Source organism: Mobula birostris, chromosome 9, assembly GCF_030028105.1.
Source record: "Mobula birostris isolate sMobBir1 chromosome 9, sMobBir1.hap1, whole genome shotgun sequence".
In the NCBI taxonomy this organism is placed as follows: domain Eukaryota; kingdom Metazoa; phylum Chordata; class Chondrichthyes; order Myliobatiformes; family Myliobatidae; genus Mobula; species Mobula birostris.
The window spans coordinates 62,500,429-62,572,517 of record NC_092378.1 but is presented as its reverse complement, the minus strand read 5'-3'; positions in this window follow the sequence as shown (position 1 = coordinate 62,572,517).

Below are 72,089 nucleotides of genomic sequence, written 5' to 3'. Positions count from 1 at the left end.
TGTCACTATCCAAAATGAAGTCCAGTCCCTGTGGTGTCCATTGGTCACAGAAATCCTCCCCCCACCCACTGTACCTTCTCCAGGGACACACAGGTACTGATTGAAGGAGGAATCAGGCAATCAGCTTGAAGAGAACATTTGACTGTCATGAATAGCCAGCTCAACCAGACCCAGGAGCAAACTGATTGGGAGATTCCCCCCTCCACCCCCTCAGCTCTGAACCTTAGTATTAGTAATCCAGTCATGCAAGCAAATAATTTCTGAATGTGCCAGTTGCAAGAAGTTTCCTGGTTGCTTGTTCACAGCCTAAACTGGGCTCATGAGTTGCTTAGACATTAAATATTTGCTCTGGCTAATCACTGATTTACTTGATGCTGGCCCCATTTGGAAAGGAAAGGAAATGAAACGGGATTTGAGAATGGGAGTCAAAGTTCAAAGTTCCCAGTAAATTTATTACCAAAGTACTTATATGTCACCTTATACCACCCTGGGATTCATTTTCTTGCAGGCATTCTCAGTAGAGCAAAGAAATACAATAGAATCAATGAAAAACTACACACAAAGATGACAACCAATGTGCAAAAAAAGACAAATTATACAAATACAAATACACAATAAATAAATAAATATTGTATAACAATATTCTAAATATTTTTTCATTTACAGTATCTATCTATCTGCTGGTATACACAGTGCCTATAAAGAGTATTCACTCCCCTTGGAAGTTTTCATGTTTAATTGTTTTACACAGTGGATTTAATTTGGCTTTTTTTTACACTGATCAACAGAAAAAGATTCATGTCAAAGTGAAAACAGATCTCTACAAAGTGATCTAAATTAATTACAAATATGAAACACTAAATAATTGATTGTATAAGTATTCACCCCCTTTGATACAACACACCAAATCATCACCTGTGCAGCCAATTGGCTTTAGAAGTCACATCATTAGTTAAATGGAGATCACCTGTGTGCAGTCAAGGTGTTTCATTTGATTGTAGTAAAAATACACCTGTATCTGGAAGGTCCAACTGCTGGTGAGTTAGTGTCCTGGCAAAAACTACACCAAGACAAAAGAACACTCCAAACAACTCTGTGAAAAGGTTGCTGAAAAGCACAAATCAGGAAATGGGTACAAGAAAATTTCCAAGTTCCTTGGAGTACACTTTAGTCAATCTGGTGGTGGGGGAACCTAAGGCTCCTGTACTTCCTTCCTGATGGTAGGGTGAGAAAGAGTCAGTGGAACTATTGTTAGTGATCTGGCAGTTACAAAACATTGTAACATTGTTAGGACTAAGATCAACTTTATTCATTTACATGTATTAGGAATTTGCTGTAGTGTATTGGTGCATCATCCTCATCATCATCAGGTGCTGTGCCCAGTTTGAGCTTTGACTGCCATGGCCCACACACTCCTGTTTCGGGTCAAGTGGATCAATTCACTGGTACTCATTTCCAGTTCTCTGACTGCTGTCTCTATCGTCATTTGTCTTTGTCTTCCTCTTGCTTTCTCCCCTTCAATCTTTCCCCATAATTACTGTGATTTCTAACTCCTCTTTCCTAATCACAAGTCCAATGAAGTTACGTTGCCTTTTCATGATCTCATACATTATTTTTCTTTTTGTGTTTGCTCTGTTCATGACATCCTCGTTAGATATTCGTTTCGTCCAAGATATTCTTTGCATCCTCCTCAAAAACCACATCTCTGCTGCTACAATTCATTTCCTCATGTTACTCGATATTGTCCAACATTCTGAGCCATATAACATAACTGGATAAACGTAACATTTCAGTACTCTGAGGTGGGTTGTCATGTCCAGTTCAGTATTGGTCAGTATACTCTTCATTCTCGTGAAGGTGTCTTTTGCCATCCTTATTTTTCTTTTGATGTCCAAGTCGCACCTGCCATCTGACGACACAGCTTCCTAAGTAGCAAAAGTTCTGTACTTGTTTTATGTCTCCTCCATTTATTCTCAGCCCGCAGATAGGGTTCTCCTTCTTTTTGGATATCACCATACATTTGGTCTTTTTGCAATTGATAGATAGACCCATTTTTGCACTTTCTTCAACAATTATATCAATTAAAGTTTTGTAGTTCTTCCTCCGTACTTGCAATTAACAGTGTCATCTGCATATCTGAAATTACTGATGTTTTCACCGCCAACTTTGATTCCCAAGATGTCCCTTAGTTTTTGTAATATTGTTTCACTGTACACATTAAATAAATCAGGGGAGAAAACATACCCCTGTCTAACGCCTCTCTTGATTTTCATAAACTGACTCACTTTTCCATCTATTCTTACAGCAGCAGTTTGTTCCCAGTTCAGATTTCTGATTAGGCGGAGGTCTTTCGAATCTAGATCTAGAGTTTTCTGTAATATTTCAAATAACTTATTGTTCTTCACTTTATCAAATGCTTTTGTGTAGTCGATAAAAGAAACAAACAAATCTTTTTGCACTTGAATATCTCATTCCGGTAGTACCCTTAACATCAATACTGCGTTTCTTGTACCTTTGTCTTTCACAAAATCACATTGTTCTTGTATTGGTGCAACATGCAATAAAAAACAACAATATTCAACAAAGTATAGGCAATTGTATAAAAATAAAGTTAGAGGTTAAATTACGGATATGGAATGAAATGTGCATAAATACATATATTCTAGCCGGTGGTGTAGTGGATCAGCACCGGACTTCGAGGCCAATGGTCATGTGTTCGAATCTAGCCAGCTCCTTGAACGCTTTCCATCCATGCTGAGTTGAGTGGCGAGCTAACGACTCTGCCTCAAAAGAAACCAGACAAGTGGTAAGGAAATGGCAAAAACTGTTACCCGGTTCACCACAAGGTGCGAAAAGGAACAACAACAAATACATAAATACCAGCTTCTATTTACAGTGTAAACATCAATATAAAAAGTGGCTTAACGTGTTTACGGTGCAGTGACGGGGGTAGCAAATAGAAGGGGTGAGGGGGCTAACTAGAATGCTTGATCAGAAGAAACTTTTGAGTTGGTGTGAAGGTATTTGTCCTAATACCCTTATAGTGTTTTCCAGAAGGGAGCTTTTGGAAAGGAAGATTGCAATGGTAATGTGGGGGGTGGGGGAGTGTCTATAACAATTTTTTCCTGCCCATTCCTTTGTCCTGTACACACTTAAGTCCTGTAGTGATGATAGTCTGCAGCCAGTGACTTTTTCTGCTGCCCTGACAGTTCACTCTAGTTTTCATCTATTGTAAAAGGGTGCCGCGCCAAACCAGACAGTAAAGGCTAATAAAGGGTCTCGTCTTGGCCTGAAACATTGACTCTTTATTCCTCTCCGTGGACGCTGCCTGACCTGCTGAGTTCCTCCAGCATCTGCAGAATCTCTTGGGTTTATGATATTTCCTGTGCTCCCTTAAAACTCAGCAGGATCCTGGATTCCCAAGTGTTTAGTCCTTAATGGCCGATGTCAGGGTGCTCTCTATGATGGCAACTTTATGAGGTACACTTGTACACCTGCTCATTAATAAAAATATCCAGTCAGCCAATCATGTGGCAGCAACTCAATACATAAAAGCACACAGACATGGTCAAGAGGTTCAGTTACTCTTAAATAAAAGGAAGTCTGTAAATGCTGGAAATCCAGAAGGGTCTTGACCCGAAACATTTACTGCTTATTCTTTTCCATAGATGCTGCCTGGCCTGCTGAGTTCCTCCAGCAATCTGTGTGTGTTGCAAGAGGTTCAGTTGTCATTCAGACCAACCATCAGAACGGGGAAGAAATGTGATCTAAGTGACTTTGACCATGGAATGATGGCTGGTGCCAGACAGGGTGGTTCGGGTATCTCAGAACCTGCTGATCTCCTGGGAATTTTATGCACAACAGTCTCTAGAATTTACAGAGAATTATGTGGAAAAACAAACATATCTAGTGAGCAGCAGCTCTGTGGGTGGAAGTGCCTTGTTAATGACAGAGATCAGAGGAGAATGGCAGAGTGGGAAAAGATGACAGGAAAGTGATAGTAACTCAAATAACTATGCATTACAACAGTGGTGTGCAGAAGAGCATCTCTGAACGCACAATATGTTGAACTTTGAAGTGGATGGGCTACAATAGCAGTAGCATGAACATAAACCCAGTGGCCACCTTATTGGGTACAGGAGGTAACTAATAAAATGACCAATGAGTGTGGAATTGTACCAGTATGCTCTGGGAAAGATAGATTTTTAAAATTTTGAGATAGAGTGCAGAGTAGGCACTTCCGGCCCTTTGAGCCGTGCCCCCAGCACCCCACTGATTACCCCTAGTCAAATCATGGAACAATTAGACAAATTATGCTAACCACAATCTACCGACTGCCTCAAGATCTGCATACTCTGCCAAAACCTTTTGCTAATGAAGGAGATACTGTTCTGCCTCATTTACAAAAAAAGGCTTAGCAGAGGATGTAGGCAGTGATTAGTTTATCATCACATTACCCAGAGACAGGGAGGCTGTTATTTTAATCTAATTCAATAGACAGGAAATACAGGGGATAGGGCAGATTGTTAATGCACGCTCTGTATAATATCTTTCCTTGCTGATTTGTAACTAACCAGAAGATAAACCTAGCGTGACTCCTGATATCATCAGGGACGATATACTGCTCTTCCTTTAATCTTTGTTCCCAATCTACACTGTGGTGTCCTTTCTGAATGGGATGGTGAGCGTTGGCAGATACCAACACCAGTAGATACGTGCTTAATGTGTTTGTTCAGTCCTCGCTCTGGCCACTATCTAGCATTAACCATTTTACAATAATTCAGCCGTTAAAAAGATTAATACCAGTAATAAATACACAATGAATGAGTCTTTTATGAACCTGCTTAGCATAATAAGAGCAATAAAAAATTCACAAGATGAGAAATGGAAGCTGACAGTTGTTCGAATGCAGCTCCTTTTGTGGTTGTGCCTTGTCAAATTGTCACAGTATGACATAGCATGCAAATAGGCTCTTCAGCCCATCCACAGTACTCCATGCCAACCATCTATGACTTATTTACACCAATGCTACGAAAATCCAGTTTTGCACTTCTACGTACTGTTCTGCTGTGTCACCAATTTAGAGTCATGGAGGTTTGCAGAATTACAGCAGGGGTACAGGCCTTTCAGCCTGCCATGGTTATACTGACTGTCAACCCACCTTAATGACAGGGGTGTACACGATGATCAGAGGCACAGATTGAGTGGGCAGCCAGAGATTTTTTCCTCATGGTGGAAATGGCTATGCAAAGGGGCATCATTTCAAGATGATTGGAGGAATGTCAGGGGCAAGTTTTTTTTTACACAGCGAGTAGTGGGTGCATAGAACGTCCTGCTAGAGGTGGGGGTAGAGGCATTAGGGATATTTAAGAGACTCTTAGATAGGCACATGGTGTTAGAAATATTATGATTATGATTATGAGGACATGCAGTCCCCTTTTATTGTCATTTAGTAATGCATGCATTAAGAAATGATAAAAATGTTTTTCCAGAATGATATCACGAAAACGCATGACAAACCGACTTAAAAACTAACAAAAACCACATAATTATAACAAATAGTTACAACAGTGCAAAACAATGATGATGATGGTGAGTACAATATGAGTGAGGTTGATGTTCTGGAGCATTTTGATATTAAGGGAGAGGAGGTGTTGGAGTTGTTAAAATACATTCGGACAGATAAGTCCCCGGGGCCTGATGGAATATTCCCCAGGCTGCTCCATGAGGCGAGGGAAGAGATTGCTGAGCCTCTAGCTAGGATCTTTGTGTCCTCTAAGCACATCTTTCCCTACCCCCCTCTAACTGCTTTCCGCAGGGATCGCTCCCTACGCGACTCCCTTGTCCATCCGTTTCCCCCATCCCTCCCCACTGATCTCCCTCCTGGCACTTATCCTTGTAAGCGGAACAAGTGTTACACATGCCCTTACATTTCCTCCCTCACCACCATTCAGGGCACCAGACAGTCCTTCCAGGTGAGGCGACACTTCACCTGTGAGTCGGCTGGGGTGATATACTGCGTCCGGTGCTCCCGATATGGCCTTCTATATATTGGCGAGACCCGACGCAGACTGGGAGATTGTTTCGCTGAACACCTACACTCTGTCCGCCAGAGAAAGCAGGATCTCCCAGTGGCCACACATTTTAATTCCACATCCCATTCCCATTCTGACATGTCTATCCACGGCCTCCTCTACTGTAAAGATGAAGCCACACTCAGGTTGGAGGAACAACACCTTATATTCCGTCTGGGTAGCCTCCAACCTGATGGCGTGAACATTGACTTCTCAAACTTCCACTAATGCCCCACCTCCCCCTCGTATCCCATCCGTTATTTATTTATATACACACATTCTTTCTCTCTCTCTCTCTCTCTCTCTCTCTCCTTTTTCTCCCTCTGTCCCTCTGACTATACCCTTTGCCCATCCTCTGGGTTTTCCCCCCCTCCCCCCTTTCCTTCTCCCTGGGCCTCCTGTCCCTCTCATATCCCTTTTGCCAATCACCTGTCCAGCTCTTGGCACCATCCCTCCCCCTCCTGTCTTCTCCTATCTTTTTGGATCTCCCCCTCCCCCTCCCACTTTCAAATCTCTTACTAACTCTTCCTTCAGTTAGTCCTGACGAAGGGTCTCGGCCCGAAACGTCGACTGTACCTCTTCCTAGAGATGCTGCCTGGCCTGCTGCGTTCACCAGCAATTTTGATGTGTGTTGCTTGAATTTCCAGCATCTGCAGAATTCCTCATGTTTACATCTTTATGTCCTCGTTGTCCACAGGCATGGTACCGGAGGATTGGAGGGAGGCGAATGTTGTCCCCTTGTTCAAAAAAGGTAGTAGGGATAGTCCGGGTAATTATAGACCAGTGAGCCTTACGTCTGTGGTGGGAAAGCTGTTGGAAAAGTTTCTTAGAGATAGGAAGTATGGGCATTTAGAGAATCATGGTCTGATCAGGGACAGTCAGCATGGCTTTGTGAAAGGCAGATCGTGCCTAACAAGCCTGATAGAGTTATTTGAGGAGGTGACCAGGCATATAGATGAGGGTAGTGCAGTGGATGTGATCTATATGGATTTTAGTAAGGCATTTGACAAGGTTCCACACAGTAGAATTATTCAGAAAGTCAGAAGGCATGGGATCCAGGGAAGTTTGGCCAGGTGGATTCAGAATTGGCTTGCCTGCAGAAGGCAGAGGGTCATGGTGGAGGGAATACATTCAGATTGGAGGATTGTGACCAGCGGTGTCCCACAAGAATCTGTTCTGGGACCTCTACTTTTCGTGATTTTCATTAACGACCTGGATGTGGGGGTAGAGGGGTGGTTTGGCAAGTTTGCAGACGACACAGAAGTTGGTGGTGTTGTAGATAGTGTAGAGGATTGTCAAAGATTGCAGAGAGACATTGATAGGATGCAGAAGTGGGCTGAGAAGTGGCAGATTGAGTTCAACCCGGAGAAATGTGAGGTGGTACACTTTGCAAGGACAAACTCCAAGGCAGAGTACAAAGTAAATGGCAGGATACTTGGTAGTGTGGAGGAGCAGAGGGATCTGGGGGTACATGTCCACAGATCCCTGAAAGTTGCCTCACAGGTAGATAGGGTAGTTAAGAAAGCTTATAGGGTGTTAGCTTTCATAAGTCGAGAGATAGAGTTTAAGAACCGTGATGTAATGATGCAGCTCTGTAAAACTCTGGTTAGGCCACACTTGGGGTACTGTGTCCAGTTCTGGTCACCTCACTATAGGAAGGATGTGGAAGCATTGGAAAGGGTACAGAGGAGATTTACCAAGATGCTGCCTGGTTTAGAGAGTATGCATTATGATCAGAGATTAAGGGAGCTAGGGCTTTACTCTTTGGAGAGAAGGAGGATGAGAAGAGACATGATAGAGGTGTACAAGATAATAAGAGGAATTGATAGAGTGGATAGCCAGCGCCTCTTCCCCAGGGCACCACTGCTCAATACAAGAGGACATGGCTTCAAGGTAAGAGGTGGGAAGTTCAAGGGGGATATTAGAGGAAGGTTTTTTACTCAGAGAGTGGTTGGTGCATGGAATGCACTGCCTGAGTCAGTGGTGGAGGCAGATACACTAGTGAAGTTTAAGAGACTACTAGACAGGTATGTGGAGGAATTTAAGGTGGGGGTTATATGGGAGGCAGGGTTTGAGGGTCGGCACAACATTGTGGGCCGAAGGGCCTGTAATGTGCTGTACTAGTCTATGTTCTATGTTCTATGTTCTAATACCGTAATTTGATAAGAACAGACCATGGCAGAGTAAAAGTCTCAGAGTCTCTCGAAAGTCCCATCATCTCATGCAGATGGTGAACCTCCAGCGCCGCCAACTTGCCGGTGCAGCACCCCGGAAGCATCCGACCACAGTCCGACTCTGAGTCCATCTGGAAAACTCCGAGCCTCCGACCACCTATTCAACACCGAGCACCGAGCACCATCTCTGCCAAACGTTCTGATCCCGGCACTGGCAACAGGTGATACGCAAAGCCGAGGATTTGGGGCCTTCGTCTCTGGAGATTCTCGATCACACAGTAGCAGCGGCAGCGAAGCAGGCATTTCAGAAGTTACTCCAGATGTTCCTCCGTGCTTCTCACGTCCGCCTCCGTCAAATCCCGATTGTGCACGGCATCCTAGTTACACATATCGAAATTCATTCGGAACGGCCGTGCACGCTGCGTCGCGCTGCCATCTTCTCCTCCCTTTCCTGTTTGGAGGTGTTTGTGAGAGGGAAGGTTTAGCTTGATCACGGAGTAGATTAAAAGGTCAGCAAAACATTGTGGGCCGAGGGGCCTGTACTGTCCTGTGTTGCATAATTCAGCCCGTCAAGCAGCGTTTGGGGAAGCCAATCAGGGTCTCAGTTTAAAGACCCTTTTTCTCAGAGAGAGAGAGAGCTCAGTGTGTGGAAGGGTGGTGGAGGCAGGTACATTAGAGACATTTAAGAGACTCTTAGATGGGCATATGACTGACAGGAAAATGGAGGGCTATGCTGGGTGGAAGGGGTAGATTGATCTTAGAGTAGGTTAAAAGATTGGCATTGTTGGTATTAGGACCTGTGCTGTCCTGTAATGTTCTATGTCTTATGTAGAATCCATTAATTAAAGGATATTCTTCCCTAACATCTCCTAGATTTTAATATCATCTACACACCAAGGGCATTAACCCCTTAACACACACATCTTTGAGATGTGGGTGGGAACCAATGCACCTTGAGGAAATCCAGGTGGTACCATCCACCATTGAGCACTTCTGCGAGGAGCACCACCGCAAGGAAACAGCATCCATCATCAAGGACCCTCACCATACAGGACATGCTCTCTGCTGCCACTGGGCAGGAGGTACCAGGAGACAGAGGTCCCACATCACCAGGTGCAGGAGCAGTTACCATCAGGTTCCTGAACCAGAGCGGATAACTTCACTCACCACTGATCTGAATGAGTCCACAACCTACAGTCTCACTTTCAGTGACTCTTTACCACACATGTTCTCAGTATTATTTTTATTTGTACCTTTGTTTTCTTTAGTACATTGGTTCTCTGTTAGTATTGACTGCTTATGAGTCACACTGCCCAGGAACCCACCTATTTAACCCTAGCCTAATCACAGGACAATTTACAATGAAACCTGGGTCTCTGATACAGATTTTAAACCTGGGTACGGATTTTAACCCTGGGTCTCTGGTACAGATTTTTAACCCTGGGTGTCTGGTACGGATTTTTAAACCTGGGTCTCTGGTACGGATTCTAAACCTGGGTCTCTGGTACGGATTCTAAACCTGGGTCTCTGGTACGGATTTTAAACCCGGGTCTCTGGTACGGATTTTAAACCCGGGTTTCTGGTACGGATTTTAAACCCGGGTCTCTGGTACGGATTTTAAACCTGGGTTTCTGGTATGGGTTTTAAACCCGGGTCTCTGGTACGGATTTTAAACCCGGGTCTCTGGTACGGATTTTAACCCTGGGTCTCTGGTATGGATTTTAAACCCGGGTCTCTGGTACGGATTTTAAACCTGGGTCTCTGGTACGGATTTTAAACCCGGGTCTCTGGTACGGATTTTAAACCTGGGTCTCTGGTATGGATTTTAAACTCGGGTCTCTGGTACGGATTTTAACCCTGGGTCTCTGGTATGGATTTCAAACCCGGGTCTCTGGTATGGATTTTAAACCCGGGTCTCTGGTACGGATTTTAAAATCTGGATCTACCAGATCTATCAGTGGCTCTACCAGCTTTGCCACTAGAACACCAGTGGTGAGCTGTCTTCTTGAATCACTGACGTCCTTCTGGTGCGGATGAGCACCACACAGTGTTACTGGGGATGGAGCTCTTGAATTTTGTTTTGCAATGAGGAAGGGCCGGTGATAGATTTCCAAGTCAACACAGAGCAGGACTGGGAGTGTCCCGTGTATCTAAAGCTCTCGTCCTTGGCCGGGTTTGAGAATGTTGTTATAGCAATACCCTTCCCCAGTAAATCATTAGTGGGAGGTCAGTCAGATATCCTTGTCCCATTTGTGGGTCATGAATAAGAATCAGATTTATTACCACTGACATACGTCGTGAAATTTGTTGTTTTACGGCAGCAATACAGTCCAAGACATAAAAAAAATACTTCGGGTTACAAAAAAAAGTGTGAAAAGGAATATTCGGGTAGAGGTCATGGGTTCATGGACCATTCAGAAACCTGATGAGCTAAGTTCAGGTCTGAGCAACATCCTCAGGATCTTCTGAGATCATAGGAGCAGAATTAGGCCATTTGGCCCATCTAGTCTGCGCTGCCATTCCATCATGACTGATTTGTTATCCTTCTCAACTCCATTCTCCTGCCCTGACTAATCAAGAGCCTGACAACTTTTGTTTTAAATATACCCAGTGACTTGTCCCCCACAGCTGTTCGTGGCAATGTATTCCACAGATTCATCACCCTCTGGCTAAAAAAAAATCCTCCTCCTATCTGTTCTAAAGGATATCCTTCGATTTTGAGACTGATCCCTCTGGTCGTAGAGTCTCCCACTGTTGGGAACATCCTCTCCATGTCCACTGTGTCTAGGCCTTTCAATGTACAGAAGATTACTGATCATAAGTGGTACCAGTGTGTCTTATGGTTTGAGACAATATCCGTCTAATCCCACACCACCACGGTTCAGGAGTACTTGCTTTGTAGTTGCTGGCAGTCGATCGTTAATCCTCCCTGTGGTCCATCTGTGATTCCACAATTGTCCATTAGTAATGGTGTAGTTAGTACATTTCAGATTATGCCCACTGCTTCTGTGCTGTGACTCTATTGCAGACAAATGGGACCGGCCATCTTGGTTACCATGGAGAAGTTAGGCCGAAGGGCTTGTTTCCATATTGTATAACTCTATAACTAATTAACCTACTAACTGGTACATCTTTGGACTTTGGAGCACCCAGAGCAAACCCACACATTCACAGGGAAGACATACAAATTCCTTTCAGAGGTCACTGGAATTGAACTCTGAACCCTGACGTCTGGAGCTGTAATGTAGTTGTGCTAACTGCATCACTACTGTGGCTCCCCACCAAGCTGTGCAGATCTCCAACTTGTTTCAAACCCATTCTCTCTTGGGTGCGTATCAAGCACACCATTTTGTACATCTCTGCCACTGCGCTGTGCAAGGCAGGTCCATATTCGCAATGGTCCGAGCAGCTCCAGGTGAGTTGCTCCAGATGAGAAGAGCCATACTTCAACACTAGAGATTCTGCAGATGCTGGAAGTCCTGAGCAATCCACACAAATTGCTAGAGGAACTTAGCAAGTCGGGCAGCATCTATGGAGGGGAGTCAGCAGTCGATGTTTCAGGCCAAGACACTTCACCAGGATTCAAAAGGAAGGGGGCAGAAGCCAGGATAAGAAAATAGGGGAGGGAAGGAGTACAAGCTGGCAGATGTTAGGTGAGACCAGGTGAGGGGGAAGGTGGGTGGGTGGGGGAGGGAGGATGAAGTAAGGAGCAGGGAGGTGATAGGTGGAAAAGAAGGAATCAGGCGGGAGTTATGAGAACATGAGGAAAATAAAGGTAATGTGTAAGATTAGTGTAAATGGGCTGAAGAGCCTGTTTCTATGCTCTGTGACTCTCTGCCTCTCCATTACCATTTGACATCAGCAATGCAGCACTGAACAAACCGTACAGTCTTCCCAGGAATCACAGGAGGCCAGCCCAGTGGTCAAAACTGTCCTATCTGAGACATCAGATGATGCTATCTTTAGAATTCAGCAGGGAAGCCAACAGATAAAAGCCTCTTCCAATGGTGCACTTAACTGAGAGCAGGCACTGACCCCTTTGTAATAATCCAAGCTCTTGACTCGACGTTACATCAGACACAGTTTGAGGAGTTATTTTTGTTGTGCACTCCTGCAGGGGGCTGAGGATCTGAAGAGGGATCATGCCTGCCCAGACCATTAACTAATTTCTATCTATCTCTTTTGTAGTCACTCTATTGGCAAAAATATAGAACCAGTTTTAACTTCCCCCGTAACACATATAGCTCTGTACTTCACTTGTGCAGTTTAAAAATAAAGGACATGTACTGCCCCTACTGAATAAAGTGGTTACTGAGTATGTGTTCATGGTCTTCTGCTGCTGTAGCCCATCCACAGCAAGGTTCGATGTGTTGTGCATTCAGAGATGCTCTTCTCCACTGTTGTACCATGTGGTTATTTGAGTTACTGTCACCTTCCTGTCAGCTTGAACCAGTGTGGCCGTTCTCTCTGACCTCTCTCATTAACAAGGTGCTTTCACCCACAGAACTGCCGCTCATTGGATTTTTTTTTGTTTTTTGCACCATTCTCTGTAAACTCTAGAAACTGTTGTGTGTGAAAGTCTCGGGAGATTAGCAGTTTCTGAGATTCTCATTGCGCACCAACAATCCTTTGTTGGTCAAAGTCACTCACGATCACATTTCTTCCCCATTCTGATGTTTGGTCTGAACAACAACTGAACCTCTTGACCATGTCTGCGTGCTTTTATGCATTCAGTTGCTGCCACATGATTGGCCGATTAGATATTTGCATTAACGAGCAGGAGTACAGGTGTATCTCATGAAGTGACCACTGCCTGTATAGTAGAAAGAATTTCATTACTGCATTTACATCTCAGAAACAGACCATGTGGCCTAACTGTTCTGATTTCACATTTATCCCCAATGCAAACCTGCTCTCATCGCTCCTCCATCGATTCCTCCATTCACTGAACACAATTAATGAGTGAACATCACACAACGTGCTGGAGAAACTCACTAAAATGTTGACTGTCTATTTCCCTCCGTAAATGCTGCCTGACCCGTTAGAGTTCCTCCTGCGTTTTGCGCGTTGCTTCACTTCCTAACATCTGCACGCTCTTACGTCCCCAAAGTGAGCAGCTTGAAATTCCTGAGCGTCAGCACTTCAGAGGCTCTATCCTGGGTCCAACACATTGATGCCATCATGAAGAAGCAGTGGTTCAACTTCATTAGGACTTTGAGGAGACTCGTTCAGTTACCAAGTTTCTGAAGATGTATGCTGGCGAGCCTTCTGATCGGTTGCACCACTACCTAGTATGGAGGCTGCGATGCACAAGTTCGCAAGAGGCTGCAGAGGGTTGTAAACTCAGCCAGCTCCATCATAGGCACTAGCCTCCCATCATCAAGAACATCTCCGAGAGCCGGTGCCTCAGGAGTTGGTATCCTTCACGAAGAGTCCACACCGTCTGGGACATATCCATTTTCCATTTCCACCACTGGGGAGGAGCCTGAAGTCAGTTCAGAAACATCCTTCTGTACAGGGCGGCATGGTAGCATAGTGGTTAGCACAACACTTTACAATACAGGCGACGTGGGTTCAATTCCCATCACTGCCTGTAATGAGTTTGTACATTCTCCCTATGAACATGTGGGTTTCCTCCGGTTGTTCCCGTTTTCTCCCACAGTCCAAAGACCTACCGGTTGGTAGGTTAATTGGTCATTGTATATTGTCCTGCGATGAAGCTAGGATTTAATTGGGGGATAGCTGGCCACTGTAGTTCAAAGGGCCAGAAGGGCCTATTTCGCGTTGTATCTCAAAAAAAGATCTTCTAACCCTTCAAAGTCAGGTTTCTGAACAGTCCATGATCCCATGAACTTTATTGTTATATCAAGCATCCATCTTGTACATCTCTGCCAATCTGCTGTGCTCACCTTGTCCACATACCCAATGGTTTGAGCAGCTCCAGGTGAGCCAGAAGTGGTAAGAGCCATACTTCAACACAAGAGCGACTACAGGTGCTGGAAATATTAAGCAACACGTGCAGAATCCTGGAGGAACGCAGCAGGTCAGCCTCTATGGAGGAGACTCAACAGGGGAGAGGAGCATCCTTGAAGGAAAGCCTCTTGAAGGTGTGAGCAGGAGTGCGTGACAGAAATAACTCATCAAAACGTGACTGATGTAGCGTCAAGTCGAGGGCTTTGATTACAACAAAGGGGTCAGTGCCTGCTCTCAGCTAAATGCACCATTGGAAGGGGCTTTTATCTGTTGGCTTCTCTGCTGACTTCTAGAAATGAATTCGGTAACCACTTATTATTCCTTTCCTTTTTCACTATTTATGTTTCTAATTTATAATAATTTAATGTCTTTGTAGGGTGGTGGGGTGAAGATATGTCTTCACCAAAGGAGATACAAGGTGCTCCTTCCCTCGTTAGCCAGCAGGTCTCCCTTGAGCAAGGTCTGGCACCTGCTTAGGGGCCCACCCCCACCCATTCAGGGTTACGTGAAACTATAGGACCAGGTGGATGGTTGTATGAGCAGCTGGTCTATATCACAAGTCCTGGTTATGCGACCATTGACGCCAGGCAGACAATCTCTGAAGAGTACTGATAATGGCTGGGGTCACCTGACCAGAGGAAGGCACTTCTGCAGAAAAAAATTTGCCAAGAACAATCATGGACATATGAAGACCAGGATCACCCACGTCATACAACACGGCTAATAATAATAATAATGATGATGATGATGATGGTGAATGTCTTTGTACTGTGCTCCTGACACTGAACAACACAACTCACATCAAATAAATCAGTGATAAGTAATCTGATTCTGATTTTGATTTGGACATTCTATTTTCTTTTTATTGTTTGCTCACTCTTCACCAAGAGAAATAAAGAATTGTTTTTTGTATACAGTAGTTCCCTTCCTGGCCTCTATTACTCCAAACTCCTCATCTACCAGTTAAGGACCTTGTGAGATATTATTTCTGAACAGGCATAGAAACCTTATAATCTCCGTGCTATTTTATTTTGTGTTACAGTCAATTATATTTTTCACTGGATCCCATACAGAGTATTGCCTTCAGTTCTGATGACCTTATTTCAGGGAATAGTGTAACACTATTTCAGCACTGGTGATCCAGATTCAATTCCACCATGGTCTGTAAGGCGTTTGTACATTTCCTCATGACGTGTGGGTTTCCACTGCGTGCTCCAGTTTCCTCCCACATTCCAAAGGCATACAGGTTAGTATGTTAATTGGTCACAAAGGTGTAATTGGCTGGTGTGGGCTCGTTGGGCCGGAAGGACTGTGCTCTATCTCTACATTTAAAAAATTTTAATATATTAGTCTTCGGATACGGATTGGTATTGTGTGAATGATTAGTTTTTGTTCTACTGCAGATCATAGTCTCTCTTGGGGCTTTGCTATTGCTGGCTTGCTCGGTGGAGGGTGCTGATGCTTTTTGCTGAAGTAATCGGGAGAAGGGGAGGGTTGATGCTTTGCTGCTGCTTGTGCACGGGAGCGGGGGACTTTGGGGTTCTAGCATTTTTACTTACACTCATTCTTTGGGCCACTCTTCTGTTTTTGTGGATGTCTGTGCAGAACAAGAATTTCAGGTTTTATATTGTATACATTCTCCAATATTAAATGGAATTATTGAACTATTGAATGCTACAGTTGTTGAAGGGGTTAAAGTACAAGGACAGGATAAGTGCTTCTATTTCCTTGGCTGTGAAAGATTATGGGTAATCTAATTGAGATGTTTCTGTGATTTAAGGATTGCAAGTGTTGATGGAGATTAACTGCTTCCTCTGGAGGCTGAGTTCAGGGTCAGAGGACTCACTTCAAAATTAGCATCAGGCGATTGAAGGAGTTTGGGAGGAACGTTCTCACACAAAGGACAATGAAATGACCTCCTCAAAAGGCTGTTGAGGCTGAAGGACATCCAGTCAGGAGCAATTATGGACAGCACAGTGTCAGCCTAGCCAACAACTAGAAAGAAACCAATTCCAATTCTAATTTAGCGTTTGTTTGTACGTGTCTGCAAAGCACACAGGAGGGCAGGGACCACTGATGCTCTGAGTTACTCTCCCTGAAGTCCACAGTCAATTCTTTGGTCTTCTTTACATTGACTGCAAGCTTGTTGTTGTGACATCACTCAATCAGTTGATCCTTCTCACTCCTGTACACCTCCTCGGTGCCTTCTGGGATTTGACCGACACTAAGCGCGTGGAGGTCGGCCAGTGAGAACAGCGGGAAGAGTTTAAAAAGAAGACAGATTTACAGAGCGGGCGTCGGAGGAGTGGCAACCGAGTAGAGGGAGACAGAGTAGGAAGGCTCTGGCTCAACGGGGCTTAGGCGACAAGGGGTCTAGGCCAGGTAGATTATCTGTTTAAAATAAAGTATGTGTGAGGCCGGTTTTCTGTGCTTGGTGTCAGATGTGGGAGGTCCTGGAACTCCCGGCCTCATCTGCACCAGGTGCGTCGAGCTGCAGCTCCTTAGGGACCAGGTTAGGGAACTGGAGCTGCAGCTCGATGACATTCGCCTGGTCAGGGAGAGTGAGGAGGTGATAGAGAGGAGTTATAGGCAGGTAGTCACCCCGGGACCACAGGAGACAGAGAAGTGGGTTACAGTCAGGAGAGGGAAGGGCAAAAAGCAGGTGCTAGAGAGTACCCCAGTGGCTGTCCTTCTTAACAATAAGTACTCCTGCTTGAGTACTGCTGGGGGGGATGGCCTACCTGGTGGAAGCAACAGTGGCCGTGCCTCTGGCACAGAGTCCAGCCTGGTGGCTCAGAAGGGCAGGGAAAGGAAGAGGATAGCAGCAGTGATAGGGGACTCTATAGTTAGGGCATCAGATAGGCGATTCTGTGGATGCAGGAAAGAAACACAGATGGTAGTTTGCCTCCCAGGTGCCAGGGTCCAGGATGTTTCTGATGGCATCCACGATATCTTGAAGTAGGAAGGAGAACAGCCGGAGGTTGTGGTACATTTTGGTACCAACAACATAGGTAGGAAAAGGGAGGAGGTGCTGAAAACAGATCACAGGGAGTTAGGAAAGAAGTTGAGAATCAGGACCTCAAAGGTAGTTATCTCAGGATTACTGCCTGTGCTAGGTGACAGTGAGTATAGGAATAGAATGAGGTGGAGGATAAATGCGTGGCTGAGGGATTGGAACAGGGGGCAGGGATTCAGATTTCTGGATCACTTGGAACCCTTTTGAGGCAGGGGTGACCTGTGCAAAAAGGACGGGTTGCACTTGAATCCCAGGGGGACCAATATCCTGGTGGGAAGGTTTGCTAAGGCTATTGGGAAGAGTTTAAACTAGAATTGCTGGGGAGTGGAAACCGAACTGCAGTGACAGAGGAAAGGGAGGATGGCTCGCAAATAGAAAAAGCTTGGAAACAGTGCGGAAGGGAGGATGGGCAGGTGATAGAGAAGGGATGTGTTCAGACCGATGGTTTGAGATGTGTCTATTTTAATGCGGGGAGTATTATGAATAAAGCAGATGAGCTTAGAGTGTGGATCAGCACTTAGAGCTGTGATGTTGTGGCCATTACAGAGACTTGGATGGTGCAGGGGCAGGAATGGCTACTTCAAGTGCCAGGCTTTAGATGTTTCAGAAAGGATAGGGAGGGAGGCAAAAGAGGTGGGGGGTGGCAGTGTTGATCAGGGATAGTGTCACAGCTGCAGAAAAGGAGGAAGTCATGGAGGGGTTATCTACGGAGTCTCTGTGGGTGGAAGTTAGGAATAGGAAGGGGTCAATAACTCTACTGGGTGTTTTTTATAGACTATCCAAAAGTAACAGGGACATCAAGGAGTAGACAGGGAAACAGATTCTGGAAAGGAGTTTTAATAACAGGGTTGTTGTGGTGGGAGATTTTAATTTCCCAAATATTGATTAGCATCTCCCTAGAGAGAGGAGTTTAGATGGGGTAGAGTTTGTTAGGTGTGTTCAGGAAGGTTTCTTGACACAATATGTAGATAAACCAACTACAGGAGAGGCTGTATTTGATCTGGTATTGGGAAATGAACCTGGTCTGGTGTCAGGTCTCTCAGTGGGAGAGCATTTTGGAGATAGTGATCACAATTCTATCTCCTTTACCTTAAAATTGGAGAGGGATAGGAACAGACAAGTTAGGGAAATGTTTAATTCGAGTAGGGAAATATGAGGCTATCAGGCAGGAACTTGGAAGCATAAATTGGAAACAGATGTTCTCAGGGAAATATACGGAAGAAATGTGGCAAATGTTCAGGGGATATTTGCGTGGAGCTCTGCATAGGTACGTTCCAATGTGACAGGGAAAGGATGGTAGAGTACAGGATCCATGGTGTACAAATGTAAATCTAGTCAAGAAGAAAAGAAGAGCTTATGAAAGGTTCAAAAACCAGATAATGATCGGAATCTAGAAAATTATAAGACCAGCAGGAAAGAGCTTAAGAAAGAAATTAGGAGACCCAGAAGGGGCCATGAGAAGGTCTTGGCGGACAGGATTAAGGAAAACCCCAAGGCATTCTACAAGTATGTGAAGAGCAAGAGGATAAGACGTGAGAGAATAGGACCAATCAAGTGTGACAGTGGAAAAGTGTGTATGGAACCGGAGGAAATAGCAGAGGTAATTAATGAATACATTGCTTCAGTATTCACTACGGAAAAGGATCTTGACGATTGTAGGGATGACTTACAGTGGACTGAAAAGCTTGAGTATGTAGATATTAAGGAAGAGGATGTGCTGGAGATTTTGGAAAGCATCAAGTTGGATAAGTCACTGGGACTGGATGGGATCTACCCCAGTCTACTGTGGGAAGCGAGGAAGGAGATTGCTGAGCCTCTGGCAATGGTCTTTGTATCATCAATGAGGACAGGAGAGGTTATGGAGGATTGGAGGGTTATGGATGTTGTTCCCTTATTCAAGAAAGGCAGTAGTGATAGCCCAGAAAATTATAGGCCAGTGAGTCTTACTTCAGTGGTTGGTAAGTTGATGGAGAAGATCCTGAGAGGCAGCATTTATGAACATTTGGAGAGTAATAATATGATTAGGAATAGTCAGCATGGCTTTGTCAAAGGCAGGTCATGCCTTACGAGCCTGATTGAATTTTTTGAGGATGTGACTAAGCACATTGATGAAGGTAGAGCCATAGATGTAGTGTATATGGATTTTAGCAAGGCATTTGATAAGGTACTCCATGCAAGGCTTATTGAGAAAGTAAGGAGGCATGGGATCCAAGGGGACATTGCTTTGTGGATCCAGAACTGGTTTGCCCACAGAAGGCAAAGAATGGTTGTAGACGGGTCATATTCTGCATGGAGGCTGGTGACCAATGGTGTGCCTCAGGGATCTGTTCTGGGACCCTTACTGTTTGTGATTTTTATAAATGACCTAGATGAGGAAGTGGAGGAATGGATTAGTAAATTTGCTGATGACACAAAGGTTGGGGGTGTTGTGGATAGTGTGGAGGGCTGTCAGAGGTTACAACAGGACATTGATAGGATGCAAAACTGGGCTGAGCAGTGGCAGATGGAGTTCAACCCAGATAAGCGTGAGGTGTTCATTTTGGTAGGTCAAGTATGATGACAGAATATAGTATTAATGGTAAGATTCTTGGCAGTGTGGAGGATCAGAGGGATCTTGGGGTCCAAGTCCATGGGACACTCAAAGCTGCTATGCTGGTTGACTCAGTGGTTAAGAAGGCATGCGGTGCATTGGCCTTCATCAATCATGGGATTGAGTTTAGGAGCTGAGAGGTAATGTTGCAGCTATATAGGACCCTGGTCAGACCCCACTTGGAGTACTGTGCTCAGTTCTGGTCGCCTCACTACAGGAAGGACGTGGAAAGCATAGAAAGGGTGCAGAGGAGATTTACAAGGATGTTGCCTGGATTGGGGAGCATGCCTTATGAGAATAGGTTGAGTGAACTCAGCCTTCTCTCCTTGGATGAGATGTGACCTGATGGAGGTGTACGAGATAATGAGAGGCATTGATCATGTGGATAGTCAGCGGCTTTTCCCCAGGTCTGAAATGGCTAGCACGAGAGGGCATAGTTTTAAGGTGCTTGGAAGTAGGTACAGAGGAGATATCAGGAGTAAGTTTTTTGTGCAGACAGTGCTGAGTGCATGGAATGGGCTGCCGGCAACTGTGGTGAAGGTGGAAATGATAGGGTTTTTTAAGAGACTCCTGGATGGCTACATGGAGCTTAGAAAAATAGAGGGCTATGGGTAAAGCCTGGGTAGTTCTAAGGTATGGACATGTTTGGCACAGCTTTGTAGGCCGAAGGGCCTGTATTGTGCTGTAGGTTTTCTATGTTTCTATGTTTCTATAATTTAAACATCCAACATCTAAACACCTTTGGAAGTAGAATAAGTTTATTATTGTCACATGTATCGTGATACAGTGAAGAGCCTTCGTGCGAGGGAGTTACTTTGCAGGCAGAGAGAAATTATTCCCTTGTATTTATTGAGCTTGCCACTTTGATCTGGCCCACACTTTCATTAACCTGATCCAATTCCACTTGCCTTTATTGGGATCTGTGTTTATTTATCATCTACCCTATCTGAATGAGGGAGGGATGCCGGGTTAAGTCCTGTGATTGTGTGTGCAAGGTGTGAGAGGGAAATGGTCAGAGGGTGGTTTTCGGTTATGTTTAAAATCATGTACGTGTGGGAGTGTTTATAGGGTGAAAGTGGAGGGAGCTGAAAGTCTGGGAATGTTGTGTGGGGTCAGGGATGTTTAGTAATACTAATAATAATATAAATAATCATAGTAACTATTTACAGAGCATTTTCATACAGATGATGTACTTTACAATGGGACCAAATGCAAACATGAAAATAAAAGATTAAAAGACGTTAATTAAATAAGAGGAATAGATAGAGTGGAAAGCCAGCGCCTCTTCCCCAGGGCACCACTGCTCAATACAAGGGGACATGGCTTTAAGGAGTGGGAAGTTCAAGGGGGATATTAGAGGAAGGTTTTTTACTCAGAGAGTGGTTGGTGCGTGGAATGCACTGCCTGAGTCAGTGGTGGAGGCAGATACACTAGTGAAGTTTAAGAGACTGCTAGACAGGTTTATGGAGGAATCTAAGGTGGGGGCTTATATGGGAGGCAGGGTTTAAGGGTCGGCACAACATTGTGGGCCGAAGGGCCTGTACTGTGCTGTACTATTCTATGTTCTATGTTCTATGTTCTAAAAGCAAGGTTAGAGAAATAGGTTTTGAGTTGGTGTTTAAAAATGTCAACTGAGTCTGCTTCCCTTCTATTTTCAGGTATTCAATTCCAGTTCAAAAAAGCTGACCTGACAATTATCTTTTGAGGGAGATTGCTTAAATTTAAGAGACTGGTGGAAGAAGACCTGAGAGCTGAAGCAGGAGTATAAAACAAAAGCGATTCTGTGATGTTCTCCAGTCCAAGACCACTGAGTGCTTTAAAAGCAAGAAAGAGAACATTAAAATCCATTCTAACAGCTGCAGGAGGCCAGTGCAGAGTAGCTAAGACAGCAGTGATATGCTCCCTCATCCTGGTTTTAGTTTAAAGTCTAGCAGCGGGGTTCTGAATGAGTTGAAGTTTGTCGGTAGATTGCTTTGGAAGGCCAGTAAAAAGTGCTTTGCAGTAATCTAGTCCATTTGATGTAAAGGTGTGAACTATTGAGGGTACATAGGGTTAATGAGGTTACTTAGGGTTAAAGTGTGTTCAGAGTTGTGGATGTGTTTAGGGTTAATGGATATTGTCTAGGGTCAAGGGTTAGGAATGGATTTAGGTTTTGGGGGATGTGCTCAGGGTAACAGGGTTGGGGATGTGTCTCGTTAGGGTTAGGGTTCATACATATCAGATCATTACGCAATGTGTGGAGGTAAAACAATAACAGAATGCAGAATAAGGTGTAATAGGTACAGAGGTAGAGCAGTTCAGGCAGACAATAAGGTGCATATCATTAAGCAGAAGTAGGTGAACAGGGTGCAAAAGGGGGAACTGCAGTTTGCCTGTTGCCAACTAGGTCTACAGCAGATGCAATCTCACTGGCTCTCCAACCGGTCTTGGACCACCAGGACAATGGCAATACCTACATCAGGCTGCAGTTTATTGATTACAGCTCAGTGTTCAACATCATTGTTCCATCAATACTAATCAACAAGCAATCAATAAGTGCCATAGTTACTAACATCCAGTCTCTCTGATGAGGAAAGATCTAAAGTGGTGCAGTGCCTCCCCTACATACCAGGGTCAGAGGCACAGCAGCCTGTTCTCAACAAGCAACGCTTAACGCGAACCAAGCACGTGCCTTTGAATCTCTTTGTTTAATGAAGGCATGCCAAGTATTTAATTCTGTGTCAAAAGCTGGAATTTAAAGAATCAATGCTTCAGTTAGAATATTTAGGAATCCACACCACCCACTGATGCAAATTGTACTGTGAGCCTCCAAGGAATTTGGTTCAATTATGGTTCTCAATAAATTAATAAATAATGTAAGCTGTGAGTTTGCCCAATGTGCTTTTGCTTGAACAATGCCACCAAAGTGTATACTGAACGGAATTTATTCCACAACGTATGGATACTCTTTCATCCCCCCTCCCCCCTCCTGCCAGTTTGTACTCCCTCCCCTCCCTCGCCTTCATCTTTGGGTTTCTGCCACCCCCCTTTCTTTTCCAGTCCTCAAGCCATCCAGCCCAAGCTCTCTCTCTCTGCTGCCATCAGAAAGGAGGTGCAGGACCCTTCGTTGCCACACCATCATGTTCAGGAACAGTCATCACTCCACAACCACCAGGCTCCTGAACCGGTGTGAATCACTTCACTCACCTCAATGCTGAACCTATTCCACAACCTAAGGACTCGCTTTCACGGACTCTACAACTCGTGCTCTCGGAATTACTTGTATTTGTCTTCTTTTACACATTGGCTGTCAGTGTTTGTGTGTAGCTTTTCACTGATTCTATTGTATTTCTCTGTTCTGCTGTGAATGCCAGCAAGAAAATTAATCTCAGGGTGACATGTACGTACTTTGATAATCTGCTTTGAATACAGTGTGATCCTCCTTCCAGTGTCAGGACGCAAGAAGTAGAATCAATGTAAAGCCATTCAGCTTCATGTGCCTGTTCTCCTGTTCAGCCAGATCACAATTAATCTTCCAGCACAGCGACACCGACCAGTACTAACCCCATCTCCTTTCAAGGTCAAAGACTTTACTGATATTGATAGAGGTCGTGTTGGTACTGCTCCCTGTATTTTATTGGCCACAGTCTTTTACCCAGCAAAGGAAAGTCAGGCTTAAGGTGAGAGGGGAAAGATTTAAATGGGACCCGAAGGGTAACGTTTCCACGCAGAGGGTGATGAGTGTATGGAATGAGCTTGCTGAGGAAGTGGTTGAGGTAGGTAAGATTGCAATATTTAAAATACTTTTAAAATGAAGTGTACATGGACAGGAAAGGTTAAACGGGGTATGGGACAATTGCTGAGAAATACCGCTAGCTCGCATAGACAACTTGATCAGCATGAAGAGTTTCTATGCTGTATAACCCTATGTCTCTGTAACAAAGTTTCTGGTGAGTTTAATGGAATTGTAGAAACACTGGGTGAACCAGATGCCAACTATTGGAACCTCCAAACAATGGAATAGTGTCTTATTGGAGCTCTACTGCACCATGGTAGTTCCCTGTGTGTGACCTCTTCTACACAAGGAGTTGTCAGACTCTGCAGAAAGGGATATCAGAAACAAGTATGGACCAGTCTCTGCCACCTGGTCACCAACATATACACAACACTGAACTGATCCCACAACCTAAGGACTCTGCAACTTGTATTCTCAGTATTTACTGCTTATTTAGTTAATATTTTCCTTTTCTTTTTGTACTTGCGCAGATTTGTTGTCTTTTGTACATTGTTTGTATGTTTGTCTCTGTCGCGTGCAGCTTTTCATTGATTCTGTTGTGCTTCTTGTATTTACTGTGAATGCCGCAGGAAAATGAATCTTAGGGTAATGTATGGCGACATACATGTGCTTTGACAATAAACTTACTTTGAACTTTGAGCAGGGTAACCCCTGCGGCTTGTTGGAGTACTGAGGGGCATCAAGAAGGCTGCTCACCACCTCTCTGAAGGACAGTTATGTCCGGGTAATAAATGATGGCTCTACCAGCCACACTGAGATCCTGATAAACAATGAGAAAAACACTGATAAACGTGATATCAACGTTCAACTTACGAAGTATGTGTAGTGTATAAAACCTTGAGATTTGTCTCCTTACAGGCAGCTACAAAACAGAAGCTCAATAGAACCCATTAAAAAAACAAGACCGTCAAACAAAAAGAAACAAATCATGCAAAAATAAAAGTAGGCAAATAACATTCAGAACTGAAGTTCACGAAAGTGAGTTCACACGAAAGTGAGTTTACAGCCACGAAGCCTGTCTTCACTGCAGCCAGTCCAGGAGCCTATTAGATGCAGGCCACAGCCTCAGTTCAGAGCAGAGATGAGTAAACCTCGCCTTTCGCCCAAATCCCCTGACCTTTCCAATCCGGCCTGGCTCTTAAATCGGCCAAACAGCGGTAATTCCTCTCTCTTGGGCCCGAAACCCTGCCAGTTTGCCATGCTCTCGGGCCTGGTCCCCGCTGTTTCAATTCAGCCTGTGCACGCCACGCCGCAACCGTCCTGCACCTTTGAGTCTTCAGCTCACACTGCAAAAACATCAGCTGGTTCAAAGGCTCAGCTCCGAAATGGAAGTTACGGCTGTTGATTGCAGTGATTGTTTACCAGAAAATGTATCAGCGATAAAGTAGCTAACAGTTGTGTTTGTTGCCTGCTAGCCGTCACTGTGCTTCACCAGCACCACCTTGAACCGGAATATGAAGCAGAGAGCGAAAATGTGCCAGGAAATGACAATTGGGATCATTGAAATCTTTGATCATTATTGTGAGCAGCTCTGGTCGCCTCTTTACAGTGGAGGCTTTGGAAAGAGGGCAGAAGAGATTCACTAGGATGCCACCTGGAATAGAGGAAAAGTGTTATAAGGAGCTGTGTAAACTTGGCTTGTTCTCTCTGGAGCAGTGAAGGCTGAAGAGAGACCTACAATTTTGAAAGTCCTAGACAGAGAGTCAGAATGTTTTTCCTGGGTAGGATATGGGAGGACTTGCTTTTAAGGTGAGAGGGAGAAAGTTTAAAGGAACACAAAATAATCTGCAGATGCTGGGATCAAAGCAACACTCACTACATGCTGGAGGAACTCAGCAGGTCAGGCAGCATCCGTGGAAACAATCAGTCAATGTTTCGGGCTGGAACCCTTCATCAGATCTGAAGAGGGAAGGGGCAGGAGCCCTATAAAGAAGGTGGGGGGAGGGTGGGAAGGAGAAGGCTGATAGGTTCCAGGTGAAAAACCAGTAAGGCGAAAGATAAAGGGGTGGGGGGGAGAAAGCAGGGAGGTGATAGGCAGGAAAGGTGAAGAAAGAATGGGGGAAAACACAATGGGTAGTAGAAAGGGGCGGAAACATGAGGGAGGTGATAGGCAGCTGGGGGAGAGAGTAGAGTGAAATAGGGAGAGAGGAAGGGAGGGGGAGGGAATTACCGTAAGTTGGAGAATTCTATATTCATACCAAGGGGCTGGAGACTACCTAGACGGTATATGAGGTGTTGCTCCTCCAACCTGAGTTTAGCCTCATCATGGCAGTAGAGGAGGCCATGTATGGACATATCTGAATGGGAATGGGAAGCAGAGTTGAAGTGGGTGGCTACCAGGAGATCTTGTCTGTTGTGGCGGACGGAGCGGAGGTGCTCGACGAAGTTTAAAGGAAATATGTAGGACAGGGTGGAGGGTGCCTGGATTGACAGTGGAGAGGCACACGGACCGGCAGGGCAGGGAGAAACATGGGCCATGTACAGGCAGAAGTAATATAGTGTCATTTGACATTGTGGGTCACAGGGCCTGTTCCTGTGCAGTGTGACGTGGTCACAGCGAGGACATTCAAACTCCTCACAGATAGCGACAGAGGATTGAACCTGGATGTCACTGTGATCGGGCAGGACTGGACCCAAGTGCAGAGGAAGGGCAGACGATGTTGCGGAGAGCGCTGGTAGTGACTCGACCCGGGAGCGGAGGAATGACAGGCTCCTCGTGAGGAGATGGAAACAAGAGGTTAGATGCTAGAATACCAACAGAGCCATGGAGGAACGACCTAGTGACACCATAGAACAAATCATTCTTCTAAAATCACAAGGACTCCGTAACAGCATTAGAAGAGAGTTCCCTTTTAATAATCATAGAATGTAGGAAACCTATGCCAGTCACGATTAACTTGACAAGATTAAACAGAAAGCACCAGGGCTTAATGACTCTAACAGTTAGTAAAACTAGTCACTGCGCAGTTGGATAGAGAAAATTATAACTATTTTAGGCACTTTATGATAGTGTTGTTAGACAAACATCTAACAAGGGGCCACACGTACTAATTGGTCAAGTTGTACTAATTGACCACAACTTGGCCAATTAAAATGTGTGGCCCCTTGTCGAATGTTTGTCTAATAGCACTATCATAAAGTGGCTACTAGTGATATTTTACAAGGTAAGAAGCCCTTAATGAGAATAAAAAGCTTACCTTTATAAAAAACCAACAGTATTATATTTCCATTGAAGGCAACCACACTGTGGAACTCACAGGAAAGGACGCATTTCCTTGTATTCAAAGTATCTATTGATTTGGAATAACATTACAGATTTCATGAGTCTGGATGCTAGCCTACAGTTTACATTTCACAAGGCAAAAAAATTATATTTTTCTCCATCCAGCTGCAAAGTGACTCAGCAGAAATCCAGGCCAGTGTGGACTAGATGGGCTGAAAGGCCTATTTCTGAATTGTAGTGCTCTATAGCTCTATCTATAAGTGAGACCAAATAGCTTTGGTTCCTCTGATAATCCCAATATTTAGAATTGTTTGGCCCAAATACCTGGCATTTTCTTCAAACATTTCCCCACTTCTTTTGTATTTTGTTTTAAAATACTTAACAATTCACATAAACCTGATTTATACAGAACAGTAAGAAGAAGGTGCAGCAAGTATTGGATCCTGCCAAATACATCAGAGGCACATCCCTCCCACCATCAGTACTGTCTACATGTGGTACTGATACAAGAAGGCAACATCCACCATCAAAGATCCTTGCCATCTGGACCATGCTATCTTCTCACAGCCACCACTGGGCAGGAGATACAGAAGCCTGAAGTTCAACACCACGAGGTTCGACAACAGCTATTTTACTTCAACCAAATAAACTCAATGTTCAAATAAATTTGAACTTTGAACATTGAACTGGCAAATCCTTTCTCACTGTGGTTTAGCAACACAATGACCACTTTTCATTTTTTGCTCTAATTGTGTTCTTTTTTTGTGAAATTGATGTATAATTACATTTAGTTTATGTTTTTCTCTGTGAATGTTGTCTATCTGATGCTTTGTGCCTGTGATGGTGCTGTGAGTAAGTTTTTCACTTCATCTGTGCTTACGTGTACTTGTGCGTATGACAATGAACTCGGCTTTGAGTTTCCTTGCAGCCAGGTTGGTTTGGGTTGATTTGGTTGTGTTTACTATTGTCATGGTACATTGTTTAGCATCCCATCCCACCCATGCAGTGCATTTCATCACATCCGTGCATTTGCTCAGTTAACAACAATCTAAACAAATCCAAACTAATCTAATGGAAATTATTGGCCTGAAATGTTAACTCTTGTTTCTCTCTCACAGATGCTGCTTGACCTGCTGAGTATTTGCAGAATTTTTAGTTTTTATTTCACCTGCATGTATTTTACTTTCAGCCGAGCCAATCTAATTAACCTCCCACACTCATGTCTGTGTGGCTAGGCAGAGCTCAAATGTCATCTATAAATTTGGCAACGACACAATCTGAGAACCTCAGATGGTGATGAGGAGGCGTACAAGAGCAAAGTAGATCAGCTGGTTGAGTGGAGTTGCAACCACAGCCTTGCACTCAATGTCAATAAGATCAAGGAATTGATTGAGAACTTCAGGAAGGGAAAGTTGGGAGAACACACACCAGTCCGCATTGAGGGGTCACCGGTGGAAAGCAGGAGAAGATTCAAATTCCTGGGGGTCAACATCTCTGACGATCTATCCTGGGCACAATATATCGATGCCATTATGAAGAAGGCATGAAGCAGCTATATTTCATTAGGAGTTTGAGGAGATTTGGTATGTAACCAAAGATTGCAGCAAATTTCTACATTTGTACTGTGGAGAGCATTCTGATTGGTTGCATCACTGACTGGTATGGAGATGTCAAAGCACAGGATTGGAAAAAGCTGCAGGGAGTTGAAAACTAAAGAGCTCCACATGGGCACGAGCCTCCTCACCTTCAATAGGTGATTCCTCAAGAAGGTGGCATCCATCATTAAGGACCCTCACCATGCAGGACATGCCTTCTTCTCATCAGGGAGGAGACAGGGGAGTTGAGGACATGCACTCAACGTTTTAGGAACAGCTTCTTCCCCTGCTCAACGGTGCATGAATCGATGAACACCTCCACTATTTTGTGCTTTTTAATGTCTTATGCTGTCCTGCTGCCTCAAAACAACAAATTTCACATCATAGGTCAGTGATAATAACCCTGAATCTGATTCAGATGCCTTTCCGAAGTGAAACACCTCACACTTATCAGAACGAAACTCCATTTGCCATTTCTCAACCCACTTAACCAGCTGACCAAGACTCCTATCTGATTCCTGATAACCATCTTCACTGTTTTGCATTTGCATTGCATTTGACTGATATTCCTTTCCTTTTCAAAATCATACTCAACATTTAGAAATAGCTTTCACACACACTCAACGTTTTAAAAACAGCTTCTGCTCCTCTGCTATCAGATTTCTGAACAGACAGTGAACCAACCCATGAACACCCCCTCAATTTTTGTCCTCTTTTGCACAAGTTACTGTCGCAAAACAACAAATGATGATGATAACAGCCAGGTTCAGTGGCTTTATACAGGCTACAGAGAAATGTCTAGAATCAACTATAGTATAATTACTAAAAATTCACTGAAAAGCTACATATATACAGGATGATGATATAAAAATTATAAGTTTAGAAAACTTAAATTACAAGGAAAATAACAATTTTGCACTCAAATGCAACAAGCCTTTTGAATGAGGCAGTAAATGAACAGAGGGTTGCTAACACTGCATTTCAAACATAAGAGGGATGTTCCAAAGCATTGTTGCTTGGGAGTGCTCATACAGTAGAGATAGAAAGTTTGTGAACCCTGTAGAACTTTCTCTATTTCTGCATAAAGTGTGATCAGATCTTCATGTAAGTCCTAAAACTAGATAAAGAGAACCAAATTAAATAAATTACACAAAAAAATTATACTTATTCATTTATTTATTGAGAAAAATGATCCACTATTACATGTATTTGTTGAAAAAAGTATGTAAACATTTGGGGAGATGACTTCTACAAAAGCTATTTGAAGTCAGATGTTCCAATCAATGAGATGAGATTGGAGGTGAGGGTTGTAGAGGTGCCCTGCCCTATAAAAAAAGTCACACAAAGTCAGGTTACTGACAGAGCCTGCTCTTCTCAAGAAAGATCTGTTTAGGTGCACCATGCTTCAATCCAAATAACTTTCTGAGGACCTTAGAGGAATTGTAGAGATACATGAAACTGGAAAAGGCTACAAAAGCATTTCTAAAGACCTGAGTGTTCACCAATCCACAGTAAGAGAGATTGTCTGCAGATGGAGGAAACTCAGTACTGTTGCTACTCTCCCAAGGAGTGGGCATCCTGCAAAGATCACACCAAAAGCATAACACGCAATGCTGAAGGAGGTGAAAAAAAACTCCAAAGGTAACAGCAGAAGACCTGCAGAAAACTGTGGAACTTGCTAAAGTCTCTATTCATGTGTTCACTATAAGAAAAACACTAAACAAGAATGGTGTTCATGGAAGGATGCCACGGAGGAAACCCTTGCTCTCCAAAAAAAAACATTGCTGCACATCTCAGGTTTGCAAAAGACCACCTGGATGTTCTACAACATTTCTGGGACAATGTTCTGTGGACAGATGAGGCAAAAGTTGAACTTTCTGGCAGAAATGCACTTTGCTATGTTTGAAGGGAAAAGAGCACTGCACGAAAACCTCATCCCAACTGTGAGGTGGAAGGAGCATCATGGTTTGAGGCTGCCTTGCTGCCTCAGGGCCTGGCCAATTTGCAATTGTTGAGGGAGCAATGAATTCAAAATTGTACCAAGACATTTTACAGGAGAATGTCAGGGCAATGGTCCGTCACCTAAAGCTTTAGAAGTTGGATAATGCAACAAGACATGACCTGAAAAAGAAGAGTAAAGCAACAACAAAATGGTTTAAAAAGAAGAAAACTTGTGTTTTGGAATGGCCAAGTCAAAGTCCTGACCTTAATCCTATAGAAGTGTTGTGAAAGAACCTGAAGCAAACAGTTCATGCAAGGAAGCCCACCAATATCCCAGATCTGCAGCTGCTTTGTAAGGAGGAATAGCCTAAAAATTCTCCAAGCTGATGTGCAGGACTGATCAACAGTTACCGGAAATGTTTGGTTGAAGTTATTGCTGTACAAGGGGGTCACACCAGTTACTGAAAGCAAAGGTTCACATACTTTTTCCAACAAATACATTTTCTCAATCAATAAGTGAACAAGTACAATGTTTTTGTGTTATTTACTTAAATGAGTTCTCTTTATCCAGTTTTAGGATTTACATGAAGATCTGATCACATTTTAGGTCATACTTATGCTGAAATAGAGAAAATTCGACAGGGTTCACAAACTTCCTAGCACCACTGTAACTGGGTCACCTTAGAACAATGTTTCAAAGTTCAAATAAATTTATTATCAAAGTACATACTGTATATGTCACCATATACTATTCCGAGATTCATTTTCTTGTAGGCATTCATGGTGGGACAAAGAAACACAATAGAATCAATGAAAAATTATGGCACCAGCAAACAACACTCCCTCGGTCGACATCTTCCAGATAGCCCATGAAAGTCTTTTTTACTTCTTTTACATTTTGCACCTTTGAAATTACACACAAACAAAGATTGACAAACAACCATTGTGCAAAAGAAGACAAATTGTGCAAATACAAAATAACTTTAAAAATTAATACTGAGAACAGCTTCTGGCTCAACCTACTTGCATGGAAAATTATGTTGTTTCTGCACATCTGATGTGGAAATGTCACGAACACGATTTGCAACCATAGTGTCCTGTCCAATCTCCAGAAATGAACACAGTTGTGTTCCATTGATTTTCACACAGCTGACGTTGAAACGTATGGTTCTGTGTCCACAGTTTATTGCCTTTTATTTGTTCATTGTCATATTACTCTTTCGAGCAATATGACAATGCACTTATTGAGCATAAACTTATTGAGCATAACCTAACTGCTGTACTTTCTACTTTGGAACACTGGTACCACTTCAATAGTCCTTCATTGGTTGTGAGAGCTTTGGCAACTCCTCAAGCCATGAAAGTCAAAGTCATGTTTAAATTAATGTCATCTGCACTATGTACATGCACGGCTGAAAAGGAAAACTTCCTTGCAGCATTATCGTACAAGCAGTACTTAGAATCTGAATCAGGTTTATAAATCACTGACTCTACCATGAAGTTTGTTGTTTGTGGCAGTGGAACACAGCAAGACATAAAAATCAAAGTCAAAGTAAATTTATTATCAAAATATGCATATGCATGTGATGAAGTGCTTTGAGAGAATTCTCATGAAGCATTAAAATTACCATAAATTACAATAAAGATAAATAAATAGTGTGAATGGGATTAGTGGGGTAGTGTTCATAGGTTCACGGTCTGTTCAGAAATCTCTTGGCAGAGGGGAAGAAGGTGTTCCTAAAACATTGAATGTGGGTCTTCAGACTCCTGTACTTCCTCCTTGGTGGCAGTAACAAGAAGAGGACATGTCTTGGGTGGGGAGGGTCCTTAATGGCACGAGACAAACATATATTAAACATTAATTATAATTAGACTTTACAAGAAAGAACACAACTAGAAAAAAAAGAGCCCATTTTAATGCAAAGTGATCAAGAGATGACAGTGTTGTTATACTGTAGTGATTTGGGTTGTGTTGGTCGTTTCAAGAACCAAATGTTTGAAGGGGAGTGGCTGTTCTTGAACCTGGTAGTGTGGGACTGATGGTAGATGTGAGAAGATGGCATGGCCTGGATGGTGGGGCACTTCGGTGATGGATGTTGCCTTGTAGAGGCAGTATCTCCTGCAGATACTGGCAAGGATGTGCCCATGATGTTAAGGCTGAGGTAAATTTACTAAATAAATGCATTTCTTTTTTGGTAAGACACAGAATTATTTTCTCTATCTTTCATATTTTGTTATTGTTAACCGTAAGACTGTAAGACATAGGAGCAGGAAAAGGCCATTTGGCCCATTGTATCTGCTCTGTTGTTTCATCATGGCTTATTTATCATCCCTCTCAATTCAATTCCCCTGCCTTCTCCCCAGAAACCTTTGATGCCCTGACTAACCAGGAGCCCAGACAATCCTTCCAGGTGAGGCAACACTTCACCTGTGAGTCAGCTGGGGTGATATACTGTGTCTGGTGCTCCCGATGTGGCCTTCTATATATTGGCGAGACCCGACGCAGACTGGGAGGTCATTTCGCTGAACACTTACGCTCTGTCCGCCAGAGAAAGCAGGATCTCCCAGTGGCCACACATTTTAATTCCACATCCCATTCCCATTCTGATATGTCTATCCACGGCCTCCTCTACTGTAAAGATGAAGCCACACTCAGGTTGGAGGAACAACACCTTATATTCCGTCTGGGTAGCCTCCAACCTGTGTCCCATGATCCTCTCGTATCCCTTTTGCCAATCAACTATCCAGATCTGAGCTCCATCCCTCCCCCTCCTGTCTTCTCCTATCATTTCGGATCTCCTCCTCCCCCTCCCACTTTCAAATCTCTTACTCACTCTTCCTTCAGTTAGTCCTGACGAAGGGTCTCGGCCCGAAACGTCGACTGTACCTCTTCCTAGAGATGCTGCCTGGCCTGCTGCGTTCACCAGCATTTTGTGTGTGTTGCTGATCAATGCAATGCGTGGTAACAAAGAACTGTGATCACTTCCATTGAAACAGTTTAAAATATCTGATTCTGATACTTGGAAACAGATCATGTTTCAGCTTGGGGTGTTCTGGAGCGTGGAGTTCAGTTCCAGCATTGTTCTTTACGGAGTCTCTATATGTCCTCCCCGTGGAATGTGAGGGTTTCCTCTGGGTGCTCCGCTTTCTTCCCACAGTCCAAAGATGTGCAAGGTAGATTAACTGGTTGTTGTAAATTGCCTGGTAAGTTTATTGGGTTTGTTTGGGGTTACTGGGACAGCACAACTCGAAGGGCCAGAAGGGCCTACTCTGCTGTATCACAAAATAAATAAATAATTCCCCCTCTCCCAGGCATCTAAAATTTGGTTTCCTATAGCTTCACCTGGAAGGGTCCAGCTGAGTAATTGACCCTACTTCTCTCAGTTATTCCATTAATATCACTTCAGCGTTTCTTTTTGCACTACAACCTTCCTACTGCCCTGCTGAACTCATCGCTGTATTTCTTGTGGTATTTATTATGACCATATTTCCAGTTTACACTATGAGCTTCATGTCAGCAAGGAATTTCATTGTGTATATGACAATAAACTAACCTTTATCTGATCTCCTTTCCCTGTTATTGCTAGGGGGTGGAGGAGGGGGTTGCCATGGTAGTGTAACAGTTAGCGTAACACTTTCAAAGCGCCAGCTCCTTACAGCCAGTGGCGGGAATTGAACCCTGATCGCTGACGCCGTAAAGCATTGCTCGGTAACGCATTTACTAAGTTCAAAGTAAATTTATTATCAAAGTACATTTATGTCCTCAGATACTACCCTGAGATTTATTTTCTCGCAGGCATTCACAGTAAGACAAAAGAATACAACAGAATCAGTAAAAAACTATACACAAACAAAGAATGAAGAGAATGTTAGTTCCCTGCCAATTCCCAAATAGATCTTTATTTATTTAGAGATACAGTGTGGATCAGGCCCTTCCGGCCTAACGAGCCACACCACCCAGCAACCCACCTATGTAACATTACCCTAATCACGGGACAACTTATAAGGACCAGTTAATCTACTAACCGGTATGTCTTTGGAATGTGGGAGGAAACTGGAGCACCCGGAGGAAACCTACGCTGTCACCAGGAGAACGTACAAACTCCTTACAGACGTAGCCGGAATCGAACTCTGAACTCTGATGCCCAGAGATGTAATGGTGTCACACTAACCACTACACTACCACACTGCCCGGCAAAACTCCAACATAAGAAACACGGGCCAGGAACAATCAAAAAGTATTTCCAACTCAAAGTCCACAGTTATTACTTACCACCATTTGATAATCCCACCGAGTGTGAATTTGCAACCTTAACTAAATAGGCTGCTGGTTGCCATTCCTGTCTCTAACTGCAAACACAACTTGAGCTGCAATGGTGCTAATTTTACATCACTCACTGTACCCAAGCTTACCGATAATTTTATTTATAATTATTTTCAATAAGAGATATCAATATTGGCTTTCAAGGAAAGAAAGCATACAACAAGGAAGATTAATAACTACAGATATGATGATAACTATTTTGATTAATGATAGTAATCGTAATGGTAATTTGGAGAGTTGATAATGAAAATGATTAAATGGGTACACTGTTACGAAAAAGCACTTGGCAAACACAATGCGTTTATTTGGTCACACTTAAAGCCATGATTATAATTGCACAATTATTGTTTGAGTATATTGCAAGGACAGTTTTGTTTCACTTGTGAATGTGTCAGGGAATTTGTTTTCACATTCTGGAGAGAGTCATTGAATATATCCCCAGGCACTTCATAACTGGTGAGGCAGAATGGGCTCCAAGCACTGACAGGGGAGACAGTAGGTGGGAACAGAAGACTTGGCTTTGATAATATTATGATCCAAAGATGCTTTTCTAATAGCGTGCTGCAGTGTTCAAAGAACAGGAATGAAGGACATCTGCAGTCCAGGCCTCCGCTCCACGCTGGAAAGCCAGCAACATGATGGGTGATGAAGGACATCTGCAGTCTAGGCCTTTGGCCTGCACTCGAAGGCCAGTGACGTGGTTGTGTGAGGAAGGACATTTGGAGTCTAAGCCTCTGCTCAACGCTCGAAGGCCAGGGACGTGGAAGGGTGATTGTCTATGCCTCCGCTCTGCACTTAAAGGCCAGCAACGTGGACGGGTGACAAGGGACATCTGCAGTATCAGCCTCGGCGTCGTGCTCAAAAGCAGGCGAAGTGGATAGGTGACAAGGGACTGAGGAGGCATGAAGGCCAGTATGCCCAAAGTTCAAGCCTGGATTTCGGAATCCCGTCATCGGCTAGTCCTGGGGTCGATACCAAAGATCAAAGCCTGAAGGTCGCTCGGAAGTTGAAGCCCGACAACCGAAACCTAGAGACTGGAGGTGCCAAGGCTGGTCCTGGAGTTAGAGGACTGTCTGTGTGTATGGCCTGGAGTTGAGGACTGTCTATGTGTGTGGGTGGATGGGAAGGAGGAAGGTGACTTGCGTTGCTGCTGTTGTTTTGTTGGCGTTGTGTTATGTGTTGTTCTGCCGAGCATTATGGGTATGCTATGTTGGCACCAAAACATGTGGCGACACTTGCGGGCTGTCCCAAGCACATCCCTAAGTTGTATTCATTGCAAACATAAACACCACTTTTCACCGGATGTTTCAATGTACATGTGAAAAACAAATCTGAATCTAAATCTGTGTTTTAACATCTTTGTAGAGCCACTGGAGTGGAAATTGAGCTTTCAACGATCTCACTCAAAGGCATCAGGGAGCACAGTGAGTCATTAAATATTGCACGCTGTTCCACCTCAATTCAAAAAGTCAGAACATCTTTAATGACTGAAGATAGTAATGCTCAGCACCATGTAACTAAGACTCATTATTTGGTGAACTGTGTATAATCCTGGCTGACATATTAGAAAAAGAAAATAGAGGCACTGACGAGATTGCAAAATGGATTTTTGCAAATAACATTGGAAATGTATAGAAAAAGCAAAGGATGAGGGGTTACTTAATCCTGGCCTTTCGATTTACCTATCTGCTCTCAACAGGTAGACATAGAGCTTGTTCCCAATTTACACTCAGCTGCCACTTTGTTCGGTACCCTAATAAAGTAGTCACTGAGTGTGTGTTCATGGTCTCCTGCTGCTGTAGTCCATCCACCTCACAGTTCAACATGTCGTGCGTTCAGAGCTGCTCTTCTGCACTCCGCTGTTATAATACGTGGTTATTTGTGTTCCTGTGGCCGTCCTGTCAGCTTGAACCAGCCTGGCCATTCTCCTCTGACCTCTCTCATCAACAAGACATTTACACCCACAGAACCACCACTCACTGGGTGATTTTTTTTTTGTTTTTCACACCATCCTCTATAAACTCCAGAGACTGTAGTGTGCGAAAATCCCAGGAGATCAGCAGTTTCTGAGATACACAAACCACCCTGTCTGGCGCCAACAATCATTCCATGGTCAAAGTCACTTCGATCACATTTCTTCCCATTCTGATGTTTGGTCTGAACAACCACTGAAGCTCTTGACCATGTCTGCGTGCTTTTATGTATTGACATGTTGCCACATGATTGGCTGATTAGATATTTGCCGTAAAGAGTAGCTGTAAGGTGTACCTAATAAAGTGGCCACTGAGTGTGTATTGGTGATAGGTAAACATAAGACAAGCTGAAGAAGCCATGGGATCTTTAAATTCCAGTTGGTTACCACACTGTGGGCGACTGTGTCCCCACGAAATCGCTCAGGGTTTTCCCCAATCAGAAGCCCTGGAAGAACAAAGAAATCCGAAACCTGCTGAGAGCCAGATCACAGGCATTCAAGTCTGGAGATCAAGAGGTGCGGGTATGATCTCTGGAAAGCCACCTCTCGGACGAAGTGGAGATTCTGGATTAGACTGGAATCAACAAGGGATGCTCGTCCGCTGCGGCAGGGTTTGAATGCCATAACCTCCCACAAAGTTAGGTCTTGCCACAGAGGGGAAAGCAGAGCTTCACCTCCAGATGAGCTCAATGCCTTCTGTGCTCACTTTGATCACCAGAATAGGGAGGAACCATCGCACAGCCACATGTCTCCTGAAGGTCCTGTGGTCTTAGTATCTGAAGATGATATGCGGGTTGCCTTCAAAAGAGTGAATCCAAGGACAGCATCCTATTTGGATGGAGTACCTGGCCAAGTACTGAAGACCTGTGCTGACAGACTGGCTGGTGTATTCTTGGATATCTTTAACTTCTCACTCCAGCAATGGGTGGTACCATCTGCTTCAAGCAGGCTTCAATCGTACTGGTGCCCAAAAAGTGCGTGGTAACCTGTCCAAATGACTACGCCCAGTGGCACTTACCTCCACAGTGATGAAGTGTTCTGAGAGGCTGGTGTTGAAGCGTATCAGCTCCTGTCTGAATGGTGACTTGGATCCACTTCTATTCACCTACCGAACCAACAGGTCTACAGCAGATGCTGTCTCATTGGCTCCTCACACAACCCTGGAACATCTGGATAGCAAAGGTGCATACATCAGGATGCTCTTTATCGCCTTCAGCTCAGCATTTAATACCATCATCCCCTCAAAACTAATCAGTAAACTCCAAAACCTGGGCTTCAATACCCGCTTGGGCAACTGGATCCTGGATTTCCTCACTTGTAGACCCCAGTCAGTTTGGATTGGCAAAAAATCCCCACAATCTCCATCAGCACAGGACCACCACAGGGATGTGTGCTTAGCCCCCTGCTCTACTTGCTTTACACCTATGACTGTGTGACTAGGTACAGATCCAACACCATATTCAAGTTTGCTGATGACACCACTGTTGTGGGTTGTATCAAAGGAGGTGATGAATCAGCATACGGGGGGGAGATTGAAAATTTGGCTGAGTGGTGTAATAACAATTTCTCACTCAATGTCAATAAGACCAAGGAACTGATAGTAGATTTCAGGAAAGGGAAACCGGAGGTCATTGAGCCAGAAGTCATCGGAGGATCAGAGGTGGAGAGGGTCAGTAACTTTAAATTCCTGGTGTCCCTATCTCAGAGGATCTGTCCTGCATCCATCATACAAAGATTATTGCGAAGAAAGCACAACAGCACCTCTGCTTCCGCAGGAGTCTGCGGAGATTTGGCATGTCATCAAAAACCCTGGCGAACTTCAACAGATGTGTGGTGGAAAGTGTGCAGACTGGCTGCATTACCGCCTGGTATGGGAGCACCAATGCCTTTGAGCGGAAAATCTTACAAATCATAGTGGGCTTGGCTCAATACATCTCAGGTAAAACCCTCCCAACCACTGAGCACATCTACATGAAACATTGCCATAGAAAAGCAGCATCCGTCATCAGAGATCCTCACCACCCAGGCCATGCTCTTTTCTCGCTGCTGCCATGAGGTAGAAGGTACAGGAGCCTCAGGATTCACACTACCAGGTTCGAGAACAGTTACTACCCCTCAACCATCAGGCTCTTGAACAAAAGGGGATAGCTACACTCATTTAAGGACTCTGTTATATTGTTATTTCATGCTCATTATTTATTGCTATTTATTTATATCTGCATTTACACAGCTTGTTTACGGTTTACAGTTACTGTATTGTATACTTACTAAGTATGCCCTCAGAAAAAAAAATCTCAGGGTTGTACGTGGTGACATGTATGTACTCTGGTAATAAATTTTACTTTGAGCTTTACACCTTGAACCAAATTCCCCAAGACAGTGTCTGCAATGACTCAGTATATGTAAAACTCATGTCTTTGAGTCAGGTAGCTTGAGTTCAATTCCCACTCCCATGACTTGGCAAAAGCATGGCTGACATTTCATGACACTGCTCTGTTGCACAAATTTTCTACCCCATGCCTAAACTTTTTCTTCACACCATCACTTCTTCACCCTCAACTGTGAAATTCCTTAAAACATTTTCTGTGACACTCTAAAGAATGTAAAAGGTTTCATGATACAATTATGAAGAAGGGAAGGATGGTTTCCTTGCAATAAAGACAGAAATTTCTGGAGGAATACTCAGCAGGTCAGGTAGTATCTGTGGAAAAAGAAGCAGTTAAGGTTTCAATTTGATTATCTTTCATGAGAACTAGGAAACGTTAGAGATGAAACAGGTGTTGAGATCCCTCAGAGTTATTGCCCATGTTGATCAGGTGGTTAAGCAGGTGTATTCTGTGTAGGCCTTTGTATGGAAATTGAGTTCAAGAGCCACGAGGTAACATTGCAGCTTAATAAAACTCCGGTTAGACCACACTTGGAGTATTGTGTTCTGTTCTGGTCACCTCATTATAGGAAGCATGATGAGGCTTTAGACAGGCTGCAGAGGAGATTTACCGGGATGCTGCCTGGATCAGAGAACATGTCTTATGAGGAAGGGTTGAGTGAACTTGGGCTTTTCTCTTTGGAGTGAAGGAGGATGAGATAGAGCCCTATAAGATGACAAGAGGCAGAGATAGAATGGACAACCAGCACCGTTTTCCCACAGGGTGGCAATCGCTAATACCAGCGGACATTTTTAAGGTGGTTGGAGCAGAGTAAAGGGGAGATGACAGATGTTATTTGTTTTTTACAGAGATTGGGGAGTGCCTGGAATGCACTGCCACGAGAGATACATTAGGAAGATTTAAGAAGCTCTTAGATAGGCACATGGATGACAGAAAAATGGAAGCCTTTGCCCGAGAGAAGGGTTAGATTGATTGATCTTGAAGTAGGTAAAAGGGTCAGTACAACATCATGGGTCAAAGTGCCCATGCTGTGCTATACTGTTCTATTTACTAAGTTGCAGAGAACAAGGAGGGAGATGGACAGAATAAAAGGGGAGGTTTGTTATTGGGGGAGACCAAGAGAGATGCTCTTGGTATTCTCACTAATATTTATCACAAAGTGTCAAAATGTTTGCTGTGATGCATCTAGTATGCTGGTGTAGTGGGTCGTGCTTGTCACTCCCACTTTCAGCTTCCACCGCTGGCTAGCAGTCCTGCGAAAAGGAGAGCTGAATGTGTAAGTTTGTCCCTGCCAGTACATAGCCTCTCCAACAGCAAGCCTCATGTACTGCCTCCTTGTTGGCGACACACGGCAACTGAACTCCTCTCGGACTCCGGCTGAACCACAGGGGACGGGGAGGAAGTCTGGCCCCTGCACACGTAGTACACAGACCCACTGGTGTGTGGACACGCCCTGTGCCCGTTGACCAGATCCCCAGCTATGGGTAAATAGCCCCACTGCCTCGTGGGCCGCCTCAAGAGAGATGAAGGCTACGGGAGTAAACCCAGACCCTCTGAGGCGCCTGGACGTCAGTGACCATCCTTCCGGCAGCTCCTGTAGCCAAGCTGGTGCCAAACTTATTGCTTCATAAGCTTCCCTTTGGGCCACACTGGTGAAGCCGGGAGGGGGTCTTGACAACTGGGCATCTCAGGATCTCCATACCTTCCGCCCAGGCTCGTGATGATGATTATCATCATCCATTGTCCTTCCAGACTGACGGATGCCAACCATTTATCATAAACGGGCAGCACCAGCATGTAACTAGCAGAGCTGAAGCCTCATGACTCCAGCGGCTTGGGTTCAACCCTGACCTTGGGCACTGTCATTATGGAGTCTGCCTAGTCCTCTGAGCTCTCTGGCTCCCTATCACTTCCTAAAAATATGTGGTTTGGTCACTGTAACTTCCTCTAGTGTAGATGAGTGGTGCATATGGGGGAGGGGGTGAGTTTATGCAAATATAGAGACAATAAAACTGCTTGGCATAAAAATTGGTGTATTATGGGTTAGCACCAGCTTGATGGGCTGAATGGCCTATTTCTGAGCTGCATCTCTCTATGACTTTGTAAGATTATTTAATCCCAAATAATCTACTGAGGGAACAGAATGCATGTAAGTTGGCTGCCGTGATTCCTACACTACATAATCCAAGCCGCCATGTCGATCGATGTTATGCCTGAGACTTGGTTGTGTTGTTTGGTCTGGAGGGCAGGGAGGGTAGTTAGGAGTCGGGGTAGGATTTACGGACAGGGATGAGGGAGTGTTAGAGCTCAGGGGCAGTAAATGAAGAGGCAGAGGCAGGAACTGGTGTTTGCGTCAGGATGGTGTCGAGCTGTGACGTCTGTTGATGTGATGGCTCAGACTTTGTTACACATATATTTTAGGTTCGTAGGGATGGTTTTGCAGACAGCGTGGGGACTTAAGGGTTAAATTAGAGTTTAGTGACAGGGGTGAGGGAGAAGGAAAAGTCAGGGGCAGGAGCTAAGATTCGGAGTCATGGTCAGCAGGGCAAAGCTCAAGGTTGGAGTTCAGAGGTTAAAAAGCATGAAGGTCAAAGACCCAATCAGCAAGTCTGGAGGTAGAGGCCTGAAGGTCGGGACTGCAAGCCCAGGCTAGGACTGGTGGTTGGAGGCCCAACGTCTGTGAGTCTGGGAGTCAAGGGCCAAGGACTGCTGACCCAGAGGTGATCTGTCCTGAGTTGGCAGGCCTGTCTGTGTGTGTGAAATCGTGAGTGGGTGGGAGGGCGGGAAAGGGGCTTGCTTTGCTGGTGTTTTCTTGCTTGTTCTGTTGCTACTGAAGCTTGTGTTGTTCTGTAGAACATTGTGGGTAAGTTACGTTGGCAGCGGAATGTGTGTGGCAACACCATGCCCCCAGCACATCCTTGCTTGTGTTGGGCATTAACATTTCACTGTGTGTTTCAACGTACACAGGTTGCTGGTCACCGTGGCTCAAAGGGCCAGAAGGGCCTACTCCTCATGGTCTCTCAAGAAATAACTCAATAAATAAATCTCAATCTATAGCTGTCTAGACTTCACTGGTTCTAAAGTGCTTTGGAAAATAATGTCCGCACTCAAGTCACTGTGTGTAGACACATACACACATTTCTAGTGCTGGCAGCCCAGTTAAACTTTTCTATCTACGAACTGCTGTAACCATTAACGCAGAGCACATTTACAACCTCATGGCTCCACTGAACTCTGAACTCCCTCTTAAGCTTGAAGAAACATGGGACGCTGAACAGATACCTACAATTACTGAAGAATGTAACTGGGAGTCAGATTGGAATCTCCAGCACACTTAGAGCTGCCGTTTATCTGAGCTGCCAGGGCTGAGGTCACAGTACACTGAAACTCTGAGGATTGTAATCTTCACTCAATCACCAGGCCACTGCAGTCATTTGCTAAGTACACATCATTTTCTTTTGCTTTCTCCAGGAAAGCAAAGACAAAGGGAATAAACAGGAAGAGTTCATTAAAATGTTGTGACAGGGAGAGCAGAATTTGCCCCAAGTAGTTCCTCCAGTCCTTACTGACCCAAGACTCCTGTGATAATTCTGTCTGGGGAGTCTCCAACCTAATGGCGTGAACACTGATTTCTACAACTTCCTTAATTTCTCCCCCTCCTCCTTCTCTCTTTTTCCATTTCTAGCTCCCTTCTTACACCTTCTCCTATCCTCGCCTATCCTCCTAACACCTACCAGCTTGTACTCCTTCTCATTGCATCTTCTTACTCTGGCTTTTCCCATAAGACAAAGGAACATATTTAGGCCGTTTGGCCCATCGAGTCTGCTCCACCATTCAATCATGGCTGATCCTTTTCTCCCTTCCTCAGACCCACTCCCCGGCCTTCTCCCCGTAACCTTTGATGCCATGTCCAATCAAGAATCTATCAATCTCTGCCTTAAGTACACTGAACGACTTGGCCCTGCACAGTTGCCTGTGGTAATAAATTCCTTAAGTTCATCACCCTCTGAAATTTCTCTGCATCTCTGTTTTAAATAGACACCCCTCTACCTTGAGGCTGTGCTCTCTTGTCCTGGACTCCCCCACGGTGGGAAACATCCTTTCCACATCTACTCTGTCTAGGCCTTTCAACATTCGAAAGGTTTCAATGAGTCGCCCCTCATCCTTCTAAATTCCAGTAATTACAAACCCAGAGTCATCAAACTTTGCTCCTATGATAACCTTTTCATTCCCAAAATCATCCTTCTGAATCTCGTCTGAGCCCTCTCCTATGCCAGCACATCTTTCTTAGATGAGGATCTCAAAACCGTTTACAATGCTCAAGGTGAGGCCTCACCAGTGCCTTATAAAGCCTCAGCATCACACCCCTGGTGTGAAATGAATGCTAACATTGCATTTGCTTTCCTCACCACCAACTCTACCTGCAAGTTAACCTTTAGGGTGTTCTGCACAAGGAATTCCAAGTCCCTTTGCATCTCTGATTTTCACCCCATTTAGAAAATAGACTGCACATTTATTTCCACTACCGAAGTGCACGACCATGCATTTTCCCCCTTCCTTTTCACTCCTGATGTAGGGTCTCAGCCTGAAGTGTTGATTGTTTATTCCCCACCATAGGTATCGCGTGACCTGCTGAGTTGCTCTAGCTGTTTGTGTGTTTCCCTGTGATATTTGTCAAGGTTGCAAGGCAGATGAATGAGGGTTTTAGGGTTTCAGGGCTGGAACTGTCCATGATCTCAAAGGTGGAGACACAAAATCACACGCCATCTCTGAATCTGCAATCACTGGACCAAACCCCAATCAAGTACATAAGAACATGAGAAATAGGAGCAGGAGTCGGCCGTCTGGCCCGTCGAGCCTGTTCCTCCATTCAATAAGAGCATGGCTGATCTGATCATGGACACATCTCCACTTACCTGTCTTATTCCCATAATCCTTAATTCCCCTACTATGCAAAAACCTATCCAAGCTTGTCTTAAATATATTTACTGAGGTAGCCTCCACTGCTTCATTGGGCAGAGAATTCCACAGATTCACCACCCTCTGGAAAAAGCAGTTCCTCCTCACCTCCATCCTAAATCTACTCTCCTGACTCTTGAGACTATGTCCCCTAGTTTTAGTCTCACCTACCAGTGGAAACAACTTTCTTGCCTCTATCTTATCTATCCCTTTCATCATTTTATATGTTTCTATAAAATCTCCTCTCATTCTTCTGAATTCCAGTGATTACAGTCCCAGGGGACTCAATCTCTCCTCATTGTCTAACCCCCTCATCTCGGGAATAAATCTGGTGAACCACCTCTGCACCTCCTCCAATGCCAGTATATCCTTCCTCATGAACACGCAGTACTCCAGGTGTGGCCTCACCAGTACCCTGTATAGTTGCAGCATGACCTCCCTGCTCTTAAATTCAATCCCTCTAGCAACAAAGGCCAACATTCCATTTACCTTCTTGATAGCCTCCTGCACCCTGCAAACCAACCTTTTGCGATTCATGCACAAGCGCCCCCAAGTCCTTCTGCACAGCGGCATGCTGCAATCTTTAACCGTTTAAATAATAATCTGATCTTCCATTTTTCTTTCCAAAGTGGACGACCTCGCATTTACCAACATTGTACTCCATCTGCCAGACCCTTGCCCACTCACTTAATCTATGTATATCATCTGCAGACTCTCTGTATCCTCTGCACAATTTGCTTTTCCACTCAATTTAGTATCATTGGTAAACTTCGATACATTACACTCTGTCCCCACTTCCAGATCATTAACGGATATCGTGAACAGTTGCAGGCCCAGCACTGACCTCTGCGACACACCGCTCACCACTGATTGCCAACCAGAGAAATAACCATGTATCCCAACTCTCTGCTTTCTATTGGTTAAGCAATTCTCTATCCATGCTAATACATCATCCCTAATTCTATGCATTCTTATCATATGGATAAGTCTTTTATGTGGCACTTTATCGAATCTCCTTGAAATCCAAGTAAATAACATCCATCTGTTCCTTCTATCCACTGCGCTGGTTATATCCTCAAAGAACTCCAATAAGTTTGTCAAACAGGACCTGCTTTTGCTGAATCCATGCTGCATCTGCCTGATGGATTCAGTTCTTTCCAGGTGCTTTGTTATTTCTTCTTTAACGATGCTTCAAGAATTTTCCCAACTACAGATGTTAAACTAACCGCCTATAGTTACCTGCCTTTTCCTGCGTCCTTTTTTGAACAGTGGCATGACATTCACCTTCTTCCAATCCATTGGGAGCTGCCCAGAGACCAGAGAATTTTAGTAAATCATCACCAAAGCCTCAACTGTAACCGTTGCCATTTCTTTCAATACCTGGGATGCATTCCATCAGGACTTGTCTATCTTTAGGCCCTTAAGTTTGCTCAGCACTACCTCTTTTAGTGATTACTATTGTATCAAGGTCCTCACCTCCCATCGCATTCATACCATCTCTCTTTGGCATGTTAGACATGTCCTGCACCATGAAAACCGACACAAAATAGTCATTCAAAGCCTCAGCCATTTCCTCATTCCCCAATATCAATTCTCCCTTCTTGTCCTCCAAGGGACATATGTTCACCTTGAACACCCTTTTCCAATTTATATAACTATAAAAACTTCTACTATCCATTTTTATATTTTGTGCTAATTTATTTTCATAATCTCTCTTCCCTTTCTTTTGCTTGCTTAGTGGTTCTTTGTTGCTTTTTAAAGTTTTCCCATTCTTCCAGTTTCCCACTACTCTTGGCGACTTTGTATACACGAGCTTTTAGTTTGATGCCTTCCTTTATTTCCATACTTAACCATGGCTGGCTCTCCCCACACTTACTGTCCTTGCTTTTAACTGGAATATACTTTTGTTGAGCATTGTGAAAAATCTCTTTGAAAGTCTTCCACTGCTCCTCAACCATCCCGCCGTATAGCCTGTGTTCCCAGCATACCCTATCCAAATCCTCCCTCATCCCGTTGTAGTCTCCATTGTTTTGTCATAATACACTGGTTTTAGACTGAACTATAGCACCCTCAATTTGTAGGAGAAACTCAATCATACTGCCATCACTCTTTCCAAGAGGATCCCTAACTACAAGATTGCCAGTTTTACCTGTCTCAATGCACAGGACCAGATCCAAGACAGCACATTCCCTTGTAGACTCAGTAACATGCTGTTCAAGAAAGCCATCACGGATGCATTCTATGAAGTCCTCCTCAAGATTGCCTCGACCACTTGATTCACCCAATCTACGTGCAGGTTAAAGTCCCCCATGATAACTACTGTTCCATTCTTACATGCCTCAGATATTTCTCAGTTCATTGCCTGTGCCACTGTAATGTTATTATTCGGTGGCCGATAGACAACTCCCACCAGTGATTTTTCCCTTTACTATTCCTAATCTTTTCCCAGATGGATTCAGCATTCTGCTCCTTAGATCTTATATTGTCTCTCACTATCACCCTGATCTCATCTTTAATTAAGAGCACTACCCCACCTCCCTAATCTTCCTAACCTTCCTGCTTATCCTTCTGTATTACCTGATATCCTTGGATATTTAATTCCCAATCCTCTCCGCTCAGCAACCACGTCTCTGTAATGGCCACTAAATCATACTTTGTACTTATTTGAGCCACAAGTTCACTGACCTTGTTCCGCAAACTATGGGCGTTCAGATAAAGTGCCCTTACACTCATTGTGCCTTTAAAACCTCGTAATCTTTGTCTGTTATGCACTTGACTTGTCTTCACTCCACCCTTACTTTTCTCTTTTTTATCTTTTGCTTTATCTTTATCCACATTTTTCCATTTTACTTTATCCATACTTCACCAATCTGTTGAACTTACCCCCCTGCTATTTAGTTTAAAGCCCTATCCACAACCCTAGTTATGCAATTCACTCAGATCCAGGAACTGTCACGGTTCAGGTGGAGCCTGTCCCATTGGTACAGCTCCCTCCTTCCCCAATACTGACACCAGTTTCCCACAAATTCAAACCCACTTCTCCCACACCAGTCCTTGAGCCACGCATTCAACTCTCTAACCTTCTTAACCCTATGCCAATTTGCATGTGGCTCAGGTAGTAATCCGGAGATTACTTCCTTTTTGGTTTTGCTTTTTAATTTTGTCCCTAGCTGCTCAAATTCCCTCAGCAGAACCTCTTTCCTCATTCTGCCCATGTTGTTGGTACCCACATGGACCACAACAACTGGATCTTTCCTCTCCCACTCCAAACTCCTCTGCAGGTCAGATAAGATGTCCTGAACCCAGGCACCAGACAGGCAACACAGCCTCTGGGACACTCTATCCTCGCGACACAGAACTCTGTCTATTCCCCTGACTATACTATCCCCAATTACCACTACATTTCTCTTCTCCTCCTCCCGCCCCGAATGGCTCCCTGAACCATGGTGCCACAGTTCAGTTGCCCATCCTTCCTACGGCCCGACTTTCATCCACGCAGGGAGCAGGAATCTCGGACCTGTTGGACAAACTCAAGGGCTGAGGCTTCCCCAGCACTTCAGAGACAATGAAAAGAAGACAATAACTGTCAAACCAGCCTATGATGTCACATTCCATGAAAACATAAATCAATAAAAGAACTGAATGAGTTCAGCGTTCTCATCCTGGTTCCCTATTAATCATAGCGTGAACAAAATCACCGGAGGGACACTGAAGCTAGTGGATATAGAGGTGTTTTATTCAACAAAAATGAGCAGCAGGCATCATATTGAGACCATTTTGGAGGAAGCAATCTGTTTGACTCAATGTTACATGGCATTTTACATGCTAATGATCAAAGGACAATGTATCTACAATGCTTCCTTTGAATTGTAGATAATTTTCGCACCTCCTCCTTCGCACCCACACTCCAGACACCCAAAATGAGTGTTAATCAGCATTGTCTAGTTTGCAATTAACTGGAGTTGACAGCTCCAGGAAACTATTGTCTCGGGCTGCATTTCAAATTTTACCTACAATCCATGTTCAGGTCTGAAGATTGGTTGCTGAAGTCAGTTGCTATCTACCCTAGTTCCAGAATAGGCCCTAAATATCGTCATCAGCGCATCTCAGAGTCAAAGGTTGATTGGACGTCTGGATGTCGAGGCCCAATGACTGAAGCCCTGAGTCTGTGAGTCTACTTTGGAGGTCGGAGGCCAAATACTGTATCTGCAAATCCACAAGCCCAATGGAGGCCGGAGAAAGCCTTTCTTGGAGTTAGAGGACAGTGTATGTGCGTAGGTGGGTGTGTGGGAGGGTGGAACAGGGCTTATTTTGCTGTTGTTTTGTTGCTGATTGTATTCTCTGTTGTTCTGCCAAGCAATGGTTGTTGATTTTAGGAGGACACGGAGCGACCACTCTCCGCTGAACATCGACAACTCCTCTGTAGAGATCGTTAAGAGCACCAAATTTCTTGGTGTTCACCTGGTGGAGAATCTCACCTGGTCCCTCAACACCAGCTCCATAGCAAAGAAAACCTAGCCACGTCTCTACTTTCCGCGAAGGCTGAGAAAAGTCCATCTCCCACCTCCCATCTTCACCATATTCTACAGTGGTTGTATTGAGAGCATCCTGAGCAGCTGCATCACTGCCTGGTTCGAGAATTGCACCATCTCGGATCGCAAGACCCTGCAGCGGATAGTGAGGTCAGCTGAGAAGATCATTGGGGTGTCTCTTCCCACCATCGCAGACATTTACACCACACGCTGCATCCGCAAAGGAAACAGCATTATGAAGGACCCCACGCACCCCTCATACAAACTCTTCTCCCTCCTGCCATCTGGCAAAAGGCACCGAAGCATTCGGGCTCTCACGACCAGACTATGTAACAGCTTCTTCCCCCAAGCCATCAGACTCCTCAATACCCAGAGCCTGGACTGACACCAACCTACTGCCCTCTACTGTGCCTATTGTATTGTTTATTACTTATTGTAATGCCTGCACTGTTTCGTGCACTTTATGCAGTCCTGTGTAGGTCTGTAGTCTAGTGTCGTTTTTGTGTTGTTTTATGTAGTTCAGTGTAGTTTTTGTATTGTTTCATGTAGCATCACGGTCCTGAAGAACGTTGTCTCATTTTTACTGTGTACTGTACCAGCAGTTGTGGTCAAAATGACCATAAAAAGTGACCTGACTTGACATATTGGGCATGCGATGTTGATGCTGGAATGTGTGGCGATGCCTGCGGGCAGCCCCCAGCTCATCCTTGGGTGTGCTGGTTGCTAATGTAAACAACATATTTCACTGTATGCTTCGATGCACATGTGATCAATAAACGAATCTGAATCTGAATCTTATCTAGATCACTAGAAATTAGAATTAATCAGAATGCACCCAGATGACAACAAACATGAAGTAAAAAGTAAAAATTGAACGGAAGGGAGTACGGTCAACATGTTGGGCCGAGACCCTTCATCAAGAGTGTCTCAGCCCAAAATGTTAACAGCTTATTCCCCTCCATAGATGCTGCCTGACCTGCTGCATTTTGTGCGTGTTGCTCTGGATTTCCAGCATCTGCAGAATCTCGTGTCCATATATGAAGTGTGCTGTGCTCTTGGGGTGTTTTTTGTATATCAAAAAACACTAACAATATTATTTTTGTGAAATGTAACACTTTATGGCAAAATACTTTTGAGCTTCTGGTAATAATGGGATTAAAATATAAAGCACTGGAGGATGAGGACCCATCACTTGGACTGGGGCCTGGGGCCAACTGTCTAACACCCACCAGGCATTGTGGGACACAGAAGATTCCGCATGGATGATGGTGAGAGGGGAAAGTGAAGAGAAAATGTCAGGTGTCTGGTAGGGATAGGTGGGGAGGGGCTGAGTGGACAGGGCGTTCTCCCTTGGCTGTACATGCATGGTTGGATGCTGTGCATGGTGCTATAGAAATGCACATCTCGCTCCTTTTCATGCCTGCGTGGGCGCCTGGAGCTTCTGTTCGTTCCAGTCTCTGGAACTGAAGACATAATGTCTAACGAGCAGCCTCCGGGTTGAAGCAATATTACTGCACTATCAAAGAGCTATCTTTGCGAGTAGTCATTGCCAAAGTGTCTGATTAACCTCAAACCGAGATTAATTCCCAAAGGATGAACTTGGGTCAGAGGTACATTGCACAGGTGCCTAGCAGACCAAGGAGTGCCTGTACTTCCTGAAAAAGAATCCACACTAGTTTTATTTTAAACGAGGCAGTAAAACAATTATAGGATTTGAAGAGCAACACACAAAAAATTCTGGAGGAACTCAGCAAGTTAGGCAGGTTCTGTGGAGGTGAAGAAACAGTAAACATTTTGGGCCAAAACCCTTCATTAGGACTGGAAAGGAAGGGGGCTGAAACAAGTAAAAGAAGGTGGGGGAAGTGTTTGAAGAGCTGACTCTGCAGAAGCAAGTGGGTGCGCGGAAGGTCCTGAACAGAGTTCTGCCGTACAAAGGACTACACAACGGCCAGTCATTGCACGGGAAGGATGTTGCGCAAACGTTTTTGGATGTGGAAGGATGTGGGAGCTTTAGAGAGACTGCAGAGGAGACTTACCAGGATGCTGCCTGGGCTAGAGAGCGTGTCTTTTGAGAATAGGTTGAACGAGCCAGGGCTTTCTCTTTGGTTTGAGGCAGATGAGATGTGACTTGATACGAATGTGCAAGATGATAAGTGGTGAGTGTGTGGAATGGGCTGCTGGTGACAGTGGTGGAGGTGGATACGATGGGGTCTTTTAAGAGACTCCTGGATAGGTACATGGAGCTTAGAAAAATAGAGGGCTATGGGTAACCCTCAGTAATTTCTAAGGTGAGGACAGCTTTGTGGGCCGAAGGGCCTGTATTGTACTATAGGTTTTCTATGTTTCTATAAACTGGACAGCCAGAGACATTTTCCCAGGGCTGGAAAAGACTAATACAAGGGGGCATAATTTTAAGGTGATTGGAGGAAAATATAGGGGGGGGTTGTTAGAGGCAAGTTATTTTTATACAGAGAGTAGTGGGTGCAAGGAACATCCTCCCAGAGTGGTGGCAGAGGGACATTCGGGACATTTAAGAAACTTTTAGATCGGCACATGGATGATAGAAACTTGGAGGGCTGTGTAGGAGGGAAGGGTCTGATAGACAGTTAACATCAACATCACGAGCTGAAGAGGCTGCACTGTGCTGTAATGTTCTATGTTGGGGAGACCCTGAATAGTGATAACTGAATAACAGCTAAGACATGTGTGAGGTTCTATATAGGCAAATAGTTATTTATTAATAACTTAGCATGATACAATCATTCTTAGAATAAATCCCCACCCCACATTAAGCCTCTTGTGACAAGAAAATAGGGAGCAACTTCCCATTGGCTGCTGAACTTCGTGGTGTACTGCACTGCTTTGTGTTCTACCAATGGTATAATGAATAAGTTTCCAAGTACATTGGCGTTTTTATTTATTTTATTTTAGCGATACAGCGTGTAATAGGCCTTTCCAGCTCTTCGAGCCACACCACCCCAGCAACCCCGACAACCCCGATTAATCCTAACCTCATCACGGAGCAACTTACAACAACCGGTTAGCCTCCCCAGTATGTCTTCGGACTGTGGGAGGAAACCGGATCGCCTAGGGAAAACCCACACATTCCACGTGGTGGACGTGCAAAGGCTCTTTGCAGAATGACGCTGGAATTGAACTCTGAACCCTGGAGCACCCCGAGCTTTGTTGGCATCGTGCTAATCGCAACGCTACTGTGGCAAGGAGGAATTCCGGCCAGGATGCTGGAGCAAACCCCCCTGTCTTCCTTCCAAATAATATCCTGGGTTACTTAACTGGGAGGGGAGACAGGGTTTTGGTTTAACATTGTATCTGGGAAGCAACAAATTTGTAAATGCAGTGAAATCTCTGGCTCTGCCCAATGTAGGACTTAATTTTGGAATTAAAATAAGAGTGAGGACAAGTACATGCATGTGCAGGTGTAATGAAATCTTTACAGCAGCGCCACAGGCACACAGCATTCACAAAGAAAACAGACACTAAATGTATTTTACACAAAACTATACATTAAAGAGTGTAATTGCAACAAAAGTTTGCCTGAGGGGTTTCAGGAGCAAAATTAAATTGAGGAAACTGGGGTTGTTCTCCTTTCAACAGACAGAGTAGTCAACATCTGCGTGCCAGCGCCTCAGAGGATCTACCCTGGGCCAATCACATTGATGCAATTGCAAAGACGGCCCAGCAGTGGCTATACTTCATTCCGAATTTGAGGAGATTTTGAATGTCACCAAGTACTCACACAAATTTGTACAGATCTCCTGTGCAGAGCATTCTAACTGGCTGCAACATCGCCTGGTACAGAGGGGCCACTGCACAGGATCAGAAGAAGCTGTAAACTCAGCCTGCTCCACCACAGGCATTAGTGTCCCCGACATCAAAAAAGTGGCACCCACCATTATGAACACCACCACCCAGGACATGCCCTCTTCCCAGTACTACCTTTAGCGAGGAGGGACAGGAGCCTGAAGACACACTCAATGTTTTAGGAACAGCTTCTTCCCCTCCACCATCAGATTTCTGAACGGTCCATGAACCCATGAACACGACCTCATTAATTTTGCTAAATTTTTGCACTACTTATTTTTTAAAAAAAATACTTTTCTCATTGCAATGTATAGTAATTTTATGTATTGCTCTGTACTACTGCTACAAAACAATAAATTTCACAACATACAGTACTGTGCAAAAGTCGTAGGCACATACAAATATAGCTAAGGGGCCTTAGACTTTTGCACAGTACTCTAGTAATTTTACATATTGCGCTGTACTGCTGTCACAAAAAAACATGACATATGTGAGTGATGATTACCCTGATTCTGATATGGGTCTCTATTGTGGACTGGGAGTGGGAAGGGAGCAGGGAGAGGGGAATCATGGTTGGGAAAAGGGGAAGGGAGAGGGGAGGGAGTGGGAAACACCAGAGGCACACACTGTAATGATCAATAAGCCAATTGCTTGGAATCAAGTGACCTTGCCTGGGGTCTCAGGGCTGGGTTTGTCTGCAAACTGCACCACCTCCTGCCCCTGGCACCCCCTCCTGCGATGCTCCACCATCCCCGTTCCCAACATCTGTTGTCCCTGCCAGATTTACAAACTCGCATTCCGCTCCACGCTGACAAATACAGTACTGTGATAATTGTGATAAGAAACTCAACAAGCCATGTTTTCAATTTAACTTATTACTTACTTATTATTTTTGAGTTTTACGTATTCGCACGGTTTGTCTTTTTTGCATGGTGGTGGTTTGTCTGTCTTTGTGTGCAGTTTTTCATTGATTCTAGTTATTTTTTTGTATCTACTGTGAATGCCTGCAAGAAAATGAATCTCAGGTTTGTACGTGTTGAGATATATGTACTTTGATAATAAATTTACTTTGAATTTTTGAACTTTGATAATGATTCTGATTGTGATTGTGATCTGGTGTTTGCCTGGAACAAAGCAATGGTTTCATATTTGCTATTGAAATCATTTCAGCACTTTGATTCCTGCTCATCATTTCACAGATTTCTCACCACAAATACGAAGTTTTGTTGTGTGTTTTCTCCTCTACCTTGCTTGGAACCTTGCATTCATTTTCCAAATTGGCTTTGAAAGCGTTATCCATTAAATGCCCTGTCAGTAGTCATTAGCGCTCTGCTGTCTGTAGTGACTGATGGCCTCATATAACCTCTGTAGCCTTGGCAGCTCAAAGTGGACAATGTTTGCATTCAGCCACCACTTAAAAAGTTATGGGTTGATGGAGTCAGGGTCTTGTAGTCTGTTGACTCCCCCCCCCCACCCACCCCCTCCCCAGTTAAAGTGAGTCTGGCTACACCCTTAGTGTCTGGAGCCGTGACTCTTGGAACTATTGGTCAACAAATGGCAATTAAGGAAGAGTTCACTAACCCTTCCCTCTGGGCTATGAAGTAATTAAACAGCTCGGAGCAAAGGGGCGCGGGCTTTAATGCTTTCGAGGCCGATATCTAGAGAATTAGAGTAGTTGGTGTGGGGAAGAGGGCGTCAACGGGTCAGATCAGATTGAATAGCAGAGACTAAAGAGACACCGAGACCAGTTAGCTTGAAGAGAATTTTTCAGAATGATCATTTAGAGTTGTCAGTTTGAAGTATTTGGTGTAATTTGTCACTCGATAATGATTACAGTCTGTCTCCATCGTTAAAAGCCTTCTTTAGCGAGGTTGACCTCTGTTTGAACAATTATTGAATAGGGGCAAACTATACAAGGGTTCCTCTGAAGAAACTTCAAGCACAAGGATGCATATTCAGTAAGAAATTGCTACATGTCTGGCTGTGGATGATAGCTAATGCTTTTATAGGGTAACGTAATTGGGAGAAATGTACATAATTTACAACCACTGACATTCAGTTGGGGTTTCACTTTAAGAGGCTGGTCTGACATGATGACATTATTATGTAAAGATTTTTAGCACGCTTTGGTGTTTAGGTTTTGGAGTTCAATAAAATGAGTTAATGGGTTTCATTAAACATAAAACACCTCACTTCATTTTATTTGCGAAAACCTACATTGGTGTCCCCGATGCTCTGGGACAATTCCAGAGTTACTGAGCATGTTGGCCAATGCAGTGACTTCGAAGCTGCTGGAGTTTTGGGAGCAAAATGCCGTCACTTGGTTCATACAGGCTGAGGCCCAGTTTGTTCTGCGAGAAATTACCGCCGACCACACCAAATTCTGTTATGTGGTCGCGTAGCTCAGCATTTCCACAGCTGCAAGAGTGGTGAGTCTGTTTGAACACCAGCCTAAACATGATAAATACCGATCGCTGTAAAACTCACCTTTTACAGATTTTTGGGCTATCGGAGTCTGAGTGTGCCAAGCGGTTGTTGTCCTGGTGATACTAAGCCCTCAAAAAGTGTGTGGAGATTAGATTAGATTAGATTATGAGGACACTCAGTCTTCGTTTATTGTCATTTAGAAATGCAAGCATTAAGAAATGGTACAATGTTCCTCCAGTACGATATCACAGAAACAGAGAACAGACCAAGACTAAAACTGACAAAAACCACATAATTATAACATATAGTTACAACAGCGCAAAGCAATACCGTAATTTGATAAAGAGCAGACCATGGGCACGGTAAAAAAAAGTCTCAAAGTCCCGATAGCCCCAACATCTCACGCAGACAGTAGAAGGGAGAAACTCTCCCTGCCATGAACCTCCAGCGCCGCAAACTTGCCAATGCAGCATCCTGGAAGCACCCGACCACAGCCGACTCTGAGTCCGTCCGAAAACTTCGAGCCTCCGACACTGAGCACCGAGCACCATCCTCTGCCGTGCGCTTCAACTCCGCCCCAGCCACCGAGCAACAAGCAAAGCCAAGGACTCGGGGCCTTCCCCTCCTGAGATTCAGGATCACACAGTAGCAGCGGCAGCGAAACAGGCATTTCAGAAGTTTCACCAGATGTTCCTCCATGCTCTCACGTCTGCCTCCATCAAATCTTACTTGACAGATAACAGATATTCATCACCAGAGTGGCCGCTGTGCACTGCGTCGCGTTGCCATCTTCTCCTCTCCTCTCTCCTAGATGAGATACGTATTCAGATTTGGACGCACTGGCGACAAGTATGTTATCCAGGTAAACAAAAAGAAAATCTGTCTTTTAATACAGAGTCCATCAGCTGTTGGAAAGTCTCTGCTGCTTTTTTTAGCCCAAACAGCATGCGCAGAAACTCAAAAAGGCCAAATGGGGTTATCACAGCTGTATTGGGAATGTCCTTCGAGCGCACAGGCACCTGATGGTAGCCCCTAACTAGATTGACTTTGGAAAAAATTATTAACCCTGCTAAGTGCCAATGTGGGTTGTCAACAATTGACTTTCTCGGCCATCGCATCTCCGCAGAAGTTGCAAAGCCTCTCCCGTCAAAAGTAGCCGCTGTTATGGATTTCCCACCACTCCGCACTACTAAAAAACTACAGGAGTTTTTAGATATAGTAAATTTCTATCACTGCTTTATTCCGCAAGCTGCCGAACTTATGCCCCCATTGTATAGTGTGCTTAAAGGCAACACACCTACTCAAGTGCTTCACCAGTCAGCAAACAAGCTCTTTCTAATGTGACCCTACTGGCTCACCCGCTCCCCAAGGCACCCACATCACTACCACTGGCACCCATAGCCATTACCACTGGCACTTCAGACGGTGCTGTGGGTTCTGTGCACGAACAGTTGGTTGGAGGCGTGTGGCAGCTGCTCGCCTTCTTCAGCCGGCACCTCCATCCCCCAAAGGAAGTACAGGACATTTGACCGTGAGATTCTGGGGCTTTATCTGGCTGCCCACTTTCTTCTGAAGGGTCATCATTTCACAGCATTGACCACGAATCCCTCGTGTGCCCGATTGCCAAAATATCAGACCCTTGGTCTGCACGGCAGGAATGCCACCTGACCTACATATCAGAGCTCACAAATGAAATGCAACAAGGGGAAAAACAATACCATGGCCGATTGTCTCTCATGACCAGCCATTGAGGCCGTACACACAGGGGTTGACTATGTCGGCGTGGCAGCTGGCCAAGTTACTGACCCAGAGATCCAGGCTTACGGAACAGCAGTCACAAGCCTGCAGTTCATTGATGTTAAGTTTGGGGAAGCCAGGGTTTCTCTCCTGTGTCATATCTCAACCAATCACCCTCACTCCACCATGCTCGCAAACTGGAGATGGAATAATTTTGACTTCATACATGGCCTCTCACTTCTGGGCTGGAAGGCCTCACAGAAACTGGTTGCACTAAAGTCTGTCTGGCACAGCCTCAGGAAGGACATGCGTGATTGGACTGCAGTTTGTGTGGAGTGCCAGCGGGCAAAAATTAACCGTCACGTTCAGGCACCACTGGCATCTTTTGATGTCCCTGAGCGATGGTTTGAGCATGTCAGTGTGGACCTTGTTGGTCCTCTTCCCCCCTCCTGTGGTTTCATGCACTTTCTTACCATTATGAACTGTACCCCCAGATGGCCAGAAGTCGAACCCCTAGCATTAACGACGGCCGCAGACATGGCCTGGGAATTCATCAGCATCTGGGTTGCTGGGTTTGGCACCCCATCTGATACTTCCTCTAACCACAGTCCCCAATTCATTTCAGACCTCTGGGCTGCGATGGTCCAGAACCTTGGTCTCAGGCTACATCACACCATGTCATATCATTCACAGTCCAATGACCTATGCGATTGGTTTCCCTGCTCCTTAAAGGCTGCTCTGAGGGTTTCCCTGACTGCTGAGTGTTGGCATGATTGTCTCCCATGGGTCCTGCTGGGGCTCAGAACAGCTCCAAAAGAGGACCTGCAGTAGTCGTCTGTGGCTGAATAGGTTTACAGGCAATCGCTACAAGTGCCAGGTGATCTTATTCCTGATGCCACGAACGCCTGCCCCTCAGTAAATTCCATTCCTTTTCACCTATTCCTACTTCCCCTCATGGTGTACAGCACCCTTGCGTCCCAGTTGACCTGCATTCTGCCTTGTTTGTTTTCATCCGCCATGACGCACACCAACAGCCCCTTAGGCCCCCTGTGATGACCTGTTGCACGTTTTGGAACGGGGAGAAAAGACTTTTATCATAGATAAGAGGGGTAAACCTAAATGTTTTTCAGTAGATTGCCTTAAACTGGCCCACCAGGATTTGGAGTGTTCTGCTGCCGTGCCCCTGGTGACACAACATGACCATCAGCATGTCAATGCACCCCTGGATGAGCCAGAGGCATCTGCTATTCCTCTAGCCATGGAACACAAGACCCGAGCGGGGTGGCCTGCCTGAGCTCCAGGCAGGCTCACAATGCCAATTCTGTGTAGGGTAACGTAACTGGGGGAAACGTACATAATTCACAAACACCGACATTGATTTGGGGTTTCACTTTAAGAGGGTGATCTAACCAGATGATGTTATTATGTAAGGATTTTTAGAGTGCTTTGGTGGTTAGGTTTTGGAGGTAAATTAAATGTGTTATGGATTCCATTAAACATAAAACATTCTTTTCTTTATTAATATTTTTATTTATTTAAGCATAAATACAATCAAGAGGAGAATTAGTTCAAATATATATATATCAGTAATAATATAAACCAAGATTAAGATAGACATTGTCAAAATCATAGATATTGTTAAACTGGTATAAAATATATATTTTTAAAAAATGAAAATAAAAATTCTCCTCTTACCAGTTTATGAAGAGAAATGAAAAGACATTACGTTTTAAATGAAAAGAAAAAAAACCCCACTACACTATAAAGAAAAACAGAACAAAAAAAAAGGACCGGGCAGTCCATTTTGAGGATATGACCAAAAAAGAAAGAAAGAAAGACTTTCTAATCAAATCTAAAACTTCAAAAAAAAAGATTGAAAGAGTAATAAATCAAATTAAATGAAAATATTGGATAAAAGGTCGCCATATTTGCTCAAATTTAAAGGATGTATCAAATGTCCGACTTCTTATTTTCTCTAAACTTAAACAGGACATAATGGAGGAAAGCCAATAAAAGACAGTAGGTGGATTAGAATCCTTCCACTCCTATAAAATGGCTCTCCTAGCCAGTAAGGTTGAAAAGGCTATCATACATTGAGTGGAAAGAGGAATATAAAACTTTGTTTTATTTGCGAAAACCTACACTTTTAAAATGCTGACACAAACCTGATGGGCCAAGCGGCTTCTCTTTTGCTTACCTTATTTCGTATAAAACAAAATCAAGATCTAAATTTATACTTGTGTTTGTAAAGATTAAAGATGAATGTTAGTATTATTTCTCACATGTTCACCAAAGCAACAGTGAAATGCATAGTTTGCATCAAAGACCAACACAGTCAGAGGATATGCAGGAGGCAGCTGGCAAGTATCGCCAAGGTTCTGGGGCCACAACTTACCAGCACGTCTTTGGAATAGGGAATATAAGGCTAGATGGAAGGAAATAGAATTTGGATTAGTTGACAGTTTTCCTCTTCAGGCCGCAATAGCTGACAAAGGATTGATGGCCCAGTTGGAAAAATTTAAAAACGCTTGGATAAATCTTACATTAAAAGTATGGCAGAAGGTGGTTAATTCATGTGGAATTAATAACATGTTAAAACTCTTTAGATGGTGTGCATATGATACCGAATTCCTTCCCAACAGAGGAGATAAAAGATTTGAGCTATGGATAAAGAAAGGTCTTACAACCTACCTCTCATTTATAGATAAAAGAGTATTACAAAGTTTCCAAATCGTGCAGGACAAACATGGCCTAGAACATAATGACTTTTTTAGGTACCCTCAAGTACGAAACTATGTTAACCAGAGTTGTAGATATACAGACCTATCAACAGTAGAATTAGAATTTTTCAAGATTCTGAATTCGGCTTGCAGTTCAATACCGACTAAATCAGTTTCTCGATTATATAATGCACTCTCCCATGCTAAAAATGTAAATACACTGTATATTAAAGAGAAGTGGGAGAAAGAAGCGGGGGTTGGTACTTTCAGAGGAGGCTTGGGGAAAATCTGCAGCTTTCAATGGTCCCTCGACTAATTCTTTGACTTGGAGAGAACATTGTTGGAAAAAACATTATAAGATACTTCAAGACCCCATATCAGGAAAAATATAAAGATACAAATGTGATGTGTTGGAGAAGGTGCAGCTCCAAGGAGGCAAATCATTTTCATATTTTTTGGGATTGCCCTAAATTAAGTCTATTTTGGGAAGGTATTCATAGAACATTAGTTAAGGTACTTAGGTCCCAGATACCACTGAACTTTTGAGACGCTCTATTTGGGGCATGTATTGTTTCTTGAACAGAAGGAAGATATAAAGTTGCTGCAGGCCCTCTTAGCGGCAAGTAAGAAATCAATCACTAGAAAATGGCTAAATCCAATACCACCTACATTAGAAGATTGGTACGAAATTACCTTGGAAATATTTAAAATGGAAAAGTTGACTTACTCCCTGAGAACTCAAAAAGAAAAATTTTATCAAATCTAGAATAAATGGATTTGAATATATAACCCCAATGCGAGCAGACTTTAGATGACTCTCCTAATGATTTATACTGCTCTTCTCATCAACACAGTGATATTGCTTATGTAAGCACCCCTAGTCCTAAATGTTTGTTTTTTTTGTTTTCTTTTGGAAAATAGAGAATTAACACAAGTAAAGGGAAAGATTTGGAAAGGGATAAAAAAATGAAAAAATTAAGTTAAATAAGTACATAGGGATTGGATAATTATGTCTGCGGGCAGGTGCAAGCATGAACAAATTAGCATATAAACACCTACAATGGTTGATACATAGGCTTATATACAACATTTTGGACCAGTGGAAATGGTCCAGAAGGGTTATATGGAAACTATTATTACCATTTTCTTAACAACTAATTCCATTACTTAGCCTAATAGGTTAGATTTACCACAGTACATAATTATCTATTTAAATGTTTATTTTCCTTTTATATCATCTCAATGTGTACTTAAGAATGTATAAATAATTGTAGTTTTATACATATAAAAAAAAATGGAAAAGGTTATATGTGTGAAAAAAGTACATGATATTTGTGAATTCCTTATCCAAATAAAAATAAAATTTAAAAAAAAAGGAATGTGGGAGGAAATCGGAGCACCCAGAAGAAAACCCATGCAGTCAGGGGGGAATGTAGACACTCCTTGCAGAAAGCAGTGGGAAATGAACCCAATCTGGTAAAAGCTACCATTTGCTACAGCAACAGTTACACTACCATGATGCCCCCTTTACGACTCTGCTGCCCCTGGCATCTGGACGTATCGTGGTTTTGGTATGGTGACTGCTCTGCCTGAGACTGCAGAGAGCTGTGGGCACAGCCCAGCCTGTCACAGAAGCCAGTCTTCCCTGTATTGACTCTGTCTATACTTCTCACTGCCTTGGCAGAGCAGACAGCACCATCAAAATCACCACCTCGCCGTGGGCATTCTCTTCACCACGTTATGGAAAAATCATGGCACGGTCAGTTTTTCTGGGAACATAATGGAGGAGGTGCTCTGGGTGTTGGGAGATATGTTCAGGGAGCTGTACCAAAGGAGGGGTAAGGTGCTCCTTCCCTCTGCTAGCCTGCAGGTCACCCTGGGCAAAGCGTAACACCCGATCAGGGTCATGTGAAGCCATGCGAGCAGGTGGTGGATGGTCGTATGAACAGCTGGAGCATATCACGTCCACTGACAAACCTCTGAAGAGTATTGATAATGGCTGGGGTCACCCACCTTGTAAAGGCACTGCCCAGGAGAAGCAGTGGCAAACCACATCTGTGGAAAAATTTGCCCAGAACAATCACGGTCATGGAATGACCATGATCGCCTATGCCATACAGCACGTGATACTGATGAGAGGTTCGCTTGTATTTTGAACAATCCTGTCCAATCTAAATGATGGTGGAGTAAGTGTTGCAACACTCTGAGGGTAGCACAACTCACTTGAATGCAGGTGACCACTGAGGCAGATCAGGTATGGAACTGTGCTCTTAGAGAATTCACAAATCTGGACACAAACTATTGAGACAGGGAATAAAATCCATTTTCATGTATTCACATGAAAAAGAGCAATCCAGACATCAGAAGTTTTGAGAGGAGGGGATTGGGATTGGTTAGCAAGAGCAAGTTAAAGGAAGGCAGGGTCAAGCACAGTGACAGAGTCGGAGCGGAGACCTTGACGCTTTAGCTCTTCGAGGCTTAGGTCAGACAAAGTAAAGGAAAGCTCATGGTTAAGATTTTTTTTCTCCTTCCTTTCTTTGTATCTGCTCAGCTAGGACAGTGGAGATGCCAGGCAGCATAGTGGAATGCTCCTCTTGCAGGAGGTGGGAAGGCAGGGAGACCTCCCGTGTCCCTGATGGCTACACCTGCGAGGAAAGCATCCAGATGCAGCTTCTTACAATCCACGTCAAGGAGTTGGAGCTGGAACTGGATGAATTCTGGATCATGGCTTGATGGGCCAAATGGCCTAATTCTGCTCCTATATCTTATGGTCTTATGAACTAATAAATAAATAAGCACATAATTTATTTTTATCTGCTTGCATTTCTTGACATCAACAGTACTATGCAAAAGTCATTATATATATATATATAGGGTGTCTAATACTTTTTGCACAGCACTGTGTTTGTCAATGTGCAGTGGAGAGCGAGTTTGTAAATCTGGCAGAAATAAAGGATGTTGGGAATGGCAAGGCTGGGGCACCAGGGGAGGGGGTGTGGGACAGGTGTTAAGGAAAGAGTACCAGGGCAGGGGTTGGTGCAGGTGCAGACTAACCCTGCCCTGAGACACCAGTGAAGGTCATCTGACTCCAAACAATAGGTTTATTGATCATTACCAAATGTCTGTCCAGTGCTTCCTGTTCCCTTCCCTCTCACTTCCCCTTTACCCAACCATGAGTCCCCTCTCCCCTGCTCCCTTCCCACTCTCAGTCCACAACAGAGACCCAGATCAGAATCAGGTTTATCATCATTTACAAAGATCATGAAATTTGTTTTTTTTTGCAGCCACAGTACAGTGCAATACATTAAATTACTAAAGTACGGTGCAAAAGTCTTCGGCTCCCTAGCTATGTATACAGTGCCCATAAAAGGTATTCACCCCCTTGGAAGTTTTCATGTTTTGTTGTTTTACAACATTGAATCACAGTGGATTTAATTTGGCTTTTTTGAAACTGATCAACAGAAAAGACTCTTTTGTGTCACAGTGAAAACAAGTTTCTACAAATTGGTCTAAATTTATTACAAATATTAAACACAAAATAAATTATTGCATAATTACTCACCCCCTTTGGGTGAGTATTTGGTAAGTGCAGCTTTGGCAGAAGTTACCAGCTTGAGTCTGTGTGGATAGGTCTCTATCAGCTTTGCAGCTTTGGAATTTTTCCCCATTCTTCTTTACAAAACTGCTCAAGCCTTGTCAGGTCGCATGGGGATCGTGAGTGAACAGCCCTTTCCAAGCTGAGCCGTAAATTCTCAATTGGATTGAAGTATGGACTCTGACTTGACCACTCCAGGACGTTACTGAGTCGTGGCTGAAAGAAGGCCATAGATGGGAGCTTAACATACTTTGTATCGAATGGACAAGAAGGAAGGCATTAGCAGCGGTGTGGCTCTGTTGGTAAGAGATGGAATTACATCTTTAGAAAGAGGTGACATTGAGTCAGAGAATGTTGAATCTTTGTGGGTGGAGTTAAAAAGCTGCAAGGGTAAAAAAAACATTATGGAAATCACATATAGGCCTCCAAATAGTAGCCAAGATGTGGGGTTGAGATTGCCAAGGGAGCTGGAAAAGGCATGTAATGAGAGTAAGGTCACAATTGTAATTGGGGACTTCAATATGCAAGGGGATTGGGAAAATCAGGTTGGTGTCAGATAGCAAGGGAGGGAATTTGTTGAATACCTACAAGAAGGCTTTTTAGAGCAGCTTGAGCTTGAGCCTACAAAGGGAAAAGTTATAGTAGATTGGGTTTTGTGTAATAACTCAGATCTTATTAAGAAGTTTAATGTAAAGGAACCCTTAGGAATTTGATCATAATATGATTGAATTCATACTGCAATATAAGAGGGAGAAGCATAACTCACATATATCAGTATCGTAATGGAATACCTGTAAAGGGAATTACAGAGGCATGAGAGAGGAGCTTGCCCAGGTGGATTGGAGGAGGATGCTGGCTGGGATGATGGCAGACCAGAGATGGCTGAAGTTTTCGGGAATAGCTCACAAGGTGCAGGATAGATAGATCCCACAGAAGAAGTTGTTCTCAAACAGCAGGGGTAAACAACCGTGGCTGACAAGAGAGGTTAAGGACTGCATAAAAGCCAAGGAAAGGGTATATAAGGCAGCAAAACTGAGTGGGAAGTTGGATGATTGGGGAGCTTTTAAAATCCAACAAAAGGCAACTAAAAATGCCATAGGAAGGGAAAAGATGGAATATGAGGGCAAACTAGCCAATAATATAAAGTAGGATACCAGAAGTTTTTCTTAGTTATATAAAAACTAAAAGAAAGGTGAGAGTTGATATTTAACCACTGGAAAATGATGCTGGTGAGGTAGTAATAAAGGACAAAGAAATGGCAAATGAACTTAATGGATGCTTTGCATCAGTCTTTACTGTGGAAGACATTAGCAGTGTGCCTGAGGCTTGTGAGTGTCAGGGAGCAGGAGTGAGTGCCATTGCTATAACAAAGGAAAAAGTGCGAGGCAAACTGAAAGGTCTTAAGGTGGATAAGTCACCTGGACCAGATAGACTACATCTTAGAGTCCTGAGAGAGGTTGCTAAAGAGATAACGGATACATTGGTCATGATCTTTCAAGAATTACTTGATTCTGGTATGGTCCCAGAGGACGGGAAGATTGCAAACGTCACACCAGCCTTTAAGAAGGGAGGAAGGCAAAAGAAAGGAAACTATAGGCCAGTTAGTCTAACCTCAATGAATGGAAAAGTGTTGGAGGTTTCAGGGTACTTGGAGATTAATGATAGAATAAGTCAAAGTCAGCATGGTTTCTGCAAAGGGAAATCTTGCATGACAAATCTATTAGAGTTCTTCAAGGAAGTAACAAGCAGGGTGGACAAAGGAGAGTTGGGGATGTCATTTACTTGGATTTTCAGAAGGTATTTGATAAGGTGCCGCACATGAGGCTGCTAAACAAGATATAATCCTATGGTGTTACAGGAAAGATACTGGCATGGATAGTAGAATGGCTGACAGGCAGGAGACAGCGAGAGGGAATAAAGGGGGCCTTTTCTGGTTGACTGCCAGTGACTAGTAGTGTTCCTCAGGGGTCAGTATTGGGACCACTAGTTTTCACATTGTTTGTTCATGATTTAGGTAGTGGAATTGGTGGCTTTGTGGCAAAGTTTGTGGATGATATGAAGATAGGTAAAGGGGTAGGTAGTGTGGAGTAAGCAATGCAATTGCAGCAAGACTTAGATAAATTGGAAGAATGGGCAAAAAAGTGGCAGATGGAATACAGAGTTGGGAAATGTATGATGATGCATTTTGGTAAAAGGAACAATAGTGTAGACTGTTATCTAAATGGGGGAAAAGGTTCAAACGTCAGAGGTGCAAAGAGACTTGGGAGTCTTTGTGCAAGAATTAATTTACAGGTTGAGTCTGTGGTAAAAAAGGCAAACGCAATGTTTATTTCAAGGGGAATAGAATATAAAAGCAAGGAGATAATGCTGATCCTCTATAAGACACTAGTCAGGCCACACTTGGAGTGTTGTCAACAGTTTTGAGCCCTATATCTCAGAAAGGATGTGTTGGCATTGGAGAGTCCAGAGGAGGCTGACAAGGATGATTCCAGGAATGAAGGGGTTAACATATGAGGAGCATTTGGCAGCTTTGGGCTTGTACTCACTGGAATTTAGAAGAACGAGTGGTGATCTCATTGAAACCTGCTGAATGTTGAAATGACTAGATAGGGTGGATGTGGAGAGGGTGTTTCCTCTGGTGGAGGTATCTGGAACTAGAGGTCACAGCCTCAAAACTGAGGGACAATCTTTTAGAACAGAGGTAGGAAGAGTCTGGTGAAGCTGTGGAATGCTCTGCCACAGACTGCAGTGGCGGCCAAGTCTATGGGTGTACTTAAGGTGGAAGTTGATTGCTTCCTGATCAATCAGGCCATCAAAGGGTATGGCAAGAAAGCAGGTTTATGGGGTTGAGTGGGATCTGGGATCAGCCATGATGGAATGGCAAAGCAGAAGAGTCGAAGGGCTGAATGGCTAATTCTGCTTCTATGTCTTATAGTCTCATTAACTTTGTTGTTTTTAAGCCATTCCTGTGTAGCTTTGGTTTTATGCTTGGGGTCATTGTCTTGCTGGAAAACAAATCTTTTCCCAAGTCACTGTTGTCTTGCAGACTGCATCAGGTTTTCCTCCAGGATTTCCCCGTGGTTTGTTGCATTCATTTTACCCTCTACCTTCACAAGCCTGCCAAGGCCTGCTGCAGTGAAGCATCCCCACAGCGTGATGCAGCCACCACCGTGCTTCACGGTCGGGATGGTATGTTTTTGATGATGTGCATTCTTTGGTCTGATGGCCAAAAATCTCAATTTTGGTTTCATCAGACCATAGAACCTTCTTCCATCTAACTTCAGGGGCTCCCACATGCCTTCTAGTAAACTCTAGCCGAGATTTCATTTGTGTTTTTCGTTCAACAGTGGCTTTCTCGTTGCCACTCTCCCATAAAGCTGTGACTGGTGAAGCACCCAGGCAGCAGTCGTATATGCAGTCTCTCCCATCTCAGCCACTGAAACTTGTAACTGCTCCAGAGTTGTCATAGGTCTCTCGGTGGCCTCCCTCACAAGCCCCCTACTTGCACTGTCACTCAGTTTTTGTGGATGGCCTGCTCTAGGCAGATTTGCAGCTTTGCCATGTTCTTTCCATTTCTAGATGATTGACTTCAGTGACTTGGAAATTTTCTTGTATCCATCTCCTAACTTGTTGTTCAATAACCTTTTCACAGAGTTGCTTCGAGTGTTCTTTTGTCTTCTTGGTGTAGTTTTTGCCAGGATACTGACTCACCAGCAGTTGGACCTTCCAGATACAGGTGTATTTTCACTACAATCAATTGAAACACCTAGACAGCACACAGTGATCTCCATTTCCTCCATTTAACTAATTATGCGACTTCTAAAACCAATTGCCTGCATCAGTGATGATTTGCTGTGTCATATTAAGACGGGGGGGGGGGTGTATACTTATGTAATCAATTATATTGTGTTTTATGTCTGTAATTAGTTTAGATCACTTTGTAGAGATCTGTTTTCACTTTGACACGAAAGAGCCTTTTACTGTTGATCAGTGTCCTAAAGCCTAATTAAATTCACTGTGATTCAATGCTGTAAAACAATAAAACATGAACATTTCCGGGGGGGGGTGCGGGGGTGGTGTGAATACTTTTTATAGGCACTGTATGTGTCTAAAGCTTTTGCACAGTACTGCAGAGACGTTGTAGTTTCACATTAATGAAGATCATGACAGAGACCAATTTAAAGGAGCACAAAACTCCCAAAATGTGGGGGTCACACACTCAAAAAGCTGGAGTAATTTAGCAGGTCAGGAGGCATCAACAGAGAGGAACAAACAAAGTTTTGGGCTGAGACCCTTCATCAAGACTGAATGTCGACTGTTTATTTCTCTCTGTAGATGCTGCCTGGCCTGCTGAGTTCCTCCAGCAATTTGTGTGTGTTGCTCAATTTCCAGAATCTGCAGCATCTCCTGTGTTTATAATGTGGGGGTTGCCTGTAATGTTATGAGATCTTATACATCTAGCTGAGAATACAGAGGGATTCTCCCTTTTAGTGCCTGATCCGGAGAAAAGTTGTATTACCTGCAGAGTTAGCACCCATTGTCATAGAGTCTGCAGCACAGGAAAAAGGCCTTTTGGCTCAGCTGGTCCATGCCAAATTATTATTCTGCCTCGTCCTGGACCATAGCCCTCCATACCTCTCTCAGCCATGTACATATCCAAGCTTGGCTTAAGTGTTGAAATCAAACCTGCAGCCATCACTTTCACTAGCAGCCTATTCCACACTCACACCATCCTCTGAGTGAAGAAGTTCCCCCTTTTACATCTTTCACCCTTGACCCATGACCTCGAATTCTAGTCTCACCCGACCTCAGTGGGAAAGGCCTGCTTGCATTTACCTGATCTACATTCAGTGGCCATTTTAACAGGTGGGCCTGCAAATTAGTGCAAATATCTAATCAGCCAATCAGTAGAACAATGAAATACAATAGAATCAATGAAAAACTACACACAAACAAACATGGCATGCAATTGAAAAAGACAAACTGTGCTAATACTAAATAAATAATATGGAGAACATGAGTTGTAGGGTCCTTGAAAGTGAGTCCGTAGGTTGTGGAATCAGTTCAGAGTTGAGGAGAGTGAAGTTATCCACACTGGTTCAGGACGGTTGTAGGGTAATAACTGTTCCTGAGCCTGGTGGTGTGGGACCCAAGGCTCCTGTACCTCCTTCCCGAGTGCAGGAACAAGAAGAGAGAATGACCTGGATGGTAGGGATCTGAACTTACGGATGCAGTTTTCTCCGGTAGCACTCCTTGTAGGTGTGCTTAATGGTGGGTAGGCATTTTTCTGTGATGCACTGGGCTGTAACCACTACTTTTTGTAGGCTCTTAGAAACATAGAAACCTACAGCACAATACAGGCCCTTCAGCCCACAATGCTGCACCGAACATGTCCTTACTTTAGAAATTGCCTAGGGTTACCCATAGCCCTCTATTTTTCTGAGCTCCATGTACTTGTCCAGGAGTCTCTTATAAGACCCTATCGTATCCACCTCCACCACTGTCGCCGGCAGCCCATTCCAGCACTTACCACTCTCTGCTGAAAACGTACCCCTGACATCTCCTCTGTACCTACTTCCAAGCACCTTAAATCTGTGCTCTCTCGTGCTAGCCATTTCAGCCCTGGGAAAAGGCCTCTGACTATCCACATAATCAATGCCTCTCATTTTATACACCTCTATCTGGTCACCTCTCATCCTCCGCCGCTCCAGGGAGAAACGGCTGAGTTCAGTCAACCTATTCTTATAAGGCATGCTCCCCAATCCAGGCAACATCCTTGTAAATCTCCTCCGCTCCCTTTCTATGGTTTCCACATCCTTCCTATAGTGAGGTGACCAGAACTAAGCACAGTACTCCAAGTGGGGTCGGACCAGGGTCCTATATAGCTGCAACAGTACCTCTTGGCTCCTAAACTCAGTCCCACACTTGTAAGGACTTTTTTCAGGTTTACCTCACATTAATGAGTCAGAAGGTGAGGTCTGTATGTCTGTGATTTTAAAAAAATCCATTCAAAAGCATAACTTCAGTTCAGGGATTGCTTTCATCTCTGAATTTAATCACACCATTGTGGTTTCAGCTGCCATGGCATAAGTTCTGCAATTTCCTTCCTAAACCGTCCCACTTCTCTTTCCTCCGTTAAGATTCCTCTTAAAACCTACCCCTTTGACTAAGCTTTAGGCCATCTGCTCTAATAGCCCTTTATGTGACTCAGTGTCAAATCTTGACATGAAAAGTCTTGCTGCCTTAAAGGTGCTACATAAAGCCAAGATGTTGTCACAATGTAAGAGCTGAGCCTTGTCGATTTGAGGTTGTTGGATTAAAGTGGTGAAGGCAGTTGGATTACAAAATGCTGAGGTTGATCAGAGGGAAGTTGTAGAAACTTGCAAATCTGAACCTCCAGGTTAACAAGTGGTTTTGCTGAACAGCTGGTGGATAATGCATTGCATGGGAGCCAGCTTATTGCACACAGGAACCGAGACCTAAAAATACTGATAGATGATGAAATAATTCACTATAAAAAGTTTTATTGGTTTCTTTTTATCCAGTGTTTGTGCATGTGTCATGAGTATGAGTATTGAAGTTTGTCTCTTTTGTGATCTCTATCTGTGTGCTTGTCGGTACATATGTTTTTATTTAAAAATGTTTGTATATCTGTGTGTGTGTCTGTGAGTTTGTGTGTATCACTAACTGTATGTGCTTGTGTGTGAGTGTGAGTGTGTATACGTGTGCATTTGTATGTGCCTGTGTTTCACTGACTCTGTGTGCGTGTGTGACCAAGTGTGCGTGTGTCACAGACATGATCTTCCCTGTGCAACATATCCCCGAACAGGTCAGGCAGCAGCACCGATCATTGTTCATAACCCTTGTTGACCTAGCAAAAACTTCCAGCTCTGATAGCTGAGAAGGATATGCCCATTTCCAAAAAAAAATCCTCATCTGCGTCACAATAACTTGCAAATCTTTGATCCACCACAGAACCCAGTCCCAGTACAGACTGAAGACCAACAAAGTCACTATCACAGTAACCCTCTTCTCAATCTTCCTCACTCTGTGCTTCACCTCCAACTGGTTTCTTGCTAACACAAGATGTCATTCCATGCTCCACTCCAGATCCAAGACCACATCAGCTCCAGTGATCAGTCTACAGTACACGGACAACACTCACGACTGTTCGTGCTCCGAGTCCAAGCTCCGACCATTGTAGACCCCTTCACTGAAGTGTATGAGAGGATAAGCCTCATGTTAAACATCTGGGAGATAAAGACCATCGCCTTCCCTCCCACCCCAGATACAACACCACCCCGACAGTCAAGATCCACAATAAGACCTTGGTCATTGTGAATAATTTCCCTCAGTTGAAAGTTCAGAGTAAGTTTATTATCAAAGTATCATGATATTCATTTTCTTGCATTCTTACAAGATATGTGTTAGAATTTTACCAAAAAATCTATATATAAATAAACACTGACAAAAAAACAATGTGTAAAAGACAAACTGAGCAAATAAAAATAATACTGAGATCATGAGCTGTAAAGAGTCTTCAAAGCACGTCTGTAGGTCATAGAACCTGTTCAGCGTAGTGGTGGGTATCGTTATCTATGCTGGCTCAGGAGCCTGATAGTTGTAGGGTAATAACTTGTCCTGAACCTGATGGTGTGGGACCTAAGGCTTCTATACCTCATGCCCAAAGGTAGTTGTGGGAAGAGATCATGGACAAGATGGTGGGGATCTTTGATGATGGCTGCTGTTTTCTTGTGCCAGTACTACCTGTAAATGTGCTCAGTAGTGGAGATACCTTTGTCTGTGATGCATCGGGCTGTGCCTACCACTTTCTGTAGCCTTTAGGAGCCGCACCTCAATGAGGCCAAACATCGATGATGGAATCCACCACCATACTCAATAAGGAAAATGAATGTGTGAAGCTCGAGATCTCAACCCCCAAAACCAAGCTCATGACCTACCCACATAGAACTGCTTTGCTTTGGAAATGCTGATCACTCCAGAAGGTAGCACCAAGTCTGCCTCTGCAGAACACCTGGCAGCCATTGGCAGAGTAGGTGAGACAATGTCAGTGCCCTCTGCACATTGAACACATTCGATCAGAATCACCCAGTTTGGTGGGCAGGCTACATTGTCCACACGTCCAGTTCCAGAGTCGAGGTTTCAGTACCAGGTGGCATTGTTGTACCAGTCGATATATTTCATGAGAAGTTTGAGAAGGACTTGTAGGTCACCAAAGATGAACTTGGCTTCTTCTTTGTAGCTTAATTAAACGAGTTCAAACGTGATGTTAACCATGAGTTAAAATGAGTGGCTATATTTCATTAAGAGTTTGAGGAGGTTTGGTATGACTCCAGCAAGTTTCTATAGATGTACTGTGGAGAGCATTCTGACTAGTAGAATTACGGAGGCTCCACTGCACAGGGTCAGAAAAAGCTGCAGGGGGTTGTAAACTTGGCCAGCTCCTTCAGGGGCACTAGCCTCCCACCTTCAAAGACATCTTCAAAAGGAAACGCCTAACAAAGGTGGCATCCATCATTAAGGACCCTCGGACCCTCACTATCTGGGACGTGCCCTCTTCTCATTACTGCCATCAGGGAGGAGGTACAGGAGCCTAAAGACACACACTCAACATTTTGGGAACAGCTTCTTCCCCACCGCCATCAGATTTCTGAATGGACAACAAACCCATGTAAACTATCTCACCACCCTGTGCTCTTTTCATGTGACTTATTTTTATACACATTTCTCATTGTAACAACATAGTATATTTTATGGATTTCATTGTACTGCTGCTGTAAAAGAACAAATTTCACAACCTATATCAGTGATAATAAACCTGATTCTGATTCTGAAGTAATCACCGTACTCCAATCTTGATCAGAGCCAGGCCTTCCCAGGGAGATAGGAAACAATTCAAGGACTTCCTGACAGCCTCCTTAAAAGAACTGCAACAACTTGACAAACCTCCCCTTCCCCCTCCAGGAATCCCTGGTCAAGGACCCTCAGCGGTAGGGAAGCAACTGAGGAGGCCATGAGGTGCTTGAGTCTCTCTGACTGTGTCTTGTGGTGGGTGGTCTGGTGCAAACAGTAGATGAAGTTCGCAACAATCCAATCTAACCCACCCCCAAGCAGCAGAGACTGTGGATACCCGCCCCCACTCACCTCGGCATCCAAACCCCCGAGCCCGGAGAAATGAGATTGTCAGAAACGATGTGTTTCTGTCTGTTTATAGGCGAGCAAGCACTTGTGT